This window comes from Streptopelia decaocto (assembly GCF_964273445.1).
Source record: "Streptopelia decaocto genome assembly, chromosome: 9".
NCBI lineage: Eukaryota > Metazoa > Chordata > Aves > Columbiformes > Columbidae > Streptopelia > Streptopelia decaocto.
This window is the reverse complement of record NC_138664.1, coordinates 19,658,263-19,728,288: the sequence shown is the minus strand read 5'-3', so window position 1 is coordinate 19,728,288 and position 70,026 is coordinate 19,658,263. Positions and strand designations below refer to the sequence as shown.

At 50.8% G+C, this 70,026-nt stretch overlaps 2 protein-coding genes across 2 annotated transcripts; one reads left to right on the top strand and one right to left on the bottom strand.

The window, feature by feature from the left end:
- Window positions 1–49,257: 49,257 nt before the first annotated feature.
- LOXL1 (lysyl oxidase like 1) lies at window positions 49,258–58,177 on the top strand. Its single transcript, XM_082061373.1, has 7 exons — window positions 49,258–50,438; window positions 55,374–55,482; window positions 56,072–56,209; window positions 56,496–56,652; window positions 56,739–56,834; window positions 57,009–57,124; window positions 57,458–58,177. Exons 1-7 carry the CDS (start codon window positions 49,394–49,396, stop codon window positions 57,462–57,464), a joined length of 1,668 nt encoding a protein of 555 aa, XP_081917499.1. The 5' UTR covers window positions 49,258–49,393; the 3' UTR covers window positions 57,465–58,177.
- A 1,588-nt stretch (window positions 58,178–59,765) lies between these two features.
- On the bottom strand, window positions 59,766–62,231 carry LOC309443831 (zona pellucida sperm-binding protein 3-like; the record flags this gene model as incomplete). The annotated part of the gene is made up of 8 exons (XM_082061104.1): window positions 59,766–59,890; window positions 59,965–60,260; window positions 60,417–60,508; window positions 60,595–60,715; window positions 60,793–60,970; window positions 61,155–61,258; window positions 61,347–61,465; window positions 61,881–62,231. 8 exons carry the CDS (start codon window positions 62,229–62,231, stop codon window positions 59,766–59,768), a joined length of 1,386 nt encoding a protein of 461 aa, XP_081917230.1.
- Window positions 62,232–70,026: the final 7,795 nt, after the last annotated feature.

Sequence of the window (70,026 nt, the reverse complement as noted above, 5' to 3'; positions counted from 1 at the left end):
AGACCTTTTTGGGTGCCACCCTGGGCTGTGTGCTGGCTTTAGGGGTTCCCCAGCTTTGTTTCCTCTCCAGGTGCTCCACAGGGCTGGTTCTGCTGGGGTGATGATGCTCTAGGTGAGGATGGATATGTAGAAGGGCCGTGGTGGGTTACATCTCTGTGGCTGATCAGCAGTGAGGCATCATGGCCGTGTATGATTCTTTTTTTAACAGCACAGGTTCCTCAGCCTTGGCTCCTTCTTGTCCAAGGAGTTTTGCATCTTCATGTCTCAGGATTTGCCGTGGGAAAGCCCCATGCTGGCCCGCAGGAGCATCACCTTGTACTCAGAGGAGAGGGATGCTGCGTAATCCCATCCCAAAGGGCTGACCTCTCGCAGCGAGAGCCCTGCTCGCTCCTGCCCTTCTCACCGCCTCTTGCATCTGGAGAGGATGGTTTTTTATTACAGCGATTTGCAGAGCCGGTGCTGGGGAGAAGTGCTTTTGAAATATAATTTGTGCATTAGCTCCCAAGCCCACTTACGGATTTGCTGGGAACTTGCGCTGAAGTGATGCTTTTGCTGGGGAAATGCAGGGGTTGAGGATGGGTGTAGAACCTGGAGCTACCTGCAAGTTCCTCTTCCAGCAGAGTTTAGCTTGTCCTGGTGCTTGAGTCTGGTCTCCATCAACTGCAACCTGTCCTTCATCCTAAGTCACCAACCCTTGGGAGGTTAGAGTAGAACATTCTTTGTTTGTAAAGGTCCTCGGCTGCAGCAAGAGAGAGTGGGGAGTGACAATGGGGACTGGCATGGGATGGAGCCACCTGGAATGGGACACCCTGGAGCAAGCGCTGCTGGTGATGAATGATGTTTTTTTGCTTTTGACTCGACCATCAGCCCATGTCTACCCTTGTCTACTGAACGACCGTTGCTTTCAAGCAGTTTTGAGAACATCTCAGTAGGTCTAGACCTTGCCATTGCCGGGGCTTTTCAACTTAAAGCCAGAGTGGTGGGGAAAAGGCCTGGATTTATGGAGCTGGCCTCACTAAACGACCCTCAAATTCTTAATTTACAAAATGCCTCTTTACACACAGCTCAGACCTTCACCAGGCTAAATCAAAGCTGTTTCTTCAGTGTTTATTGGCGTGATTTAGGGTGCTGCAGCTTGCTATCAAAACGGGTGGCTGTCAGCACAGTGAACTGGTTGGATCTTTCTCTGCTGGAGAGTGTTTTCTGCTGCCGTTGTCAATGCAAAGACTCAGGACATTGATCTGGAGATGAGACCCATTTTCCTGGAGACAGCACAAGGTCGGGGCAGATGCTCAGCACAGGGCAGGATGGGGAGCGGAGCTGCTGGGGACTTGGTGTCAGTCACCAGGGAATGATGCTACGGGTGGCATTGGGCCAGTTTTTACATAGGTGCCTGTTGGATCTACAAACACTTTGAGCTTGTCCAAAATTCACTGACTAAACAAAAGCTGCAGTCACAGAACCATGCTTTGCTGCCGGACACTTCGTTTACAGGAGCAAGCTGGGGCAAATGGCATTTTTCCCGTTTCCAATTGGTCCAAAATGCTCAGAGTTGAGAAAACTGTGCACAAAACAACTCCCCCGGAAATAAAAAACACAATTATTCTCCCCACCCGAAATACATATCTCTGGATAATGCTAATTGCATATCTCTGAATAATGCTAATTGCACACAACCTCTGTGAAGACATGTGTAGATAATAATACCTCGGTCCTCAAATATCCTCTTCAGAAACCTCATGAATATGACCAAAATGCCTCAATTTTGTCCCTTTAAACACTCCCTGCTTTATCACGAGGCTAATGAGCGTGGCGGGGGGCGGAGGAGCTGGTTTCCAGCAGGCGATGTAGGTCGTGCTCCAGTTTTTCTTCCTCCAACAAGCAGCTGTGGGACCTTCCTCCTCCCAAATATATTCATGCCCAGACCCAGGAACGCAGCATTGTGGATGATGGCACCGAGCAGCGGCTCTCACGAATGGAAGCAGCTCTGGAGCTCACTGTCAACCTTCTTTAGTCCATGGCTGTAGATATTTGTGCTGTCCTGATGTCAGGCTTGGAGGATTTGACCATTAGGGCTTGTTTTTGGACCATGAGCACTTGATTTTGGGCCACTTGCTTTTGGAGAGATCTGGGAAGATGGGTTGGAGGAGATAAGTCCCTCTTTTAGGACCAGGAGGGTGCTGGCCATCTGGATGGCCTCTGTGATGTTTGTCTTGTCTACATATCTTTAAATCAAGCTCTTTGCTTTTCTAGATGGTCTCAAGGACCTTCCAGAAATGAATTTTCCCCACTCCTGTGCTCCTCACCCCATTTATCTCCAAGGGATGCTCGGGGAGGTCCCTCGTCACCACTGTGGTCCCTTCCTGGCCACATGAACGCTCTGTTCCATCGCTGGGGGGTGATGCATCGTTCATATATGGGAATCTGGCTGTCTCCGAGCCTGGTAAATATAGCTTCAGCGAGAGCATGTCTGCATGCGTGTGACAGTCTGTGCAGCCAAGCTCTATTTTTAGGAGCGCTGGCAAAGGACGCACACACACGGATCTAATCACAGCTTCTCCCAGGCAAATGTTCCCTTTCTCTGTGTGTTTTTTTTTTCTTTCAAGCCGTGCTTATCAATTTCCTCCACATTGTTTCCTTCCCTTCTTCTGTGACATGACAACCCGCTGCGGGGAGGAGGGAGAAAATGAGCCGTGATGGGGGGGAAAATAGTTGGGAGAGGGAGATACCTGGGTGGGAGGAATTTCTGCACCTGAAATTGGGAGATACGCTCCTAGACAAGAGCCCCAGCCTCATGGGTGGCCTTGGGGGATGCTCCATGGGCTGGGTGTCCCCAGGGACAGCATTTCGGGGAGCTGGGATGTTCCCAAGATGCCCAGTTTTGTGTTGTGGGGTGATGAAGAGCACAGTGCAGGGAGGAAGGCTGGAGGATGAGTGATAAAAATGCCCATTCTCTGGGCTGTGATTTAGTGCCACTGGCAGGAAAAGGCTGTTAACTTATCGAGACTTGCAACATGTTCAGCTTTTTCTCAGTGTGTTTGCCTCTTGGTGTGGCTCTCCAGGGAGGAATGACATAGGTGGCAGGTCAATAGGGTGGTCATGGGAGGTCTCAGCACCTCCCTGGGCTCAGTTGTGCACCGTGCTAACAACCCCCAAATTTCCCAAGGCCTGTGAGAAACCCGCTTTCCCCAGCCATGCTGCTCACAGGTTCCCTTGCGACAAATATTCTTATTTATTTAATTCACCCCAAGGGCCGGTGAAACCACACGTGGTCAAATTTCACAGGGCAATGACCTCTGACAGCTCCGTGTCTCAAGGGTGATAACACCCATGCCAGCTCCAAGGCACAAATATTTCCATGAATGATGTACCTCGGCCAAGAAAAGCGTATAGATATCATATTTTCCCCTGGCTGATTTGCAGGCAGTGGTGAGACAAGCTTCCCAGGGTCTCTCCCTGCCTCATTAGGTGGTCAGAAGCAATTAATTTAACCCCTCGCTTTCTCCCTTTGGAAAGAAAAGGGATTATTAGTTGCTCTTGGAGGCAGCAAAGATGGATGAAGCCAGTTAATGCTCACCCTGAGCTTTCGGTGCAGTCTCAGTTTTCTTCAGATAACGAAACTAAAACAGGTTGATCCCCAAAATTCAACAGAAATCTTGTTCGTTTGTTGGTTTGCTTTGCTAAAATACTTCTTGTCTGGCATTAAGAGCAAGTAAAAATTCATCATGGTCTAAACAGGAGCCTTATTTTCTTATTTTGGCAAATACGGCTTTTCTCAGAGCTGGCTAAAAAAATAGACGTTTAGTATGCTGAGTGGCATAAAGATATAAAGAATACTTTGAAGCAGAATTACCAATTCTTCAAATTCTTGGTGAGCGAGACCATTGAAATTGTCCTAGCGGATGCATTGGCACCGATTGCTTTGACAGGACATCCACTTTGGATGCTCAAATTCAGTTTGAAGCTGTTTTGTCAAGTAGAGAGCCATCCTAATTAAATAAAGAAGCCTAAATGGGCCATTTTTTTTCTTGAAATATTGCAGGAAAAGGCAAATTGGGTGTTTGCCCAGGCAGTTGGGTCAATATATATATATATATATATATAAAAGATATATGTATATATATTTTCCAGGAAAAAGAATGGTGGGGGTGGCCAGCCTAGGAAAAAAGACATTTCTAATTCCAGGCTCAAACCTAAGAAGGCATCAAAGGAGAGATCGGAGATGAAAACGGTGGCACTGCCAGTCCTGCACTCATGTGCCAAAACGCCAAAGGAATCTATTTTCTAAATGGGCTGTTTGCTTTCTTTTACCATTTGCCATAAACGCGGCTTTTTGTCTCATAGCAAAGATGCGCTCTTGCTTTTATAAGCCTGTCTTAAGCACCACTTCTTACATCAATGGCTTTAAATGAAAAAAAAAAAAAAAGAAAGCTCTTTTGAATACAAATGTGGCATTTACTTCCTTAATGCCTCTCTTGCGCTAAGCTACCTTCAAACCCATCAGAGACACTTTAATATATTGAACAGAACTCCCCTCATTTTGATGCTAATGCAGCATTTCATGCAGATAATGTGCTTGAATCATGCGCTGAAATACATTAAAGGTGAAATCTAGAGCTTCAAGAACTGCTGGTGGCTCAGCTTTCTCCTCCTTCCCCACTTGCATCTGCAATCCGGGTCTTGCCAAGCTCCCTGGCAGGTCCAAAGCGAAGCTTGTCCCGTATAACTTGATTTATGTATTTAAATTTAATTAGAAAAACCATATCACCTGATTTATTTTTTCAATGCTATTTCATTGCGATGGGATGTTCACTCGTGGAACTCCTTGCTGCAAGATGCTGAAAGCCAGCGAGGAGTTCCGAAACCCAGGAAGAACATCTCTGTGCTCTCGTTTCGCTTCTTGCAATCTTCCACATCTCCTCATGGCCTCTTCTGGTGATGGGAATTGCTGATCTCACCTGGATGTTTTGTAATGTTCTTGTTCTACCAATGCTTGATTGGTAGAACCGGGTTTGGTGTCCCCTGGTGATGGGAGAGTGGCTGCATCTTCCATTCACTGTCTGGAGTCAAAACTAATAATACAAAGAGCTCTAAATTGGGTCAATGTGAACTGAATATTTTTTTTTTGAGGAGGGGCGGAGTTTCCATTTTGGGTCAGCAGGTGTAAGAGGACCTGACAAGCAACTCCTTATTAAAAAGAAATTAATTTATTTGTGGAAACCTCATTTTGTTTTGAAGAAATCAAAGGCAGGCACGTCAAGGTTGGGAAAGGCTTTCAACTGTGCTTTTCTGCGACTGTGTCATTAAAAAAGGGGTCTGATTTCTGCTGAAACTCCTGTGATCTGTAATAGTCTGGAAGGAACCTGGTTCTGGAGGAGACCCAGGTCTGGGTCCTGGTGATGGTGTGACTGCTGTGAATGTGTCTCCGGAGGGGATCTAAAGCAGCAGAGAGAGGAAATGAAACCTTTTTTTCATCACTGGTGTGCTCAATCCGCTTTGCTTCATGGAAATCTGCTTTCTGAAAGCAGCTCAGCCCTTTGCTGCAGCCCTGCCTTGGCCAGGTGCCTGTCCCTTGTCCTTCCTTGCTGGCAATCGGGGCAGGAGGATGCCACATCCCCGGGCAAGGCAGGAGGACATCGCAGAAACAACCCCCAGGGCTGAAAAGGGGACTTTTTGAAAGAAAACGATGGGAAAATATGGATGAAAGCAAAGGGGGCTGGTGTTTGGGCAGGCTCTGGAGTGATGCGCAGGTCAAGAGCTCATCCCCAGTCCATGCCGTGACTTTTTCTTACATCAATGTATCATTAAACAGTTCCAGACCTGGCAAAGGTCTCAGCCGGGGTGGGGATGACAGAGGCAGAGCTTGGCCAGCACATGGGACACCCCAAAGAGTTGGGGGTCACTGGGTCTGGCTGCCCCGCAACTTCAGCAGGCGGCCTAGGGAGATGATGGGCATATATTAAGGGAGCTGGTGTTTAATTTCCCCTCCAGGCTGGTGTGTCTCCTGTGTCCCTGTCCCTGCTCACATGTGTCTTCTCCTCACAGGTGGTACCTTGGCTTGTGACTGAGCATCTCTGGTCCATCCTGTGCTGCTGACGCAGATGGGCACAAGCCAAACGCACGGACAGACAGAGAGGTGCCACCTCCTTTCCCAGGCTAAAGCCCAGCTTTAGGAGAAGAGCCGCTCGGTCACCTCAGGAGGTGACAAATGGGAGCAAATCCTTTCTGACAGCTGGGAAATGCCGTGGCCTTTGCGATGGAGCTGAGCTGACGGCGGCCCCGCTCCCCGGGTGCTCTGAACCTCCTCTTCCAGCACTGCTCGGTGGGGAGTGTGATGCTTGGAGATGAAGGCAGCAAAATCAGGCTTGAACCCCTTGGAGAAGGGCTTGTGCACCTTGGAACCCCCTTGTACTTTTGTACACAGGGTGCAAGCTGCACCCCTTATCCTGGTTTGAAGCCTTGTTGCTGTTTTTATCCCCCTTTCCCCAGTTGCATGGTGCTGGATGTGGATCCTGAGCCAGCTCGGCTGGTGCTGGGTCCAGCCCCACGTCCTGGCGGACCTGTAGCAGAGCCTGCTGAGATGTACTTGCTTGTGCATCCAAACTGAGGAAATCTCAGGGCTTTTTGGAGCACCAGCAAGACTCTCGGTAGCTGGAGAGCATTGCTTGCCACCCGCAGCCCAAATACGGTGCAACCTTCAAGGGTTCTCCTCTCCATGAACCGTGGTGTTTGAGCGGGACGGTGTCAACTGGGCACTGCAACAGCCAATTTGAGGGTAAATTGTGGGGTTTTGGAGGTTCCCAGCCAAGCAACCCCCTTCCCTGGGGTGGGTTGAGCCTCTGTGCCCCATGCCCAGAGCCTGTGGTGGCTGCGCTTGCCAGGACTTGTCCTCGCCCCCACCGGCACCACCAGCCGAGCTCATTTCCCCAATTAAACATTATTAGTCCTGGAGCGAAAGGAGGAGGGAGGCGGTGAGGAGGGGTTTTTTTTATTTTATTGGGAAGTCGTTTGTTCCTTAATTGAATTGCTCCCGTTAAGAGCGGTGAGAAGAGGAACAAAAAGCCAAACCGGAGGTAAAGGCACTTAACTCGCTTCGGCTCGAGAGGAGCTAATATTAATAAATTTTTGGAAGAAAGGATTTGCAAGGGTTTGTTAGAGGGATTATATCCAAAATGGTGATTAGATTTCCCCGAGTAAACTCGCTGATAGATGAGGGAGGAGGTGAGATGCACATGTCACCCCTGCGAGGAGTGGGGTCCCTCCCAGCTGCCAGATGTCGCTCCCTGATCCAGGATTGAGCATTTCTTCCACATTTACCCCCAAACCAAGCAGAAATTATGTCCTGGGTCCTTCCTAAAGAGGCCTTGACATCAGTCAGCACAAGAACTCTGCAAACCTGAGCTGGGATGGAGGTGGCACCATTTAGAAGAACCGTACGGACCAAGGAGTTGGATCTGGGAGTCCTTTGGGGCGTCCATCCTGGCCGTGGTCCCACCAGCCAGATCTCGTCCCAGGGATGGGCGCTCAGAAAAGCCTGGATGTGGTTATTCATGCGGCTTTTTCCCTGAGTACAATAAGTGGACATGCGTGTTTCAGGGACCTGGGGAGCCTTGGGTCAACCTTTGCCCTTGGGGGAAGTGAAGGAGGAACTTCTGAGATCTTTCGTCTTGCTTTTTTGTTTTCTTTTTAATGCGATGTTTTGTTTCAGGCACCCTGGCACACTGCAAATTTCAAAAAAACCAACCCCAATTGGTTTGACTTTTGCCTTTTAAATGATTATTTTTTTTTAATTTAAAAATGGGTCTAAATAGAGGATATAAAAGCCTGAAATAGCACACGTTGTGTTGAAGCAAAGAAACACACATTATCCTGAGGCAAAGAAAAAATCTCTGCTTGTCCTCAACCCATTTTTTTTCTCTTCAGTTTTGCCGAAGCTTTCTGCTAAATTGTTGGGTTTGCATCCACCCAAATGCTTTTTTTTTTCTTTCCTGAGTTTTTAGTTTGTTCCCTGATCTAACTACCTGTGTTACCTTCTCCATGTAGAGGTAGATGCAGACATTCACTGCTACTTTCCTTGCCCAGTCGAAGAACATCAGTACCATAGGGCTGATTTGGATGAACATCTGCATCCCACCATGCTGCATGGAACCATAGAATCATTTTGGCTGGAAGAGACCCTTAAGATCACTGAGTCCAACCATAAATGTTCAAACCCTGCTCTTCAAGCTCCCACCATCTGCAGCAGAGCCACCACAAGCCATAGAAGCACTTTGGAGGCTTTTTGAAGCTCTATATGCTGAGGTAAAGCTGTGCGGAGTCCCAGACTGTGCTCTTGCAAGGACCAAGGAAGGAGCAATCAACCCCAGGGTTGAAGGAACCACCCGTTTGCTGCCAGCAGCTGCAATCAGGTTGCTCTGCTGATGCTGGACCAGCGTGAGACCTTCTCTGGTTCATGGTGGACTCTTGAGAATGGGCAAATCTGAGTAGTGAGGGTAAAAAAGAACCAAAAGCTGATTCAGAAGTCAATGTTGGCTCCGTGTTGATGGTCTTCAGAGCACTGCTTGAATGGCACAACAACTGAGCATCCTTTAGCATGTGGAGGCACCCAGCACTTTGGAAACAGCAGTGTGGCCATTTTTTTTCCCTATAACAGGGTGAAAAATTGATGCTGTCCCCATTTTTTTCAGATAGAAAAGGGGTCCCAGAGTAACTCAGACCATCCAATACGGAGATGCCCCAATCCGCTGCTGTGCTGCCCAGCCCTGGAAATGCCCACTGGAGGGAATCCTGCTGCGGTTGAACAGCCTCAATGGGCAAGCCAAGCTGTTTGGATTTCATTACACACATTTGTTTACTTAAAGTGGAATATTTAAGAATGTAGGGGGAGAAGAAAAATCATTTAGAGGGTTGCTGTCAGCCTCCAAGCGTCAGATTTTATCTGCTTCAAATTATTGTGATCTGATAGGGAATGCCATCCAGGGGAGTGCGGCTTTGGTGCTTTCCTCCCTAATTTCTGCCTCTACACGCTGCTCCTGACAGCCTGAGCTTAAACCCTGTGCTGAGTTTATGAAAAACCAAAGAAAAAAGTAAAAAACCAGCAAAAATAAGAGTCTTTGTGGAGAGCTGGGGGTGCTTGGTCAGGTTAGGGTGCAAAGAAAGGGTTTAGTGCTTGTTCTGCCCTGGGGATTTGGGGACACCAGGGACTCAGCGATGCTTTAGGGATGGCATGAAACTGGAGAGACGTGCTTGAGAGAGCTTGGGATTTACCGTTCCTCCTTCCCTGGTGCATCCTGATTTTATTCATCATTTTAATGCTTTCAGACCATCCAGAACAAAACTTTTCGGTGGCATTTTCTTAGGGCAGAGCAGAAACCTGCAGCAATGCTGGAGCCTGCGCTTGCCAAGCGACCTCAAGAATTTGTATGTTTTTATTAAATCGCAAGGTCGGCTGATAAAGATAACTTGACTTAATGCACTTGGACTTCTGTGAGGCATCTGACTTAATCATGCATCCCAGCCTGATACAAATCCAGCCCCGCACCAGCCCTGTGCAGCCCGTGTTAAATGGATTAAAAGGCGGTTAATGGAGAGATCGTCGGTGTCGCTCTTCTGCTCTTTGCTATATTTGTCACTGAGCTGCGAAATGATCTAAAATAAGCGCTGGACATATTTGCAGATGCTGAAATGTGGCGGAGCAGAAAGGAGAAGCAAACAACCCGTTAAATAGGGACGGCCCCGGCGGGACGGAGGGCTGGGGCTCTGCTGAAATCCAGCTGCTGCTGTAACACCGAGGCAGAGCTGGGGATGTGAGGGACAAACAGGAGGGGAGGTGACATCTGTGTGCACAAGGAAGGGGCATAAGCAAAGGCATCTGTGGCATCTGTGTGCCTCAGCAGGGGCATAAGCAAAGCTGGAGGGGCTCATGGGAAGAGGAGCGGGACATCTCGAAGCAGATGCTCCTCAGGTGGGAGCAGCACCAACAGCATCATCTCCCCAGCATCCTTAGTGCTGGTGGGGAAACTGAGGCACGGGGCAGCCCTGCAGCATCAGGACTCTGTGGGAGGTGGTTTTTCCAACCCAAAATCATGCAATACATCTGCTTCTTACTTCTTTTGGGCAGCTGCCCCTGGGGCTGAGCCTTTCCATGTCCCCACACAGTGGCGGAGGTGGGAGCCAAGCGCTCCCTCTGCTCTGCCGCTTTCTTGTTTCCTGACCCCGCCACCCCGAATTGTTGGAAAAAAGCCTCCTCTTTGCTAGACGCTAACTCCTCTGCTAATTAATCACCTTACAGGCATTTAGTAAATGATGTTCTTTGTTCATAATTACCAGGAAAAGGTGATTCCTACCTCCCAGAAGCAAACTCATTTTCACCTACCGGGAAACATATTTTCTTCTCTCTCTCTCTTCTTCTTTTTTCTCTTTTTTTGAAATATTTGGAGGGCTGAGAGAAGCTGTGTGTTTTATGGAGAGGCAAACCCAGCTCTGGAGCGTGGTTTGATCCTGCAAAGTGCTGTTTAGGGATTCAGGGGCTTCGTTTGCTTTTCTCTAGTCCCTTTATGCAGTCTCAGAGCCAACCCAAAGGCTAGGCTGGCTCTGGCTCTCAGACTGCTCATGGATGGACCCTTGCTGGGGCTTTCCCCTGTTTTAATCATGGGACATTGAAATTTAATTTAATTTAGGTCCTCCCTTGGGTTTGAGGGTTCATTTTTAGGTGTTGAGGGGGAAGCATCATTCCCCTGGTGTAGTCTTTGCTGAGCTGAGCTCCTCTATCAACAACTCCCTCCATGTAGCACAAGGGGAGACTAAGGCACAGGGAGGGAGGTGGGTGGATCTGGCCCTGGGGCTCTACTCCTGCACATGGGAATGAAACAGGTGTTTCCAGTGATCCAGGAGGAAAATTTCCCATTCCCTTGTGGGGTTTGCTTGAAATATTGAATTTTTAGAGTGCTGGACCCACTCCTCGCAGCAGCATCCTCCATGTGGAGCAGCATCCCTGATGCTAGAAAAGGTAAAATAGCTACGTTCAATTACACCCAGCCCCAAATCCCTTCCTTCAGATGAGGATTGAATTGTCTTGGGGGAACCCCTGGTGAAAATGTCCCCTCCCCATGCGAGATGTCCCACCACATGGGGACATGCCTGGCCAAGGACACCCAGCAAGGAAGTGGTGGTGTCTTTGCCAGCACTAGGAGATTGCAGAAAAACCCAGAAAATATTTTAAAACTATCTATTTCGTATTTACATTTCGATTTAGAAAGAGAAATGTTGCTCATCAGCCACTCTTAATGGTTACTTAGATATAACTCACGGCCTTTTCCCTGTGAAAGCACCCAAATATAGCCAAGGATCCATTTAAATTACACGTAGGACAAGACATAGGAGGCTGCTCCAATTTAATAATAACTGTAATATGGATATTACTGTCTGGGCTTTGTCACGCAACGGCTTGTATTATTAAATTCTTCACACCCTGGGCTGGTTTTATTCTGTAAATTCAGTGATGGGCATCTTGGAGATGAACATCTTCCATGGAGTCTGCCCAGGGCGAGGGCTCGGGGGGTCCTCTCGTGCTCAAACGATGCATTTTTGGCAGCCAGCACCCAAAAATGAGAATAATATTAATCCTGGAAGTATTTTCTGATGTATTTCCCTGGTGAGGTAGTGGGAGCAAGGGCTGCTCAATGGTTTTTGAGGGGAATTCTGGAGGAAGTGGGGTGCTCCGTGTATGTCTGTCTGTCCCGTCCTCTCCCCACGAGGTTATTCCACTGCCCAATTTTAATCAAATGTAGGAGAGAGGTTGGTGTCTTGGGGGTAAACGTGGCTCTGGTGCTGCTTATGTAGAGCAGGGTGGCTCCAAAGGAGGAAACCGGCTGTCGGGAGGTGCCCAAAATGATGCTCTGGAACCTTTTCCACCAGCCACATCGTTTCAGGGCTGAGAAACAGAGATTGCAGGCTCTTGCTGGTGTTTAAAGAAACTTGTGGTCACACATTTTTGGTTCATCAGAGCCAGAAAAAGTCACTTCAGGAGGGAAAAGATTTGCTGGTGCTTTTCCATCCTCTGGTTTGGTCTTCTGGGGATGCAGACCCAGGTTTGTCCTGCTGTTGCTGCATTCTTCTCAGTGCATTTAATGTCCCCAAATTGTGCTTCCTAACTGCGGTTTTCTAATTGCTGCTGCTGCTACGGCACCTGGGGTGGGTTTGGGGCAGGACCCCAATTTCTGGCAGCTGTGGGGTGCTGCTGTGGCTTTATTAAAGGGCTGGGGGAATTAGGGGCATTTTTTTAGGGGAGCTGTAGTGCTGTGGGGACACCCTCTGTGTTATTCCCTAATACTGGGGCATCGTACGGTGAGTGCTGGTACTGGATGCCATGGGGGACATGTGGAACTGGGGGTGCTGCAGGGTTCAGGCTGCTGGCACTTCTGGGAAAGAGCCCGTCAATTAAAAAGCTGATGGTCCAGCTTCCTAATGACTCTCTGCTAATATCAGAAACCATTTGCAACGCTGGGTAAATGGTTGTGAGAGCTCAGACAGGTGGACAGGCACCCCAGGCACTGTCCCCCTCTGATTTGTCACCTAGGAAAACTTGAAATTATTTTCCAGCACTGGATAATCACAACTTTAATTAGTCTTTATATTTTTTACTAGATTTTAATTTCCGCCTAGATTTGTGTGCATCTTTCTAAGTAAACGGCTTAAGGATGGGGAGGTGGGAAAAAACCACATTGGTGTGCTTCAAGAGGAGGAGTAGGAGCTCAAACTTCTGCACTGAGTTTGTCCTGGTCTTCGCTGAGCTATCTCTGGGATGCTTTTCACATTGGAAGGCCTTTAATTCACAGTTTCATTAAATATATTTCGTATCCCACCTGCGCAGGCTCTGTAGGAGCACCCTTAATGCATTTTCTGTCCTTGCCAGTCATGTACAAAGCCATCCCAGGACCTGGAGCAGAGCCTGTCCTGGAGGCTCTGGCCATGGAGATTTGGGTTAAAAACACGAGGGAGAAGGGATTATGAGTTTAGGGGGCTCAAAGGGGATCTTTTAGGGCATGGAGGGGGTGCTTGATGCTGTGAAATGTGGTGACCCCATGCCAGGACCTGCTGCAGCTCCTGCACGGGCTTGGAGGGGAAATTCAGGCAGCATGTACCCAAACTGGTGGTTTTTTGGCCAGGAAAAAAAAAAGAAATTAAACCCCTGAAGCTGAAGAGCTGAGGCAGGAGGAGAACAGAATTACCATGTGCCTTTGGGTGCTTTCTGAGTGAAAACAGCTTTTCAAGGTGTTTGGGAAACATCCAACTAGGAAGAGCATCCTTTTCAGGAGCGTGTCCCCGCGTCCTCCATCCCCTCCCGGAGCAGAACTGCTGTCTGCGGGGGGTGTGAGACAGAAATCTGCGTGCTCGCAAGCGGTTTTATTCATGGCCCAGCCAAAATCTTGCTGGCGGCTCCAGAACTGCAATATTTGCATCACCTTTTCTGCTCTCCTTCATGTCTCTGATTTGAGCATCATCCTGAAGCAAAGCCCTTGCTGTCGCCGTGCCTCAGTTTCCCTTTTAGTGCCAGGTCTGCTCCCTCACCCCTACCCATAAAGATACCCATGCCAGCTCAGTGGAATCCAGACACCCCATAAACAACCCAGATAAGCAATACAGAGAAAAACGATTAAATTTACCCAAACCATGATCAGATATGCCTGGAACATATTTCTCAGCCTTTTCTCTTTTCCCCTCTCCCTGTCTGCTCCAGCTGGGCTGGGAACAGGGCTCAGCCACGGCGATGCCCCACGCCGCTGATATTTAGGGTGACGTTTCCCACGGAGGGGAAGGATCCTGCACCGTGCCGTGTGTTTGCATGCAAAGGGAATACGACGCAGCAAATAAACACAGCGCTGGCATCCCCCTCCTCTTGCACAGGTAATTTATTCCGTGGATTTCACGCTGCACAAAGCACCTGGAAAATAGCTGTGTGGGCTTTCCATATGGGTTGCTATTATTTTCCAGGGTACAGAAAACAGATTGTTGGAAGAACTCCCTGTTCTGTGGCTTGTGCTATTTTATTTTTTAATTTTTTTTAGAAAGCAGAGCAGCAGTCAGTGCTGTTTCCTCCGCTGAATGTTGTTTAGAGATTGCTCCTAGTGCAACTGGAAGCAGGAAAAGGCTTCGAGTTTTTAATTAAAAGCTGCAATCTGCTCTGTCCTCTAAATGCAAAGTCTCACCTACAGGACGGGGAAAAAAAAAAAGGATGATAATTGAAAAAAAATCCAGTTTTACTCCATGAGGAGGGGCTGAGATTGAACTGTGGGGTTCGTCCTTGCAAACCGAGTCACGTCACTCCTTGGGGATCTCGGCAGCAGCTTGGGGTGGTTTTGGGAAACCCATGGCTGGGAAATAAATAGATTGTTGATATATTTATTCTGATATAGGCACTTTTCTTGAGTACGAGCCTGGGCCTGATCCTGCCGAGCCCCCCGGCCTCACCCTGAGGCTGTTTGCGTCTCCTCGGAGCGAGAAGCACAGATGTTTCCCCTCCTCACCGGTGGTTCGGCAGCATCCATGCGTGGCTAAAGAGGTCAGCTTGCTTTTAAGCACGTCGCCGAGCATCTCCGGCTCCCCCGAGATGAGCCGAGAGGAACCTGTGGGGATGGGACGGAGCTTCCACCGTGGGGGCTGAAGATGCTGGAGGACACGGGGGGTCTCCAGGGGGAAGCGGTGTTGGGAATATAGGGGCGAAGGGATGCTCCGGCTCCATAATTGGGGAGTTTCTCTTTGCGGTTTGCTGGCTCCCAGGCAGGGAGAAGGTGGGGCTCCTATATTTGGCGCTGGGGAGCGTGTCTGGCTCTGCCTGTCGTCCCTCCATCTGCGACGTCTGGCTCGTTGCGGTGGGGAGCGCCTGGCTCGGCACTTTCCTCGGGAAGCAAAAGCTTTGGGAAGTCATATGAGGATGTGTTTTGTTTTTCTTTCCCCCTTTGCTGATGCTGGGAAAATGCACCAACTCCTTCTTGGCCGCTGCAAACTGACCTCCTTGACGGGGGACTCATGTCCCCAGGATGGTCTTATGTTCCCTGGGGGATGCTGGGCCCATCTAGTCTCATAAATGTCACTGTTTGGTAGAATAAAAGAGGGAAGAGCAAGGCAATGAAGGGGAAAAAGAAAAATCTCTAGAACTGAAAATAAAAGGAAGATGCTAATAAGGGTATTTATAGCCCCTTATATCCCATTGAGCTCATTTTGCTGCGGTCAGAAATGTGTTTGGCTTCTGTTTTCATGGGCTTGTCCTGAGTGTTTAGGGTGACCTTCGGTCATGGCTTTGCGCTTTTTCTGGCAAACCAGAGCTGGGGATGTATGAAATAGGGTGAGACCATGGATGCGTTCATGAGAACAAGGTGAGAGGCAGCTTTCTGTATTAAATCTCCAGCCCTCTTCAGATTAATTTTCCCTTAAAACCCTCTGGAGGGATTGCAGGGGGAAGGATGGAGAGGTGTGGGGAAGGGGAGCCCTGGGCTGAGTCCTGCATCTTTCCCACCCCAAGCTGCATCCGTCCATCCATCCTTCCCACCCCAGCATGCACCCCTGGACACTGGACCCCAAAACATGCTTAGGACCTTTGGGTCAGGCTTCTTGGGGTCCAGCTGCTTATGGTTTGGGATTTTGAGCTTCCCCCAGCCCTTCTGCACATGATGTCTCACAGCAAAGCAGCTTTGCAGGGGAGTCGATCCCCTCCTTGCGTAGCGTCCCGTGCCAAAACCTGGCTGAGAGCTGAGCCTGGGGGGAAATTTGGGGTGAATTTTGTGAGCAGGGTGCTTACTGTGAGCTATATTTGGGTCTCTGAGTGTTGTGAGCTGGGCTGGAAAGGGGTGGCTGTGGGTTTTGCGGGGAGATTGGCAGCTCTCCTCCCCGAGCCTCAGCTCCCCATCCCTCCCATCGCACATTGAAATTCAAATCGCGCCTCTCCGACGCCGGCTCTCTTTGTTGCATCTTCAAATGACTAATTGTCACTTTTTTTTTAATAAGGCAGCATCATGGGGAGGTGCAGGAATCTTTTTCTTTTTTTCCCTTTTATGTTTATTATTACAAAAAGGAGGGGGTGGGGAAAGAGAAACATAAGCATCAGGGATAGTAAATCTCTTCCTCCTTTCCGCACAGCAGCTGCTGCGATGCTCTACCGCAGCGGCCAAGACGCTTCGTCCTCCTTCGAGGCTTCACTTGGAGCCGTGCGCTCGCTCGGGTAAACAGGGCGATTCTGCTACGTTGGCTTTTTAGTTGCTTTTTGTGTTTTTACCTTGAACTGGCTCTAAATAGTTAGGTGACTCTTCCAGGAGAAGGTGTCCTCCTCGAGGCTGGTGGGACAAGTGGGTTTGTAGAGTCACTTCTCGGCCGGTCCCCGTCTGTGTCTGGGATGTGCTGGGTGGGATGAGAATTAATCTGATATATTTGAAAGGGATTCTGGGCGCGGGAATCAGCTCTTGTTTCTGTCCTGGGGCAATGAGCAAAGTCAGGTCACTGGAGTTGAGCCCTGGGGGCTGTGGATCAGGCAATGGGGAACGGGAGATGCTAAAACAGCATCAGCTCTAGGCAGGATTGATCCTCTGGGCTCTATGGTGAAGTATTGACCTCAAAATGTTGCCTTTTGAGGCTGCTTGTTCTTGGGCTGGGTGGTACAAACGCTGGACCACTTTCCATCCCACCCGCTTCGATTTGGTGGATGAGATGCAAAGCCCCTCGTTAGGCAAATTATCTCATCCCTGTTCCCCTGCCCCAGCCGTGGGGATGCTGTGAGCTCCCTGCAGCCGCTAATGGGGGAGGTCAAACAGCAAATTTAGGGTGAGCAGCTTCTCCTGCGATGCTTTGGCTTCTCCCTTGGCCAGCCTTGGGATGGATTTCATGCACAGCATGGAAGAAAAAACCCCTTCTCCTCCCTTTATTTATCTCAGCGCATCTCTCGCTAGGAACTACTGCCAGCCTGATGCCAGCTGGACCGTTTACGATGGCAATAAAAGCCAAACGGCGATATAAAATTGCACCTGTCATAATTGGGCTTGATTTAACTGGGGATGGAGGCAGCCGATGGGGATGCTTGTGGGATGTGCTGGTCCGCGGTGCCTTGGCCAAAGGGTACCACGGCCTCCCGATGTGCCGCACCCCGAGCATCTGCTTTGCAGGAGAATGAAATCCTTTTGATTCTCCCTGAAAGCAGGATGCTGCATGAGCTCGTGTTTTATAGCGATGGGAGAAAACGACGGCTGCCGATTTAATTTGATGTTGTCAGGCTTTTTTTTTTTTTTTTTTTCCCTTTCTTTTTCTTTCTGAACTTCATAGGAAACTGGATGGTGCTGACAGATGAGGAGAACTTTTTAACTCCTGCTGCTCCAGAAACTCCTTTCCTGGAAGGGCAGCCATGCCAACAACCAAAAGGTGCTTTGCTTCTTGATTTTTTTACTGATTTTGGCACATCCTGCTGGAGACAGGACAGGAGCAGATGCCCACTGTACAGAAACAGTAGTATTTCTACCTGGAAAGCAATGGTCCCTTTACCACACTGGACCAAGGGTGGATGGATTTACCTCTGGTTTCCCCTGGTCACAAGAAGTGCAGGAATCTCTCTGTGCAGATATTTGGGGTGGTTTGGTGTGTTGCAAGAGGTCGGGGGTTGCAGATCCCTCAGCTTCTTGCTGCTTTTAATGTCTTGGGTATTTTCTGCTGCCTTCTTGTTGCTTTTCTCCCCACTAATTCTTCCGTTATACTTTCTTAATGAACGAATACAGCTTGAGCTTGCAGGGCACTCAAAGGATTCTCCAGCAGCTCCTGAGGTTTTGGGTTCTTCAGGATTTTGGGGCTCTTCAGGATTTTGATCCACATCATGAATGTAGCTAAGCAGGGTAAAGGAGCTGTCGGAGTTTCAGAGCATCGTGACCCCGCGCTCGGTACAGCCTCTCCATCCCCTTCGGAGACAGATTGTGGAATGATACATTTAATCAGGAGTAATGAAAGCAAACGGTGTAATGTCAGTGGTATCTCTTCCCTCGCCCCCTCCAGCAATTTCATATCCTGTTGTAATAATGCAAAGGATTAAAGGTGAGATGGGGAGCGGTGACACGAGGACGCGGCGCCGGGGCGGGTGGTTTTCTGCCTCCTCCCGCTGCTGGCAAATCTCATTTTTTCAGGCTGGCTCCACTCGCTACACCAGTTTGAATGAAAAAAATCCTTCTGCAGAACTAAAATAAAAGGGATTTTTTTTTTACAGCTTTGCCCCTACGTTGATGGTCTGCCCAACATTTTTAACATCAGTGCTGATGCCCGGCGCAGTCTGTCCAGGTGGGACTGTTAATCCCCATTTTAATTTGAGTTTTTGAGAACAGGTTGAACCCATGGAGTTGAGTTCATGCATCATTGATGGGAAGGTAATGGGAGAACAGATGTAAGCAGCTGCTTATCTCTGTAACCCATTAATATATGTGTCCTAGGGCAAAATAGCTCCAGGGCTGTGTGGGAAGTGCCTCCTCTCTCTTTTTCGAACTGGAGATGCGAAGTGGAAGGTAAAACCCTGTTTAAAAGAGGACTGGGAAAAAAACCTCAGGTCTTAATGCTGCCTAACACAGATGGGTTGGAAGAGAATATTTAAGACCTGATGTGCAACAACATTAATGATGCAGGGAAGGCGATGCTGCAAAAAACCCCATAAGGACTTGAAACCAGGCTAATGGGGCACGCAGGATCAAGCTTGTTAAAAAAAAATAATAATAATAATAAAAGAAAGGCTTGTCATCAAAAATGAGAGTCAGTGTCTTCTGGAAGGGAGAGGGAAAGGGGAGGTCTCTCATTCCAGGAGCAGCAGAGGCGGTGAGGGAAGATGAAAGCTCCATGTAATGTAACCAGGTGTTTTGATCTGCAGGCGAGGTACCACCGAGAAGATCCAGGAAGATCCCCCAAGTCGAATTAGCTTCTGGGGGTTTGTTTTAAAATAATCACCATGAAAAAGATCCCCTTTTTTGGTGTCTCAGAGACTAAAAGCTTTAAATGCAGGGGCTTGAGCCATCACCTGGCACAGAAGCATCCCTTGCTCTCCAGCAAGGCTCCGCTTGGAGCTTTGCTGGGTAATTTCCCCCTCTGAGCTCAGCCCCAACCCCAGATCCTCCAGCCCACTGGGTTTATGGGTTTTTCTCTCTATTGTGACCATTTATTTTGGATTTATGGGCTGCCTTGCCGGGTGATTATGGGGGGCAGCACATGGACTATGGGGGCCAGGGTAGGAGGACCTTCATAGGAAACATCCTAGGGAGGAATCAGCCTGTAGCCTCTTCTTGTATGAGTCTGACTTAGAAAAGCTTTGCTTTTCCTAGAGAAAATAAAAACAGAAATGATATTCGAAGAAGAAATAGCATCCTTAGGAACTAAGTGTGGATCCATCCCCACCTCCACTTTGAAGTGCAGACTGTCCCATAGGAATCACCCATCATCCTGAACCTCACCTTGCCCAACCCACGCTTAATTGCTAACGAGCATCTCAAACCAGAGGTGCCTCGTTAGGATGTTCCTGGCATTGGCAACTCTTAATTTACTGCCAGGATGGTTACCCCGCGGTCTGGCTTTGCCTCGGATAAATATATAACTGACAGGAGGTGAAAGCAGCGTTTTCAACCAGTGACGGGGTGAATCCAGCAAATAATTGTCCAAAGATTATCCCGGCGTAATGGTGCAACAACAGCAGGCGCCGCACATCATTAGAGCTTACCAGGGAGCACGAGAAGAGATTCAAGAGAACTAAAGCAAACAAACGCTGAGCAAAATACACAGCAGATGTAGCGTATTAGTTGTGCACGGATTGACTTAAAGAGCCACGTGTCAACAGCATTGGAGCAAGGCAGGGCTTGGCAAAGCCTGAGGCTGGTTCTATCTCCCCAGCATGGCTCCACCCTCGTGGGTTCTTGGGTTTGAAGGAGCTGATGTGTCTTTCTCTGGGACTTTGGAAAGAGCTTATCTGTGTTTTTTCCTCAACCCCCTGGTCCTGTTCCTCTCTTTTTTATTACGTTTTATACTGTATACGTGTGATGGGGGGGAGGCGGCATCCATCCAAACTTTCAATGAACATCTCCATAGCAGGGGAATCAATGCTAATGTGATTTTACTCCCTTTTTAGTATAAAAATAAGTATTAAGGCATCGATGGAGGATGGTTGGGTGGAAAAGCAGGTACCTTCAGGTCAGGCTACCCTAATCAGAGTTGCAAGTGGCCAGGTTGAAGGTTGTCAGGACTCTTAAATCTTGTCTAACTAGTAGGAACTGGCTTGAGTGGTGATTCTTGAGTGGTTTCTAGGAGAAATGGAGATCCCTGAAGTTTCTGGCTTTTTTTGGAACTAGCAGCAACTTTTTGTCCTAAAGCTCGATCCTTGGGGCGAATGATCCAGGGGAAAGCAAAGCAATTGGGGACATAATTTTGCAGTAAAAATGGCTTCGTACTTTATGCATTGACCATTGCCTCCTCGCTCTCTTCCTCTGCTTTTTTATATCCCTTTTCCCACTCCCCCACCCTCAGCACCCAAACCCCCTCTAATCCCGGATGAGGATCATGATGGTCCAACCCCAAGCTGCAATATTACCACTTAATTTTACAGGCAAAACAAACCCTCTACCTCCTTTATCCAGCCTGCGAAACAGCAATAATGGAGTTTTCTGTGCCTGAGACACACATAAATATCATTTAACATGCGGCAAAGCGTAAATACTCCCTGTGAGCCGAGCGTACGTCGCAGCAGCTGGGGGATGTTTGCAGACTGCACTTGAAGAAACATATATAGGACATCATCAACTTCTAGCGATTCCACCTATGCCTCTTTTAATTTGTCACTATGGTAACTACAAAGTAAAGATCAAAGCAGTGTGCCAACACCAGGAAAAGGTATTATTTTTTTCCCACCACCCTTTTGCAGAAATAACTTAGGCTTGTTGTTATTTCCTTCCCATTCAGAAAAATCCCTTTGCTGTTGGCTGGTGCTGCTACAAGGGCTTGTAGCTTGCTTCTTTTTTTTTGGCAGGGGATAAATCCCCATCTCCAGCCATTGAGAAATTGCACCTCAAGAGTTTGGGGCTGGAATAAACCCAATTTCCTTCAGTTTTGAGACAAAGTGCAGCTTGATGGATGGGTGATGTGGCAGAGGGCTGATGGAGAAGGTCTGGTGTTTCAATAGCGATTTGGAGGGCTGGAAGAGAGAAACTGGAGCTCCCGGAGCTTGAACTTGAACTCTGCTTGTTTTTTGCTCGCTTCTCCTTAGTCATCACTGAAACAGGGCGCAAGCACTGAGAATTTAGGGAATGTTCTACACGCGAAGCTGCAGCTCCAGGGTCTTCAACGAGGGTGCTCAGGATCCAGCAGTTACCCTCCTCTGATTACCCTCTTAATTATTTTAATGATTAATAATTGTGCTCTTCCCCAGTAGGTGTAGAAATAGAAAGGCAGGTGTGGAAAGGAAGAGGATGCTCATCGCCGCGCTGCCGTCAGCCATCCTTCCAGTCAGCCCTGCCACCTGAAGATGAATTTCTTGCCGGGCACGTGGCATTTCCAGCCCTTTTTTGTCAAGTGAAGCTACCACGGAAATCAGTACAATCCCAACCTCTGTATTTTTAATTATATCGATGTGTAGCCCATATGAGCAGGCGAACTTTAGCTTTGATTTGAAACAGAGGGAAAAAGGGGGTTTTAAAATATGTGAGCGCATTTGGAAGCACAAAAATTGGAGGCTTCTCTGTTGTGTTTGTGATGCAAGTAGTAATCTCTCCCTCTATGGGCTATAAAGCAGCTTTTAAGTTGGAGGGAATGGAAAACTGTGCCCGGTTGCTGTCGCTGCAGATGAAATGAGACGCACAGTCGCAGCAACGAGTAGTACAGCCAATTAGGATGCAGGCGCTTAAAAAATTAGCCTGAGGTTTTCAGCTGTCGGGAGAGTTTCTAGAGGGATTTTGAGGACAGCCAGGGACCATCAGGTTTTAAGAAGGAATTTAATCCATTTAAAAGTGGGATTATGCGATATATTTGCTCGCAGGTGCCGGGGCATGGTGGCCTCAGCCTTGCTTTGACTTCCTCCTTGTTCCTGCAAGCTTTGCATTGTACCAAAGATGGTTTCTGCTTTATTTCTTTCTTTTTTAAGCAGAATTATTTAGTGGGCAAGAGGGAAAATATATCTGGGGATATGATGCTGTGGCAAGACAACACTGCCAGACTCCCCCTGTGTGGGCATATGGGGTAGGACCTCGTCCCACCTACCCAAGCCTTAGTCTCCTGTATTTAGAGCTTATTTTGCCCAGGGAGGTTTGTTTGGGATCAGTCAGAGCGGCCGTTGGTTTGGAGGGATGTGCCGAAACCCACCGCGAGGATGTGGGATGGTTCAGCGCAGGTGAGCGGAGCTGGTTTTAAATAAGCAGGAGCAAGTTAAAATTAGACCTTTAAGAGCCTCCCACGCTGATGCCGCCACCTCACCGTGTTTCTCCCATACAGGGGGGTTCCATGGCGGTGTGGGGATGGCCTGAGCTGCCCAGGATGCTCAAGCCCCCTCCTCCCTCCCCACCTCCACCAGCATCCCGCCGTTTGTGTTAATGCACCGCTCCAAGTACAAGCTGTGATGGAGAAGATAAATTTAGACTAAATCCCTTGCAGGTGATTTTTTTGTTGGGGGGAGAAGCAGGGTTTAATTTTTCACTGTGATGGTTTAGCCCCGGGGACTCTTTCAGAAGTTGTGCTCCCGTCCTAGAAGCACCAGCAGAGTCCCCAAGGTAACTTTGGGGGACCATCTCTTAATGTGCAGACCAGAAACCCTGAACCCTCCCCAGACTGTCTGTCCGTCACTCCTGATCGATTTTGCTGCAGGACATCTCTCAATAACTCTTTCTTTGCAGACTCCTTGATCTCAGTGATGTCCCACATGAAGCCGCCTGTCTTCACTTTCTTTCCCTGAAGGCTTGTGCTAGCAAAAAAGGGATTTTTTTCCACTCAAGATACATGTGTGAGTTCCAACCCTCTAGTAAACGTGACATGACTCGAGGCGGTTTTGCTTGAGCTGATCCCAAAAGATGTTGCTGGTATGCTGCAAACCTGGCTTGCCATAGGGTGATGGCTCCCATGGGATGTGTGGTCCCCAACCCTGCTTTCCATCCATCCGTCCATCTCAGGGGGTTTATCTCTCTTCATCTATTTAAGCAAGAAGGTGTTTTCTCCTTTGTGGATGTATAACGTTGCTTCTTGAGGAGTTTCTGGGTCCCCAGTGAAACTTCCACCCTGGGCGAGCACAGAAATGGTGTCAGCAAAGTTAAGAAACAAGTTGAAAGCATTTCACAGATCTGCTGAGCCCCAATTCTTCTTCCTGGGAACTGTGGACATGACGGAGAGAACGCACAAGAAAACAAGGTAAATCATTACAGCAAACATGTTTTTCATCTTCACCTCGAGTTTGCATCTTTTACAAGGAATTTACTTGTTTTTTTTTTTCATTGTGGCCTGGAAATAAAGCAGCAGTAGATGGGAAGTGTTTGGGGTGTTCCACAGAGACGATGATGTTGTGTAAGCACCTAGAGTTAGGTTATGGTTGGACGTGATGATGATAAGGGTCTCTTCCAGCCAAAACGGTTCTATCTCACCCATGTGTCAAAGGAGGTGCGTTTTATGTCTGCAAACCAAAGACTGAAATGGGACATCAGGATTTATTTGGGAAATAAAGCTCTCTGTCTATATGAATTCATTTTCCCCCCTTTCTATTTATCTAATCCATTTATTCATCTTTCTCCTGTTTATCTGGAATATCTTTCAACATAAATCTATGCCTGCTCCTTTCTGCATTCTCTCTCTTGCCCTTATGGATGACCATCAGTCTAACTACAGAATCTCACCCTTTCTCTCCATCTTCTTTGAATAAACTTTGGCTTTTGGACTGTTTTTCTTTCTCACTCTACCTGTTGCATGCTGCAAGAGGCATTGATATATTCTCTTTAATGCACTAATGACTAGCTATTGTATTAAATTAGCAATAATTAGCTATGTTTTTCTACCGTTATCTCGTCTCTGTTCCATGGCCAAATGCAGAAGGAGCTTGGCTGGACCCTGCATGCTGGAAGTTCTCCCCAAAAGTGGCCACCAGCCGTGGAAAGCCTCAGGGATGGCAGTTTTTGGACAATGGCATTGAGTCCTTTGGGAAACATATTGGGCATGCACATCCCTTTCTTCTTCTTAGCAACAGCTTGTTTCTTCCTCATGGCCATTTCTTCCATTGCCGAGCTCCTGTGGGACAACTCTCAGGAAAACAAGGTAAACTCGCTGAAATTATTTCGCAAATGTAAGTTATTAGCATGAATTTCTCATAAAAAAAAAACAATAACAAGGGATTTTTCTTATTTTTTCGTTGTTGTTTTGTTTTGATGGAAGCCAGAATGTGTAAAAGAGCCGGCAACACATATCCACTAGATAATTAGATTGAAAGAAAATCACCCCTCTGAAGACAATGAGATGATAAAAGGGATCAAGGTCCCTGGGAAAACTTAATCCTTCCCTTTTTTCCATTACTTCTCAGGTTATTTCACTTTGCTATTAAGAAATTTGATTTGCTGATGAGCGGCAGAGGAAGCTTCCAGACTTGGGGAAAAAAAAGAAGTTGGGTTGCGTGAGGACAAGCTATTAAAGATTCAGCGATTGTACAAACCCCGAAGGTAGAGAGTCCCCTGGGAGTCAACACAGGACCTGAGCTTTTTGGTGGAACGAGGCTGATTAAACCCTTCTTCTGTCACTGGAGTTGTCCTGCAGCCACCCTCAGTAACAGCAGATAAAAATAGTCTGTACCCAAGTGCCTGTCCATCCAAACTCTTTGTCGATGGCCACCGGGAAGGTGGGAAAGGAAACTGAGGCAGCTTGCTTGCCTTTCCAACAGGAGGCTCTTAAGCTTCCTGGAGAGATGAGGTGTCCCCATCACAAAGCCGTGCTGGGGTGATGTCCCCCCTCCCACACAAAGCTGCTCTGGGATGAGCCTTGTCACCACTCACGCTTGGGGATGCAAGGCCAGGAGGCTTAATTCTTGTTCGCCCTCCTTGTCTGAGTGACTCTGGGAGGGGGACAAGACCACACTGCCTAACTGGCTTAAAAATGAGATTGTTTTCCAGTTTTTACAGGGGGGGGGTTTCTCTTTTCCCGGCCCTTCGAGGAGGAGGCGCAGCGGTCAGGGTGGCACTGGCTGGTGCGAGGAGGGCGACTGCAAACTTACATCAAGGAGTTCGGCGTAGATTTCTTTTTCATATGAATTATTAATTCGTAGCCAGCCCTTCTCAGAGCAGCTCTCTGCCTAATTCCAGAGCACCTGCTGCAGAGCAGATTTATTGCAGCCGGTGGGAGCTTGTGCTTATATTGTCACCTTCACCCACCGCAAAATTAATTTGCATGTGCCTGGGGGGGGTCATTTCACTCCTCATTCAAAATCATGTCCAGAGGTGAATCTCAGACCGACTCCTGGAGTTGATTTGGAATTTGGGACCCTTCCCAATGTCTTCCCTCTCCCTTTGCTTTCTCTCCCACCTGGAAACTTGCTCGTAGGCTGTTCCCTTGCAGGGAGGTTGATGGATGGAAAGCTCTCACATGAGTTTGATGCGATGGGAGGTGTTTGGAGACTGTTTTTGTCTCTAGCTGTATCAATAATTCATGTGTTGATCCAGAGCAATATTATAAACAGGGTAAATACTTTTTTTTTTTTGTAAGCAGCAAAAGAAAAACAGCAGCTGTTAGTGTCACCGCTCAGCGGGGACTTCTCATCCTTCCTGTGGGGCTTGTTCCCTCCTCCCTGCTGAGTTGCCCTCCCCATCCCTCTGGCAGGATGGGTTGGAGATGGCCATGGCTGTCTCCAGTCCTTGGGTAGGTGACACAGCTTGGTGCCTCCTTGGAGGGTAAATAGTTCTTTGCAATTTTAAAGTTTAGACTTTTTAAAGCTCTTATTTTAATGGGAAGCTCACATATAACGGCGTGGAGTCCTTTCAAAGCAGTTGAGAGCCCTCTGGTGACGTTCAGCTCATTTGTGTTTTGGAGGCTGCTAGAAGGCCACTCTGCGAGGACACACATCCCATTGCAAGTGGTTTCTCCAGCATCTTCCCATTGACCATTTTCACTTCTTGCTCATTTTGCAATCTTAATGTCTTTAAGATATGTTCAGAAATCACATCATGGCTCAAGGTGTCCATCAGGGTTGAGGAGATCTCCGAAAGAGGTTGAAGCATCCTTGGCAAACAGTTTCCAGCAGCTGAATCTCTAAACTCTCTGAACAACGGGCAGCTTTCCAGAAGCCTTCAGTGCCTGAATCCTGACTTAAAGCATCTTGGCCTTGGCATCGGGATAGTTTTGAAGGTCATTTCATCAGCCAGTTGGCGTTTATTCCGGAGAACATCACAACCAACGTGATTCACCTGAGGCCAATTATACCCGTGGCATTTGAACTTCTTAAATATGCAGATAGGCCTTTCTTTGTCTCGCTCGTGGCCTCTGACTTTCACGGTGTTCCTTGAGGTTCCACAGTCCAAATTAAAATATCATCTGCTATAACTTCAGCACCTCCTAATCCCTCAGATATCTGCTAAATTACTCTTTGAAATACCTTGGGAATTGAACTAATTCCAAACAGCATTAGCTTAAATTTGCAATGTCCAACCGGTGTATTTAAAATCCGTAGATTTGAGCCCCATTCATCTAATTTTACTGGCGTTAATAGATGTCCTGCCTTCACGCTGAGAATATTCCTGCTTCTGAGAACATTGCTAACTTTTCATTAAGAGTTTCCAGTGGGTAATGTCTCCATTTGAAAGGCTTTATTTAAACCATATAAATCAATCTGCATCTATGATTTATTTGGCTTTTTGATTGCTACTCTTTGCAGTTAATACACTAGGTTTAACCCCATCTGTTGGTTGACACAGTGCAGAAGGATGAAAGACAATGGTAGGACAAGTTATTCTTGCCTGATACAGAAGTTAATCCTGGTACAGGCTGGAGAACCAAGTTTATTCTGATCCCGCAGATTCTGGGTGGCTTCCTCCCCATCAACCTTCTCCAGTGTCGTGGGACATATTCCCTCCTGCCACCAGGAAAGGATTTAGTTTCTCTACAAGCTGATTAATAGCCCCATTGGTGCCGGAATGTGCTTTTTGTGCACTATTTCATCTCCTCCACCAGAAAACTGGGCCAGCAAGGAGGACACTCTGGTTGGTAAGCCATGGGCTGCCCATGCTGGGGTTGTTCGGGATGTTCTCCTCCTTCTCCCAACAGAACCAGGAGGAACAGTTTTGTCAGCTTGTTGGGTCATGTTTTTTCACTGTTTCCATCTGATTTGGATGCAAAAAGGACCACAGACATCCAGGTTTCATGATATATGGGTTCCGGGCCACGAAAGCCGTTTGGGAAGCAATCACTTGTCCTCAGCCCAATTTTTGGAGCATCTTGCTCCAAATTTCCTTCTGGGTTTGGGACATCCCAGTTAGAGTCTTTATTGGCTCCTCTCTGCAAGGTGGACCTGAACAGGTTCTCCTGTGAGGAGGCCTGTAGGAGAGGCCCTGGTGAGACCTTCTGCTTCATCTCCAGCTTCATTTTCTCTTCTTGGTGGGCATGCGCTGATCTTGGGGTTTATCCAGACCTTGGGGAATGGTCCATGGTCTCCTTGCACAAACAGGTGGAGACTGGAGCTTGAACCCACATGGTGTTATGAGAAATCATAAAGAATCCACAATTTCTGTGATATCAGACAGGGATTCGTCGTCTCCAAGCATTAGCCTGGCACGCATCCAGCACGTTGGAGCTGAAATGAGTTAACGGGAGGAAAAATTGGAGAAAAATGAAAGCAAAGTCCTTAAGGGTTGCTAACCTATGAAAGCCAAGCTGCCGTCTGTGCACAGCTCTTCCAGCTCCGTGGGCGAGAGGAGCTGGAAGCAGAGAGCTGCCAGACGAGGAGCCGCGCTGCAGGGGAAGGGAACCAGAGGGAGACGCTCTCGGATCACAAGCACCTTTGAAGTGCACAAAGGAGAAGAAATTACTCCTCGCCCCCCCTGCTTTGGGATAGCAGGCTGACACACCGTGACTTTTAAATCTGATTTTAGTGAGGTGGAGGTGAGGGAGGGAGGCGGGAGAGAGGCTGACGTGTCTCCTGCCGTGAAGGATCTCAAATTCTCCAGCGCAGACTCACTTTTCTTTTGAAAGTCATCCCTGGGAGTTGAGCTGATGGAAGATGAAGATCTCCCCACCAGGAGCTGCTCCACTGCCCATCTGTGTGAGACTTGGGGACTCCTGGACAGGAGCGGGATGCTGGAGCACAGGGTGGCTCTACCAGGTGTCCCATACTTGGCCAGCGGTGCTGAGGAGCAAAGCGGGGGTTTGGTGGCCGGGGGACAGGGGACACAGCTCCAGCTGGGTGGTGGCATTGTGTCACACTGTCACCAGGGCTGATGGCATTGATAGGTGCTGGGCATGGAGCAGGAGGGTGATGCTGTCCACACCGGTACTGAGCCATCTGCGAGGTGGTACCCGCTGCCCATAGGAAGCCATCATGTCACTGTGGAACCAGGGACTTGACCCAGGTTAAGCTCTGGCTTAACCGTTTGCACAGCATTTTTGCAGCTGCCCGGGACATTTGGGTTTGATGAGTATGATGCCTCAAAGCTTTGGGAAGCATTCAAGCATCACTGGCTGATGGTTTCTTCTCTGATGGGGTGCAGCAGGAGGCCAGGCTGACCAGATGGTGGGGATGGGAGAGACCATCCTCTCCCACCTTGGCTCTCGTTCCTGTGCTGGTTTGCAGGGACCTCACACCAGATGATGCTTCCTTCATGTTTCCAGGCTGATACAATTGCACTAAGCATCCTGATTTTTCTCACCCTTCCAGATGACCCTTATGCCTTTGGAGATGTGAAGAGACCTGAAAGGCTTTGCTCCCCACCTGGGACACCCTGTGTGCCTGGATTTCCCTGTGAAAAATCAGGCAGGATATTCACTGGGTTGGATTTCAAGGAATAAATCCCCTCCTGTCCCTCGGGTAGGACTCTGGTACTGGGGCCAGCACATTTCCAGGCTGGTTTCCAGCAGGGAAGGATTGGAGACCGCATGGCAGCTGCTCAGATGACGGAGCTGGAGCTGCCAGCAATTTTCTGCTGTGACCAAACAGATCTTTAATAAATGCATCAAGGATTTATCTTTCTTTTTTATTCCCCCCCACCTCTTTCCTCTATACCCTTGGAATCTGGGTAAATTGCGGCACATTTGAGTGATGGGGACCCCTTGCTGTGTGGAGGAGCATCATCAACTGGGGGACATCTCGGTGAGCTGGTGCCATAACCCCCTTGGCCTGATGCATCAGCATGGATATATTTGTTAGTATTTTCTCCCTGTTTGTCCCTGGGGAGGGTTTTCAACTGCCTGATGAGGCCGTGAAGACGGGCAGACGGACTAAAAAGAGCCGTGGGTATGGGCTCAGCACAAGAACCCTGAATCAGGAAAGAAAATAATCCCTAACCCTTCGGGGTATTCAGGGAATGTCCCCAAAGGGGACCTTTGTAATGTCACTACTGCTGTTTTCTTGCAGAACATGGAGTTTTATTGAACTGGAAAAATTCCTAGAAGCGTATAAATGAAAAAAAAATCCCTGTTATGGCAAAATTGTCATAATGGATCTTTTCAATCTCATTTCATTTTGATAGTCAAAATGTTTCATTGAGATGTTATCACTTTAATTTCATCTGGGCTTTTCTACTCTCACTCATGTCTAGGGTTCATATTATATTTCACATTACGCTATTCAAGTGTTATACAAGTGGAATGTTTTTACTTATAAAAATGCAATTCCCTTTTGAAATTTCCTACAGGACATATAATTCCTTCCAGTAATGATAAACTGAGATGTGCTTGATTTTGGGATACGTCACCCCTTTCCCAGAGATTCTTTTTAGTGACAGTGGCAAGTCGTTCACTCTGAACCCTACAGAAGGCAATTTAGCTCCAAGCATTGTATTTCATACACTTTTTGTCTCTGAGCCTGTTTTGTCACCCAGGGTCCCTCCCAGCACCAGAGAAGCAATTGCTTCAACCTGAGCTTAATTACTTTAATCAATTAGATAATAAGGGGTGGAGAGAGGGAGGTGCTTGGGCAACAGAGGGTGGTCCTAGAAAGCAGGAGGTGATAAGGTGGAGGGAGATGGTTACCCAGCAGGTTGCTGGGATGTTTCTTGGCCAATAGATGTTTTACTATGAGTTGCTGCTTCATCCTGGGGTGATGCTGTGAGTTATTCCTGAATAAACCACTGGGGCTGCCCTGGTTATTGGTCTTTAGGTACCCTTGTAACTGGCTGCTCAAAGTCCACTATTTCGGTGTTTCCATCACCCTGATTTGCATCCCTGGCTGAGAGTAAATCCTTCCTATAAAAAATGCTATGTATTTTTTTTCCAAGCATGCACACGAGACAGTTTTAGCCAGATATTAATTGGGCTTGAGACACTGTAGTCCATTAAAGTGGCCCGAAGATGGGTAGGTCAGCTTTCAGGGCCGCAGCAAAATTAATCCAGCTCCTCCCTTAGTCTCCTAAAGACCAGTTTATTTTAGAGTAGCGAAGGCATGGAGAAGGGGGAAAAAAAAAAAAAAAAAACCACCATAAAATAAAATAGAGACAAGAACAGGTCAGCAAGTAGAGGAGGGAAGATGCGCTGTGCACTGAAGAGACCAGATTGCCTGCCTGGAGGTTGGGTTGTGGGTGGGTTTTTTTAATTATTACTTTTTTCCCCTTTCCCTATCACGGGTGCAAGATAAACAGAGACAGACGGCTGGAAAGTGTCCCAGAAAGGTCTCTGCAGAAAGAGGCCAAACGTGCTTAATGTGGATAAACAGCAGGCGAAGCATCCCATCACAAAATTGCAGGCAAGGTGGTACAAAATTAAATTCTTCCAAGCTGCTGCGGATGCATCAGGTACACGATGTATTTATGGGCTTTGCTGGCGTGGAAGGAGAAGAACCATGGGAGAGCTGGTACACACCATCCCCACCTTGTTAAGGACTTAAATGACCTTAATTTTGCTTAAATAACCTTATTTTTGCTGTGCGAGTCGTTGCGCAGCAGCCGTGCCCAAGGCTCCTGTGCATCGATGGAGTGCAGAGCAGAGCGGACAGCCAGAAAACATGGGGTTTGGGGGTTATGTTTAATGTGGGTGACTTGCTGGTTGATGCAAACCTGCAGCAAATATATCTGCTTGTGACATGTGGTTTTACTCCACCAAAGGGAAAGCCCAAACCTGTGTGGGAAACCCGGGTGAACCAGGGAATTTGGGACAGCAGAACGCAGGGGATGAGGGAGGAAATAAGTACAAGGCCTTAAGTTGAACCATTCTGGATAATTTTTTCCTTGATGTCTTTTGTATTGTTGAAGTGTTTAGCTTACTGAGTACTTTATTTTTAATTATTCCCGTGAGATCCTTAGGAGAAAACACACTAAAATATAAATATGTATGTTATTTTTGTATATTTACATTATATGCATTTTTATTTATGTATCTTTTATATGCTTTTATTTATATAATTTATATATATGTCCATACTGGTTGCTTTTCTAATAGCCCCGGTGATGCCCCCTTTATCCCTGGCAGTCTTGTAGGGCTGGTGAAAGGGAGATCTCCTGGCACAGAAAGAAAGTCATCCTGAAAATACTAACCCCCAAAAGCACATTTTTCTTAGCATTTTGCACCTCGGCATCCCATACCCAGGTGCCGGTGCCTTTTTTTATCTTCCCGATGTCTCCCGCAGCAGATCCCGCTCCTTGGGACTGCGTGTGTGTTAAACCAGATCAGAGCCGGGCAGGGAGGAGGCAAAGGGTGGACATGAAAGTTTAATGGCTCTGTGTCTCTAAAGGCTGAAAATCAGGCTGCTCTGGGTGGTTTTTCTGTTTTTCTGTCTCGCTGCTGATTTTTAGCATGTTAAATGTTTAAAGAGCTGGTCCCCAGGCCAGGAGCCGCAGCAGGGACCCTTGATCCGATGCTTGGGGAGGATGGAGAGATCTAATACCTCTTTTATATATATATATTTCTTTCTTTTGGGGCTTGGCTATAAGGCAGGAGTCCGTATCCACTCAGCTTGGCAATAAACCTTCCTTTCGTCTTCCGAATGAGAGAATAGCGCTGGTCCAACGGTAAATAAAGGTTATAATACCCAATATAAACATTCCTCGGTGTCCTACACCCACATGTCTGCATGTTGCCTGGTTACAAGTCGAAAAGGCTAGTGGCTTATTTATCTAGGAAATATGTCCTGGATATAACCTCATGTCTGAATTTAAACCCGTGTAATTCACTCTGAGCAAACAACAGGGTAGGTGAGCTCTGTGTGATTTGTCTCCTTGCCCCCTGCAATTTTCCAGCTCGCCCTTGAACAAACCTGATTTCCAATGACTAAAACCTCCAAATGAGGAGCGAAGACCCTGCTGATGATTTAATTGCGGCGAGTGGTTATTTTTGAGCTAATAAGCCGAGGGCAATTGTTCTTGTCTATTCTCAGTCCCCAAATGGTTTTCTGGAGCAGAGCATCTTCTCCCAGCCCCAGACGGGCTGTCTGTCGGTGAGGCAATGAACTTGGCTGGCTGGCTGGCTCTCTGACTCCCCTTTTCCACTCTCTCCTGCTGCTTTTTGGATCTGTGCTTGCTGCATCTGACCCCATTTTGCATCTTTTCCTTCAATCCTCGTGAAATCTGGCCCTCCCGCTCCAGGTCTGCTGGCTTTGTCTGGTTAAATCAAAGTGAAGATCCACCACGGTGCCTGTTTCCCAGGCTGGGACACCCCAACACAACATCCAACATATAGATAATATATATACACACATATAGATAATAATAAATATAATAATAGAGCCTGAGCCGAGGAAAACCTTTCCCAAAAGACGGAAAAATTTCCTTGCAGGAAACATGGAGCTGAGCTTATATATTTCGAAGCCTGGGCTCTATACAAGGTGCTGACGGGCAGTGTTAGGTGATTCATGGAACCACTTTTACGGCGGATCTATTCTTTCCCTCCCAAGGTATTTCTATGCAGGCGAGGACCTGTGAACTTTGAGGAGTTAACAACATTATTTCGCTTTTTACTGCATCGACATAAGCTGTCAATATTCCCTTGACTTCTTGCAAGAATCCAGTTGGCGGGGTTGTTCATTAGGAAATGGCTCAATAAAAGTGCTTTTTTTAAAAAAAATATTGAACCTGTAAAAGGAAGTAATATAATGAACAAATGGAGTAATACTAAAAGTGACGTCCTTAGTGTCATCGCAAAACCCACGCGCTGCTAAGCGGTGTCCGTAAATCTTGCTGGGAATTCCCAGCAGCTGCTTAATTAGGCCACATCAGGTAATCAATAGGTGAGGCTGTGCCATTAGCCGGAGTTGTGGGTGGCTGGGGAATTCCTTTTTCTAGCTCTGACAGCCTTTCCCACCCGGCTGTGGGGAAAAAGGAGGTTTGGCGTTGCCATCCCAGGCTTCTCCACCCCTTATCCCAAAGAAAGGTCTTCTCATGCTTAATATCCTTTTTTTAATTCAGCTGCACATGTCAAGATTTTTATCAGTTTGTCCTCTTGCCAAACTAAACGCGAGCTGCGTGGCCAGAGGTGTTTATCAGAAGAGCAGGGCTTTTCTTCCGCGCGGAAAACCCCAAGGATGGGAATCTTAAGCCAGAAAAAGCACAAGCAATTACCTTGGACTGGCCACATTTGATATGTCATCGCCTGGCTGGAAAGGCTGCATTTATTTACACATGCGTTACGAAGAGGAAAAAGCGATGCCCTTATTGTTCATTCATCTCGGCTGCGCTCCCCGCCTGGTTTGATGAGCTTTGCAGGCGTTTGCTGATAAATCTTTGATTTCGAGGAGTTAAGGTCATGGTCTGCTTCTCAGTGTACTGGGAGCAAAACATCACCCGGGGCACACGTACGTGGGTGTAATCGCTTATATTTCTTAGCTGACCTGGGTTGGGAAGGACGCTTTCATTTCTGCAGCCATCTCCTAGATGATGCTCATTGTTGCAACCTCTTGGTGAGGTGGACCTACATATGCCATCTTGTCCATCTTCGCCAGACTCTTGGACGTACCTGGTGGTGAATAAGTGAGCCCTGAGCACCAAAACAGGGATAGGATGGGATGAGGAGCGAGAATGTTATTTCGCTGAGCTGGGGAGCATTAAATGGCAATGGAGTCATGTTTGTGTAGTAGCTGTATACGGGCTTGCTCCCTTCAGCAGTTTTCTTTCCATTAATAAGTCTTTGTAAATGTTCCCGGGCATGTAAACTTTAAATAGATAGCTTGTCAGCTGGGAGCCGAGCCTTTCATAGATCTCTTTGATGGAATGGTTTTTAAGAATGGAACTGGGGACAGGGAGGGAGAGTTTACAGCCCTCCATCCATAAAAGATGAATAGGTTGCTGGAAGATGCTGTTAGAGAAGCTAAACAGCTATTTGGATGATGGTGGGTCTGCTACTGAAAGCGACTTCTCCATCCCAATGCCCAAAATTGCACAATGATCACAGATACACCATTTTTAGGACATCAGGCTTCTAGGTCATGGGTCTGAATGCTGCCTGGAAGCAGCCCTGGGTGGACGTGAGTTGTTTAAAGCTGGAAATATTCACATTTTCCCTTTTAGAGGTTTCTGCCCACACCTTTCTCTCGTGTGTCTTGTGGCTTGTAGCTGCTGTGCCAACAGTCGGAGCTCCCTGGGTGACAATTTAGAGAGGTGTCAAGGGAGATCAGAGGGGTGGAACGGCTCATGTACGAGGAAAGCTTAAATAACCTGCTCTCATCAGCAGAGGGAAGGGATGACGGATGGGGTCGGCAACACAGGTCCATAAAAACCCGAGCGGCGTGGAAGGGCGAGCAGGGAGCGATTACTCTTCCTCGCAAGGCAACAACCAGGATGAAAGGAGGTTTAAAACAAAGACAGGACCAGTGGTGGTGAGTCTGACTGGTTTGGAATGGTGTGGATCGATTCCCCCTCATTTCGAAGCTGGAGCTCTAGCATTGGTCTCTGTTGGTGGCATCATCTGCCTTCCTCCAGTCCTGGCTCTGGTTTGCCTCTCCATGTAGTCTTGAGATGCCTGGACACAGTAAATATTGGGGGATGGTGCAGCAATCTCCAGAGCTTTTCCTTTTTATGGTTAAATAACTGGAAAAGAGCATTATTTTTTCCATTAAAAATTCATCTGGAAGCGGTGAGGTTTCTGAGGATGTAATTAGCTGAGTTCTCCTCCTCCATCAGCTCTCTCCGAAGCTTCTTGGGATCACGGTTTTCTCTTTTCTTCCTCATTTCACTCTTTCTTAGCCTTTTTGCAACTTGTTCAGGTTTCTCCAGACACTGGGTGGGACAGATCCTTGCATGAAGAAAACAGAGTAGTTAATACAGGAGATGAGATCTGGCTCTGAAAGAGCTTTTATTTGTATCCAGACCTCTTCCCCCCACCCCTCCCACCCCCATATGCCGCATCATCTAACCCCATTTCAGCCTTTTTGGTTGTGTTTATTTTCTTCTTTTTTTTGCCCCACTTTCCCTCCTGACTTTCCCTTCAGCAGTTCTTTCCAGATCCCCATTTTTCCTTCCACATAAAATGTAATGAGGATGATGCCTGAATGTCTGGAAATGCTCTGTAGCTGGCAGGTGGGCGGCCTTGCTCTTCCTCTCCCCTCTGGCAAATGATCAGCTGCTGAGGGGTTAAATTACTGTTTAAAGGAGTTCTCAACTAGAGCCCTGATGATGGGGCACGTCCTCTCTGAGACTCTTTGTCAGGCTAATTTCCCCACAGGGGTTCATGTTTCCCTTCCACCCCAAAGGTTGGTTGTGTGCTGAGGGACCCTCTCCCTGCTTCCCTCTTAGCTCTGAAATTACAATTGAGATTGATTAAGATTTATTCTTTTTAATTAAGATTGAGAAGCTGGAACCCCAGGGTGCCCCAGCCTGGGGAAGAAGGACAATTACGCAGCAATTACACAGCTTTATAATCACATTATCCGTGGGCTGGAGACCGAGATCTACCCAAACCATTGTAAATAGGTCAGCAGCAAACCCAAGAGATGCCAAACGACTTGGGCAGCTTGCTGAGGGGCTCTGATTCGGGTTGGAGGGGAGATGCTGGCTCAGAATGTAGTTTGGAGACAGGATCTGAAAGCTCGGGGGTCTCTGACTTGTCCCTCGATACGCACCGGCTGAGCTGGCACTGCTCAGGACCTCGGGCATGTTCCAGTTTGAGTGTCCTGGTTTGGGGATACGGCTTGAACTGGCTCACCCAGAGCCAACCTGAATTTTCTGCACTGTGTTTCTCCAGCTCTTCCTTCAGGATCAGCTTTTGGATGCCAGGAGTTGCGTTATTAAGTGTTTCTTCTGCTGGATGCAGAAATTTCAGATTCCGCTACTGTCTCCTCTCCTGGTTTTCATCCCTTTAATCTCTGGTTGTTTCTAATTAGCAATGCTAACCCGTGCTGCACTCGCCTTTTATCCTCCGCTAAAAACAGGCTTGGATTGGAATTAAACAGCAAGATACAGGCTCCAGGCTGCGTTTTCCCAATGAGGGAAGCAGGGGATGGGGTCAACAGGAGCCAAGCAGGTCGCTGCTGTGGTTTATGAGCCTTGGAATGGTGGTTTGGTTGGAACTCTTGCTGCCCTTGCCTGGCTGATCCCTCTCTCCTCTTGCTTATAGAAGATGCCCATCAACAGGACGAGCAGGCTCAGAGAAGGTGGCTCCAGAGGGTCCCCTGCCAGCTGAAAGGGAAACCACCCCCAGAAAGTGTCGTTTTCCCTCCCCATTTTTCTAGAAAAACAGAGAAGTCCTTGGGGCACCAGAATGCCTCTGCCTAGCGATGCTCTGAGCTTATCCTCATCTGGCATTTCTTGCTCACCGGCTTCTTCTTTTCTCACAGTTTACAAATCAGTCGGCTTTGCCCAGTGAGGGAGAATTGATTCAGATGGCGAAACACCTTTTTTTTTTTTTTTAATTCCCTCTTTTTTTTTAAGCCTCTAAACCCAGCTTTTCATTCCCCTGAAAGCTCTGAGCTGAACCCAGACACCTTGTCACACTCGCAGAGAGCTGTGAAAACAGTCTGTGCTCCCCCCTTGCCGGGCTGGTGCTGAGAAATTTTCCTGTCTGGGCTTAAAGGCTGGAGAGTATCTGGAGAGCATCCTCCATGTCCATGTCCCTGCAGTGTCCCCTGAGCTCCCTCCTTTCTCCTGGCGCTGGGGAGGCCCAGCACAACTCGGAGGGAAGGGGCAAATCTGGGCTGAAAACTCTTCTACTTGGCTTTTTAAAAATGAAATTGCAAACTTGGAAACTGCTTGTCCGAGTAGCCTGGTTTGGACCACACCACCTCCCCGCCTTCACGAGGGTCTGGTGGGTCACAAGAGCAGATGACGGCCCCAAAGCCACCCCGAGGGGCCACGTTGTCATCTCCAGGGCCTGGCAGCCTCTGTGTGCCCTTTGCAGGATTAATTAACTGAGATGATGTGCAGGGAGGTTGCTGTGAGCCGGGTCAGCATCCCTCGCAGGGGGGGTGAGGTCAGTGCCACCAAAGCCCAGGTGAAGGTTCTGCAGCACCTTAAGCCACTTTAGAAATTGTGTGCTGGGACTGGGGAATCACAGAATCCCAGAATGTGAGGGGTTGGAAGGGCCCTGGAAAGCTCATCCAGTGCAATCCCCCCATGGAGCAGGAACACCCAGATGAGGTTACACAGGAAGGTGTCCAGGTGGGTTGGAATGTCTGCACAGAAGGAGACTCCACAACCCCCCTGGGCAGCCTGGGCCAGGCTCTGACACCCTCACCGGGAACAAGTTTCTTCTCAAGTTTAAGTGGAACCTCCTGTGTTCCAGTTTGTACCCATTACCCCTTGTCCTATCACTGGTTGTCACTGAGAAGAGCCTGGCTCCATCCTCCTGACACTCTCCCTTTATATATCTGTAAACATTAATGAGTCCCCCCTCAGTGTCCTCTTGTCCAGCTCCAGAGCCCCAGCTCCCTCAGCCTTTCCTCATAAGGTTGCAATTAAATCCTCCTCATCTCCATCAGCTGAAGCAGAACCAGGGCTACGGATGCTGGATTTTTTGCTGTGTTGGGATACAGGGATGGGTGGTTTTGCCCCACAGCGGTGGCAGAGTGATGGTGGGAACCCACCAGCAGCCACCCAGCGCATGTCATTATATTTCTGAAAGCCTTAAAATCCCCACAGTCACTCCAATTTATGGCATTTTTTTACCTCTTTTCTCACCGGGAGCTGCAGCATTTGACCGCAAGATGTGGCACCTGCTACAGCATAGCCTGGAGCCATCGGCTTTGCAGTGATGGGTCAAGTGACCCAGAGAAAGGGAATTATATATAGAAAGACGGGAGATAGAGATGTCATTAGAGAGAAGCCGGGAGCCAGGAGAGAACCTCTGGGCCTGCTTTTTTTTTTGGTGGATGAAAGGAGCTTTACTTCAGTGAAGAGTGTTATTATATTCAGATTCCCATTTAGGCTTCTCCAAGTTGTACAACAAAAGGAATTTTAAATGATCTTGCAAAATTCATGTTACAAATCAATGTAACCTGCATAAATCAACCCAGACGGAACAAGAAGGAAAGGTTGATGTGTGGGTTGTTGTTTTTTTTCCAAGTGCTTTGCTGCTGTGTTCCTGAACTATAATGTACTTTTTTATTTATTTATATATATATATATTTTTTTAAGGAAACATCAAAATCAAAACATGGGGTCCCCAAACCTACTCATGCGCATTGACAGTGTCTGTATTTCTGACCATTACGGTCTGTAGGATGCTTATCGATCACCCAGGGGTTGGATTTGGGGTCTTCCAAGGAGGAACAGCAAGGAGCTTTGGTTGCTGCTTTATTTATTCTTCTTCTTAACTCCTTCTCTACTTGAGGATCTGGTTATCCGGGTTTGAAGATTCTGCATTTAGGTTATGGTTGGACTTGATGATCTTAAGTGTCTTTTCCAACTATATTGACTCTGAGATCCTATGAAGTTAACTTACTCCATTGTGAGTGAGGAGTGGGGAAAGGGAACAAAAAGAGAGGAAAAGAGGGGTCATGCTACCACCAGTGATGTAGGGAATGGATGAATAGATCCTAAACTGCTAAGAATTATCACCTTTTCTCTTTTACAGCTGGGGAAACTGAGGCAAGTGGCCACTGTGCACCTTGGCTTGGACTTTGTCATTTCCCCAGAAAGGTAAAAGCCACCAAAGGGCCATAAATCCCCATGAGGTTTAAAGGAGATGCGAAAAACTCCAGCAAGCCTGAGGATTCGTTTCTCTTCAGCTGGGCTGGCAGGTGGAGCAGAAAATCTGCCGATATATTCAAGGTCTTAATACGTTTGGGAGCGTCCAGGGGATGTTGGTACGGAGCCGCCGAACGGCTTTTATCACTCCAGACACTTCTGCTGACACGGAGCGATTTGTTTTGCAAGGGATGCTCCCTGGGCAGGGATCAGGGGAAGGATGAGCTAATGCTGCTTGACGTACTTCGCTTAGGAGATAAGATGAGGTGAGGAGGAGGAGAAGAATGTTGGGAAAACCTCTGGGGAGGAAAATTGGGAAGGGGGTGGGATGTTAGTGGTACCCAAAGCCCAGCATCCCGGTCCAGGGCTGACTGGGATGCTAAAAATAATGATTCCCAGGCTCTGGCAAGGAAGAACTGGCACAGTTGAGGGTGTTTCGTAATTATTTTATTGGCCTGGGATGTCTTACAAGGCAGAGAGTGGTGACGAGGCATAGATGTCCATGAGACACTGAGGCAGATTTATCCCTCTACATTTTAAGCCAAACATTGTTCTCCAGCTGAAACAGGAAAGATTTTTAATGTTTCCTATTTTAGATGGGCGAAAATTGTCTCACAGAGGGAATTCTTTGCTTGTGCTGAGGGTGGGAGGAGATGGGGAAGGCTGAGCAATGCGGTCACACTGGCCCTGGCTTAGCTCGCAATGGCACTTCTGTAAAATGAGGGACAGAAGGCGATCCCTGCAAAAAAATACAGAGCAAGTTGGTGTGCATTTATTTGCTCAATTTATTTCGCCCAGCAGCTAAAATCTGGGAAGATCTCAACCCTGTTTTCCTAATTGCAGAGGAGGGCTGGCTGTGCCTGCTTGGAGCATCCCCATCCCGTTCCCTGTCTCAGCTTGGTTGGGTACCAGGAGCCCGCAGGGGTCTCTGTCCCCTTCTTGTCACCTGATAACCTGGGAAAGCCCCTTTTTGGGTGGTGATGGCAGCCCCAGCAGCAACAGAAAGGGGAGGATTCATCCTGCTTCACGTGCCGTAAGGTACATGGAGGTAGCTACTCCCTCCTCATGATGCTGCTGTAGGCGCCAGCTCCTGATTTATCCCAAAAATGAGGGATTGTTCCACCATAAATTTGTTGAGGATTAATCACACCATGTCCCTGCTGAGATTTCTAACAAGATTATGCTTCCCAAGTCTTGCTGCTTCGCTTTCTCCTCCTCCTCTTGCCTTTCCATTTCAAAGCACGTTGCACCCAGCAGGGTTTGGGTTTGGGGTTGTTTTGTTCTCACCCCCTGGGGATGTTGGTGAGGAGGAGCAAGAAGGGGCAGACAGATCACTCCGGGAAAGCCCCAAGACCTGCAGCATGGGGTGCTGGCCACATTTTGGGGCGGTTTGCCACTGTCACGGGCAGTTCAGCATCCAAACACAGCACCAAAGCTGGAGCTCTCAGCTGATAGAAGCGTTATCCCAGCTCTGGGATGCTCAGGACCTGAAATTTGATGCTGAAACACACGTTTCATAGCTGAAACTTCATTTTCTTGCTCTCAGTTATAATCTTCCCCCCGCTGCATCACTTAGCCACCTATTCCGACCCCTCCCCCTGCAAAATTAGCCTTTACATAGAACTTAACCACCTTTCCCTTTTCCAAGTTCAGAGTCCGTGCCTCATTTGGTTATACCTGTAAACATTAAACATCTTAGCACGAATCACAACTGCATTTTTCACACTTCTTTAGCCTGAATAAAGTGATTTTTGCCGCTGTCTGGTCCACCCACACCAACCTGCCCGTGCCCATCGCATCCTACCCAGCAAAGCCCAGCTTGTCCTCTGGCTGCATCAAACCTCTTTCTGCTGCTTCTGGGTATTTTGCAGAGTATAAATCGCTTTTATCGAAAGGAAGCCGGCTTTGGGCTTGCAGCAGAAATTCCCTGACCTCCTAGGTTGTATTTTTTTTCTCTCTGTAGGATTAACAAGGTTAGTCAATGAGCGTGAGCCGATTTGGGGTCGCTGCTATTCCGGGCTGGGTTTAGATGCCGCGGCACGGGCGGCCGTGTGGCTTCGCGGCGTGATGCAGCTTTTGCAGGATAAATGAGAGCATCTTCATAATCAGCCTTGGACCAGCTGGGAGCTAAATGGTTTAAAGGGGACGAGTGTTTTGCTTGCGAAAGGCCTTTTCACGGGGTGCTGTTGGTTTTTGGTGGGGCTAATGGCTTTCATTGGGTCCCCAGCCTGGTCCTGGTGCAGGTGACAGGAGCCACAGCTGTATCCTCCTCCCTCTGGGTCGTGTGTCCCCTTTTCTTTTCCACAGGGGGGGAAACTGAGGCATGGCTGGGGCAAGCACCCTCCAGCTTTCTAGCTCCTTCCTCCAACACCAGTAAGGCCAGCTGGAAAGACTGGGAGCTGCTGGGACTGTTTCAAAGGGGAAGAGGGGGCACCTGGTAGAATTGGGCTTTACTTCTGCTTCCCAGGGCTGAATGGCTGGAGGAAAAACCTCCATGGGGCAAAGATACATCAGCTTCCAAGAGGATAAAGTTTTGGTGTTGCTGGAGAAAAAAGGGTGCTTGTTACACCCCAGCAAAACCCCAAAGCTCTTGTGGTTTGGGTTTTTCAGCTCCCATTTCCCAATTCAGTCTCCACATGCATCCGGATCTGGAGCAGCTGCTTCCATTTCCTCGTCAGCAACAAGGCAAATAAGCAGATTTATATGAAATAGCCACCTCTCCCCAACCCAAAAGCCAATTTATCTTTCTTTTTTTCCCCCAGACAGTTCATGTCACTGTTTCAATTGCTCCTAATGGAGATGTCCATCATGGGTGCGTGGGCGAGGACATTAACCCAGATATGATTCCAAGCAGGGAGGGACACATTAATGACCATTTAAACCTGTGTACATAGCTGGGCTGGCTGAAGATGATGGGCTGATTTCTCTTGCTTTCTTGACAGGTTAATTTTTTTTTTCCTTCTCTTTTAGACCCAGCCTTAGGTTTTCAGGCTGGCCAGGCCAATTCAGCCTTGTTTTGCTGGGGAGGAGGATGAGCATCCAGAGATGCATCCAGACCCAGAGCGAGACCTCTCACCCTTCCTCCAGGAGACATTTCATCTCAAGTATCTTCTGCAGCACATATTAAGATAAAAGAACCCCCCAAACTCAGTTCTTCCTAGCTGGTGACGGCATAAAGGAGCTGGGTTTAAGGACTAACCCACACTAAGCATCCATCCAGCCTTGACTGGAACAGAAAACCTTCTTTTAAGAGTAAGTGCTGAGGTCCTAATGTTGCATTATATAGTATAAAGCAGAGTAATACTCAACCAATTACACTAATGCTGCTTATTTGCTCTGGTTACAGCGAGTAATTGCTCACCCAGAAGCTATTAAATTAGATAAGAGCAGAACAAACAAAACTATTCATTTTATTCACTATATATTTATACACCTACCACTCCAGAGTGGAGGCAGCCACCGCTCTCTGGGTGTTTGCTGTTCCTCTTGTGAGCCAGACAAAGCCATTTGTCATGGCTGTGGGTGGTATTTCTCCTTTTAAAGTGGTTGGAGGAACATGTTGGGGGTTATTTATCTGCTCGGCTTCCTGCTGGTCAATTCGGGGCCTCTCCCAGGCAATGGGGAAACTGAGGCACGGGAGGGGAGCATGGCCACGACCTCACTGTTGACTGTGGCGAAATAAATGAGGGGTTTGGGGACCCTGTTGCAAACACACTTTGTCCTGGCAAAGGTTTGGGGACAATCCTCTGCTGGTGGCAAGTGCCACCGCTGTGCCAGCCCACCCAGGAGAGCGTGGGCAGGAGGGCAGTGATGGGTTAAACCTGGGCAAGTGTCAAACACCTGAGAGGAGCCTGGGGGAATAAAGGGGGAGGAGGAAGATGAAGACGAGGAGGAAGAAGAGGAACAAGATGAAGAAGAGGTGGGAGAAGAGAAACAAGATGAAGAGGAGGGAGGAGAAGATGAAGAAGAGGAAGAAAGAAGAAGAATATGATGATGATTCATTTCTTGTGTGGGTGGCTGGAGCATCCCTGCCCACTGCTTTGTGGCTCCCTTGGGGTGAGCAGGAGTTGGGGGCTCTGAGGACCCCCCCAGTTCCTAACTGGGCTGGGACTGCTGGGGCTCAGGGTATGGCCCCGGCTCCTGTCCCTGTTTGCAGCAGCCCAGGGCTGGGATGAAGCTGTGGTGAAGCAGCAGGTCCAGGTCACAGTGACTGTCACCTCCTCTTTGGGGTCCCACAGTGGGGATCACACATCCCCCAAAGAGGGTCTGCTCGTTAAACCACTTCATTTAACCCACGTTACTGCCAAAAGGGAAATGTTCAGGGTCCACAAGCTGGTGATTTGCTTCTAAATGTGCTGCTGCACCCACAGAGGGGCTGGGGGCACCTGGGGAGCATCAGTGGGGGGATCTGCACCCCCTCAGGACCTGACCAGCATCACTACCCCAGAGCAACACAGCAAAATTTCACTGTATTATTTAGGTTATAGAATCATCCTATAAATAACCCACTCCAGAGAAGTCTGCTGCAAACACCACGCTTTAAAAAACATGTTATTATCCACTCTGCCTCCCTAATTAATTCCATTTTTGCCATCGCTGAGCGAAGCCCTTGGGCTGCCTGGCACATGTGCTGGGGTGGAACCCTGGGGGGGTGCTGGGACCCCCAGGGGTGTGCTGATCCCCCCAGTCGATGCTGTGGGATGGGTGGGAGAGCTGTTTTTTAGGCTGCTGAGGCTGCCATCTGCTGATATTGGGACAGCTGAGCCACCTCAGGTCACCTCTTCTGGGCAGAGGAATCCTCAATACTTGCATTAAAATTGAATAAGAAAAATGAATTTACTCATGGGTTTGTGTTATTTTAGGGTGTTATTTGGCTGTTGGGGGTAGCGGGCAAGGCCAGGGAGGTATAAAACCTCCCTGAGGACTCTGCTGGCTGGTTGAAATTGGAGTGCTTGTCCTGCATGGATCGGTGCAGGCAGCCCTGCTAAATCCAACAGTGCACCCATGGGTGCTCTGATGCCTCCAGATGGGAAGATGCTGGAGAAAACCTCTCCCCTGGCTGCCCAAAGGAAGCTTTAGTGCCTTTTTTTGGTTTTTTTGTAGCCTTTGAGCCTCTGCCCATGTTGCGCAGGGATGGATGAAGATGTCCCCCACCCCAAAATCTGGCCCTGGACTCAGACACCCGGCCCGAACGTGGGAGCACGGGAAGAACCTCAAAGCTGCTGAGGGGGATGTTCCTGGTAATGTCCGTGCAAGGAAACTTCTTTTCCCTGGATTTCCTGGTACAGCGACTCAGGTATGGATTCCAGAAATTCTCTATTCCCTAATGCCACCGTCCCCATCTGGGGCAAGTGGTGTCCCCCGGCAAGGACTGGCTTGTGCTGGGGACCATGAAGGAGACCAGGCTCAGGAGATCAGAGGATGATGCCCTTTGGGTAGGTACGCGTGGGTGGAAATCTTCATGGATTTTCCTCTCACCTCGAGGAACATGATGGATTTTCCCAGCTTATGCTAAGAGCCAGGTTGGGTTGCAAAGCATCAAAGTGATCCAAACGAGCTGGAAACCCGAGGCAGGAGTTTTGGAGAGATAAGGGAGGCGAACATTCCTCATGCAGAACCACTGAGATTAGGGCGATGACAACTCTATTCCATTTACAAGCGCTAAGAGAAACCTCTGGCGAAACGCAGGCCTGTGTGCTGGGAGCAGGCACCACGCACGTTAAAAGGATTGTCACTTTTAATGTCCCCAACGGCTGCTCCAACACTGAGAGCTCATTTGAAATCCCAAGACAGGTCTCAGAAGCTGTATTGCTTCTCCACACCCTGCCACCTTGCATGGGATGCTTGGCAGTGGCTTGGGCTGGCACCCAGAGCTGGGAGTTTGGGTGAAGCCATGGGTGCTGTCAGCTTCATCTGCCTGGGGATGTCCCCGCGGGCTGGATGCAGAGGGACAGCATCTCCCGGGGACACTGGGTTTCGCATCCTTTGGGAAAAGAAGCTTCCAAAGCTATAAAAAACCCGGAGGCGATGTTATCAAAGCACTTTGCTGACATCTCTGATGAGGCCAGTGTGCAAGCAGGGATGAGAATCAGAAGAGAGTTAATTATAAGCTCCGTTAAGAACACGGGGGGGGGGGGGAAAGAAAATCACCTATAATTGCTAAATGTGATAGAGGAATGTTGGTGTAGAAAGCCAAGAGTGCTGTGAGGTTGCAAAAATACAGGAAACCATAAAGCAAGTGAGGGGAGCAGGGGTTTGGGGAGGAACCCCTGTCCCTTGCAGAGCCGCCAAGTAATCTCTGGGACCTTCCTGCCCCATCCTGTAGCTTCCTCCTTGTAATTGCTCTGGACTTTTGCTTGATTTGTGATGTTGCCCAGGTTGGGAAGGAAGGAGAAGAGGAGCCACCTCACTCTAAGCTTGATTTTTAGCTTTATTATCCCAGGTCATGTCTTCTTCCCCCGCCTTCTTGCTTTTCTCCCTCAATATTGGCTGTAGGAAGGAAAGGGCTTGTACAACCCTGGCTTTGGAGCTTCTGCCTGCAGGATCCCATCACTGGGTAAATTAATGGAGGAAATAAGATGCTCCCCAGGTTTCCTTGACTGCCAGCTCCTCCATCTGCTGACGGATGCCAAAATACCAGGTGGGATTTGCTCAGGTCCCAGCATACCCTGTGCCAGCCAGGGGAAAGTCCCCGTGCCTCAGTTTCCCTGAAGCTTGCGGAGGCATCAGCAGGTTTCCTTGAGCTCTCTAAATCTGTAAATTTGGCTGATTTTTGGGGAAAATGAATAGCAAGGGAGGGAGACGAAGCTGTCGTTTTCCTCTGCCACTGACTTAGCCGAGAGGCCTTGGTTCCATCCACTCGTCCCCATAGCACATGGGTTGATGAGGTGGGAGACGCTGACCTTGATCTTGGGGCTTGGTGGGCCTTGGTGTGGTGGGAACTGGAGAAAAGAAGGGCATTTCTGCCATAAATATAAGTCTCCTGTGGGAAAAGGCTGCCGTTCCCCAAAACAACCTGCTTTGGGGCAATAAAACAGAGATTCAGGTGAAGCTAAATCCCTCTTTTTCTCTCCCCAGCTTTCCCTCACGTGGTTGTCTGGAGTAATCAAGTCAGTGCCAGTAAATCCATGTTGGAAAGGATTTAAAAGGAGACAGTAAAATCCTGGGAATGAGCTTTTGGGTGAGTTTGACATGGATGGAGCCAGAGGCGCCTTCGTGCCACCGTGCCGCATGGTGACCACGCGGTCCCCTTTAATTCAATAAGATGACACCCAATTACTCACACGACTAGTTAACCCAAATTGTCTAAAAATAATAGTAACAGAAAACCACTCTTTAGGTAATTAAGTTGCTAAGTAATTTAATCACTTGGGGATGAAATGAATTCACTGTATTGGTAATTATGTCTGCAAAAGGAAAGTAGAATGGACAGGTTGAGGGGTTAACTTGAAATTTGGGGATTGAGCCCAGCAAGGAGGGATGGAGGCACTGGAGTTGTGCCCGGGACTTGGCCCAAGCCAGCGCTGCCTCAGTTTCCCCAGCACCATGGCTTCAACTCATCTTTTTGGGAGCCACCCCACAAATCCCCTATGGGCACCCACACCCACCCCTTTTGGAGTCCTTTTAAAAAGAAAGGGGGACAAAATGGTTCATGGGGCCCAGCCCCTGGGTCCCCTTCTCCCACTCCACCTCGGGATGGGTTTCCGTGGGGCTGGGTGGCAGAAGCCACTGCAAGGGTGGCTGTCCCCACTGCTGTCACCCCAGGTGCAGTGACACCACAAGCGTGGGCTGCTGGCACCATCTAGTGGGGGTAGGACCCCCCAATACATGGGGAAACGGCTCCTCGTGTCACTTCTTGGTGGCCCAGGGTGCTGCTTTAGGACAGATGGCCTCTGGCCACCCGCTTCCTGCATCCTCTCTGAGGATGCTGAACCCCTGTGGGGACGCGGTGTGGGACCCTATGTGTCCTTAATCCCCCCCATTAAGGGTTATGGGGGTGACACCCCCTGCCTGTCCCCTCTGCCATCATGTCCTGGTGTCATCTCACAGTCTGGTGAGTTGGAGGGGGTACAGGACCCCCATCGTTGAACCAAACCTATTGCCCCTCCCCCCACCCCGCATCATCCCTCCATCCCCACTGGGGTGGGAGTAACCATGTCCCTGCCGCATGTGTCCCCCCTATATCGCACCAAGTCCTCCCTCTAAAATCCTGGCTGTGCTCAGGGCTGGGGGGATGCGGAGGGGAGTGACCCCTGGCCAGCCCCCCGTGTGCCCATCCCCACTCAGGACAGGCAGCCGTGGGGGTGTGGGAGGAGGAGGTTAGGCCAGGCTTTCCTTCCTGGCCAGCGCCACACTGCCTATTACATCAACTCTGGTATTTCCAGTCCCTGCGGGGAGAAGGGAGGAGCGCGGGCAGGAGCAAGGGAAAGCGAAGAAATATTGGGGGATGCAAGGAACTGGGGGATCCCACGGGGGAAATTTAGCCCCTCCGAGAAGGCTCGGTGCTGGGATGCCCTGTGGTCAGGCTGGTTTTGGCCCCTGGCCTCATCCTGGCTCTGTCCCCGTTTTTTTGGGCTGGGAATGAAAGCGGCAGGAGGGGGGTTGAAAAAGGGGAAAAGGAAAAATCTACACGTGGAAAGCACACGTCCCTACGGCCGCGACTTAAAGCAACAGGAAAGTGCCGGGTGGCACAAGGACAGCTCCAGGGACGAGGAGGGGGGCAGAGGGTGGGGTGCCCGCTCCTGCTTTTGGGGTGTGCCTCGGTTTCCCCAGTGTGGAAAATGAAAGGAAGGATGCCGAGATGTTTTTCCCAGCCTCATTTCTGCCCTGAAATATGTCCCTGTGGATGCCAGATTGGGGTTGGGGGACTGTTAAAATGTGTGTGGAGGAGGGTGCTCAGGGGGTCCCCGGGAAGGAGGAGGTGGTGAGGCCCTGGTGCTCTGTTTGCACAGACCCTTCATTCAGTGATGTGGAGGAGGAATCCAGAGCGCTGGCCTCTGTGTGATGGTGGATTTGGGGTCTGCAGGGGCTGGATCCAGCTGGCAGCAGGGTTGGGGACCCCCTGGATTCACTCCTCAGGTCCCCCCTTTTAGTTTAATATTTCCAGCCCCGGCTTACCCACCATTCTCTGTTTTTATTCCTCACTGGGGCTTGTTAAGATTTTGTGCAGGATCTGGCCACATTTGGCCTATAATATCAAGGGGGAAAAAAACCAAATCATCACAAAGAGGTAAATTTGGGGGAAAGCTTCAATTTATTTTTGGCAGCTTCCCCTCTGAGACCTACCGAAAGCTTTTGTGAGGGAGTCAAGGTGCTTGTCCAGGCCCTCACCCTGGGACAGTCACTATTGGGAATTGGGTTCCTTTTTGGGGGAAAACAGGGTCCTTCCTTCCCAGCAGTGGCACAGGATCGCATCGTGTTGCCCCATCAAATGCTTTCTGCAAGCCCAACCCCTATTTCGAGGCCATTGTATAACACTGAAACACGCGGAATTCAACCCGAGTATTGAAGCTGTGTGTACACCGGGCTAAGGAAAAAAATAGTGTAAAAAGCAGAAGTTTGGGGTTTTTTTTAATCTGTTTGGTTTTGGTTTGGGGGATTTTTTGTTTGTTTTGTTTTTTTTGTGTTTTTTGTTTGTTTCTTTTTTTGTTTGGTTTGTTTGTTGTTGTTTGTTTTTGTTGGGTTTTTTTTGTGTGTTTGGGTTTGGTTTGGGGTTTTTTTGTTGTTTTGTTTTGGGGTTTTGTTTCTTTCTTTGTTTTTTGTCGTTTGGTTTTGTTTGGTTTGGATTTTTTGTTTTGTTTTGTTTGGGGCTTTTTTGTTGTTTTGCTTTGGGGGTTTTTTGTTTGTTTGCTTGTTATTTTGTCGGTTTTTGTTTGTTTTTCTTTCTTTTTTAATCCAGAGCGGATGGATTTTGCAGCACCCTCAGCCCCTCCTCCGGGCTGCCGGGGGGCAGGATCGGTGGTGGAGGCGGTTCTTAGGACCCGGCGCCGCCGCCGCTGCTGCTGCTCCCCCCGCGCTTGGCTCCCCCGCCAGGCCCCGCTTCCCTCCCGCCGCCGCCGCCGGGGAGCGCGGCCGCTCCGCCCGCCCCGGGAGCCTCTGCACCGGGGCTGGGGGGACCCGGCGGGCAGCGGGGAGACGGGATGGCCCGGCGGGGAGCGTGGAGGCTGTGGGCAGCGCTGGGCTACGGGCTGTGCCTGCTGGCGGGCGGGCAGGAGCCGGCGGGCGGCGGGCAGCCCTGGAGGCAGCTGATCCAGTGGGAGAACAACGGCCGCGTTTATAGTTTGCTCAACACCGGCGCTGAGTACGTCCCGGCGGGGCAGGAGAGACCCGGAGGGAACCGGTTGATGTTGGCGGGAGCGGTGACCGGAGGAACGGGGAACGTCCGGCGACAGGCACCGGCGGTACCGCCGCGCCCGGGTTCCGAAACGGTGCGGGGACAAACGCGACATCCCTTCGGCTTCGGGCAGGTGCCCGAAAACTGGCGGGAGGGACCGGTGGGCGACAGCACCGCTTCGCAACGGGTACGGCCCGCCGGCCGCTCCCGCCAACCTTCCTCCTCGTCCTCAGCCTCATCCTTCGCCTACGCCGCCGTCGGGCAGCCCGCGTACCCCCAGTTCCCCTTCGCCCCCCAGTATGAGCCTTACGAGGCGCCCCGGGCGTACGATGAGACGTACGCCTATTACCGCAGCACCGGCCCCGGCGGGGCGGCCGTGGCGTCGGCGGCGGCGGGTGCCAGCGTGGTGTACCCCTTCCAACCCCGCGCTCGCTACGAGGACTACGGGGAGGAGCAGAGCCCCTATAGAGCCCAGGGTTACTACCCGGTGGCCGAACGCCCCTACGTGCCTGCCGCCCCCCAGCCGGTTGATGGGCTGGACCGTCGCTACTCCCATAGTTTGTATCACGACACGGGGGCTTCACCGGAGCAGAATGGCCCGGACTCATACACCAACCAGCAACCCAGCATCGCATCGACCGATAACCTGCAAGCTCCCGCCGGGACGGGGTACAGGGGCCAGTACCCCCCCTATGAGCCACAACCGCCTTTTCGGGCACTGGAGCCTTACGCGGTTCCTCGCCCCGAGCCCTACCTGCCTGCCAGGAGCCCCGAAATGCCACAAGCCGTCCCTGATAACCAAGCCCGGGTCAGTGTGGGCAGTGTCTACAGGCCCAACCACGGTGGACGGGGTGAGTCTGAGGGGGATGCTGGGGTGGGTGGCAGCTCCCGTGGGGTGGGACAGTGCCCTAAGTGCTTTGTTACCCAGGGGGAAGGGCATCCCTGAGAGCAGAGCCCTCTGCACTAGTGTCTGGAGCCAAGGATGCTGCTCTGGAACTACGGGGACAAATGTGGCCAAGGGGCCACCAAGGGATTGTTGGAGACACTGTATTTTGGGAATGATGGTGGTGAAATAAAGCAGAGAGGAAAGGGAAGGGGTGCAAAGGAGCAAGTCCCGGTGGAGTCTGGTCTCAGGATGGGTCTGTGCTGTGGACTGAGGGGCCGCTGTGCTCATGGGGTGGGTCTGTGCCATGTCTTGGGGCATCCTGGCCCTGTGCCCTGGGCTGGGACACGCTCGGTTCACGGGTGGATCTGATTGCCCCCCTGTGCCAGCCGCATCGGGGCCACAGCAGGGGACCAAGGTCACAGCAGGGCCACCGTCATTTCATGTCCTACTGACCCCGATCCTGATGAAATCCTGTGGCTTTTGGCTGAGGCTTGCCAAAAGTGGTTTTTTTCTTTTGCTCCATGGTGAAATTGGAAGCAAGGCCGGAGGATGTGAGGAGCAGCAGCCTGGGGGATCTGTTCCCTGCCTGTCCCTTGGGAAACCCATCTCAGCTGGAGCCTGTGACCCATCTGACCCCAGAACCCATCCAGCCCCATCCCTAGTTTCTGAGAAAATCCCATCCCAGAGGGTTCGTACTGGGGGAAGCATTTGTCCCACCCCTGCCCCGTTGCGTGCGAGCGAGTAAACACAGCGAGAGCAGCCGGGCTGGGTCAGCCCGAGGTCTGGCCGGCCTTGCTGATGTGTGGGAAAGAGCTTGGGGACAGGAGCTGGATGGAGAGGATCTTCATCCAGATCTCTGCCCGCCTTGCCAGGAGCAACCGCTCCTGCTGGACGAGGGATGCAGGGGTGAGGGATGCAGGGGTGAGGGATGAAAGGATGAGGGATGCAGGGGTTGGTATCCAGGGTTAAGGGATGAGGGATGCTGGCAGTCCCATGTTTCTGGGGACCGCTGCCCTGCAGATGACCCAAGGTGACAAAGGGAAATGGGAAGATGCCTGCCAAGCTTATCTCATCCCTTTGGCAAAGGCTGTGTCCTTCAAGGATCCCTGGAAGCTGGGCCAGGAGGTGATGCTGCCCATGGCTCTGCCAGGGGAATCAGGGTGCCCGCGGGTGGGTGGACAACCTTTGTTGGCCAATGAGCCCATCAGCAGGACATCCACCCCTTGGTACAGGAGGCCTCAGCCTCCTTCTTCACATTTTTCCTTAATAAATCTAAAGAAGGGAATAAAGTTCATCCGAGCCCAGGGAGGTGGCTCTCTGGGGCCTCTGTCACCTCCCTGGGGGTCACAACCTCCTTCCCCCCAAGCTTGTCACCTGCAGGGCCACTCTTCAGGCAGGTTTCTTAATTGAGCAAAACACTTTATAAAGCCGAATCAGATGTTAATTATGCATCTAAGCTCTTTAAGAGCCTCCTAATCCCGCCCGGCTCCGCCAGGAATGTGTGGCATTCCCGGCCCCTCGCTGGGGCATCTGGGGGGTTAATTAAGCAATTAGATCCCCACTGGCTTTTACAGGAGCTTTACTGGGGCTTGCATGAGCATCGTGAGTCGTCCACCTCCCTCCATCCAAAGCAGATGATGGAAATATCTCAGAAGATGAGAGCTGAAATGTTTTTTAGCCCTAAATCTGTAGGTGGCCAGGCCGTGGTGGAGGTTTTGGAAATCTCATGGGTGGTGGGGAATTTGATACCGACTTGAGTCATGGTGGCTGTGGTGGCACCTGGGGATGCTGTCACCCATGGATGGGGCCAGGAGATGACAATCTTGCTGGGAAAGTCTCTCTTTTGTGGTTTTGGGTTGAGTTTTGTTGCTCTCTTCAGGCATTTAACAAGCAGCCGGGGCTCCCAAGCAGATCCAGCGGGGCTGGGATGGGATGGAGGGGTGCGTGAGGAGGGATGCTGCGGGATGGCGGGGTGAAGGGCTGAATCTCAGTCACTTAGCGCTGTCCCCAGTGTCCCCACTGCTCACAGCCACCCACTTGGCTTGTCCCTAAGCATCCGCCTCCTGGGAAAACAGTCAGAGCCGCTGTTTTTTCGGCTAAGTCCCGCACACCTGCACAAACAGCGCGGCGGGGAGCGGGCCTGCCTCTTTTTTATTATTCGAATTTTCACGGTGCAGAAGGAGGAAATCGTCTCTGGCAGCTCCCCGGGGCAGGCTGAGGGGCGGCGGAGGAAAAGCAAACACGTTCTTGCTGTGGTTGTCCCTTTTCGGAGGCGATACCGGGGTGGAGGGGGCTGCCAGCCCCCTGGCTTGAAGGAGGTGGGAAAGTGCTGGCTCAGCAAAAAGGAGCAGGATTTGGCCAGCCCCGCATGGGGACAGTTTGGTGTCCTGCTGGGACAAGGGGACATTTGGAGGGTGGTGAGACTGGATCCTGCCATCCTATTAACCCCAATGGTGCCGGCGCTTGCGATTTGACCCTTCGCTGCCGGGTTCTGAGCTGAAAATCAGGCGTAAGACCCTACAATAACAACAGGGCCGTGCAGGGCAAGCTCCGTCATAGGGGGAAAAATAAACCTCCCCGTTGGTAAAGGGGTCAGGTTTCTCTCTGGAACGTCCAAGAATTTATTATAAACAACAGTGGGGAGGAAAAGCTGTTTTATAAATGATGACAAATGTTCCTCTCGCAACAGGCCAGGGCCCAGGGGCTTTTCTCTGTTGCTTTTTTAATTATTAATTTTTTTAAGGATCGGGGGAAAGTCTTTCCAAGCTTTTCCCCCCTGGTGTGCACGGCCCCCCCTGGGTATTACATCAGCAGCGATGACCAAGCGAGCCGGGCAGGAAACGAGCTCCAACGGAGTGACGTGATCCCTCGAGGGAAGGCAGGCCCAGAAACAAGAAGGCATTGTTCTTTTTGCCCACGGAAAAAAAACATAAAAAGGGAAAATAAGGCTAAAAAACTAGGAGGGGAAAAAGGAAATGTGCTGGGAACTGTCTGGGTGTAAAGGGAGGAGGTGGTGTGGCTGGAGCCCCCTGGTCCCTTGAAAGAAGGTGAGGGATGGGGATGAAGATGAGGATAGGGATGGGAATGAGGACGAGGATGGGGATGAAAAGGAAAATGAAGATGGGGATGAAGGATGGAGATGAGAACTGGGATGGGAACAAAGGTGAGAGTGGGGATGAAGGATGGAGATGAGAACTGGGATGGGAACAAGGGTGAGAATGGGGATGGGGATGAAGACAGGGTTGTAGACGAGGATGAGGATGGGGATGATGGATACAGATGGGGATGAGGATGAGCAGTGAGGATAGGGACGAGGATGAGGAAGGTTATAAAAATGACGATGGCGATAAGGATGGGAATGAGGGTGAGAATAGGCATGGGGATGCATCCTGGGGTGTATTAGAAGGGGGGTGGTTAGTAGATCGAGAGAGGTCCTCCTTCCCCTCTACTCCACCCTGGTGAGACCACATCTGGAATATTGTGTCCAGTTCTGGGCCCCTCAGTTCCAGCAGGACAGGGAACTGCTGGAGAGGGTCCAGCGTAGGGCAACGAAGATTATTAAGGGAGTGGAGCACCTCCCTTACGAAGAAAGGCTGAGGGAGCTGGGGCTCTTTAGTTTGGAGAAGAGGAGACTAAGGGGGAACTTATTAATGTTTATAAATATATAAAGGGTGAGTGCCATGGGGATGGAGCCAGGCTCTTCTCGGTGGCAAACAATGATAGGACAAGGGGTAATGGGATCAAGCTGGAATACAAGAGGTTCCACTTAAATTTGAGAAGAAACTTCTTCTCAGTAAGGGTGACAGACACTGGAACAGGCTGCCCAGGGAAGTTGTGGAGTCTCCTTCTCTGCAGACATTCAAAACCCGCCTGGACATGTTCCTGTGCGACCTCACCTGGGCGTTCCTGCTCCAGCAGGGGGATTGGACTAGATGATCTTCCGAGGTCCCTTCCAATCCCAAACACACTGTGATACTGTGATACTGTGATGAGAATGAAGATGAGGATAAGGATGGGAATGAGGGTGAGGATAGGGATGGAGATGGGAATTAAGATGGCGATAAGGATGGGAATGAGGGTGAGGATAGGGATGGAGATGGGAATGAAGTTAAGGATAAGGATGAAGATGGGGATAAGGTTGAAGATGACGATGGAGATGGGGATGTAGACGAGGATAAGGCTGGGGCTGGGAGCGAAGGTGAGGATGAGGACAGGCTGGAGAGCCTGCAGGAACGAAAGCTCCCAAGCAGAGGTTGTTGCAGAGCAAGGCTTGACTTTGCAGAGGGAAACTGAGGCACAGAGTGCCGGTGAGCATCCCCCCACCCTGGGGCAGATGTGAGGATGCTCTCCAGCTCGGAGGAGCCTTTGGGAAGGGGAGGTGTGTGAGGGCGTTGCTGGGGTGGGAGCTCGGGCTCCAGCTGGGCTCTGTAATGCTTTTGGAAGCGAGGCAGCCCCCGCCCGGCCCTGCAGCTGGCTGGGTTGGGGGTGAAAACCAGGAAACGGGGCAGGAAGTAGGGACCCCTGTTTTCGGGGGGTTGTGTCACCCCCTGGTCGCTGGCTGCCGGAGGGGCGGAAGCTGGGGGGGCTCAGGGGGATCCCAGTAACCCCTGGCAGGGCGGGTGGGCACGGCCGGGTGGAATCGCTTCTCGGAGGGTTGAGCAATCGGGCTGGAGGAAAACGGGAGGCTGGGGTTTGCCAGCGGGAGCTGGGGGGGAAGGGGAGGGGAAAGGAGGATTTTCCATCTGCAGCAGAAAATTAAAACAACGTGGCGGTGACCAAAGCAAACCTTCCCACGAGGTCAGGGCTGGCTGCCTCGAGCCTGCGACCGGTGTCCCCAAGCCAAACGCTGTCCGCAGGTCCTGTCCCCAAGCCCTCAGGGCTGTCCCCATCCTCCCGGCAGGTCTCCCTGACTTGGTGCCGGACCCCAACTATGTGCAAGCGTCCACCTACGTGCAGCGAGCTCACCTGTACTCGCTGCGCTGTGCCGCCGAGGAGAAGTGCCTGGCCAGGTAGGGACATGGGGACACAGGGGGACAGGAGGGGGCCCTGGGGAGATGGGGACATTGTGGGAGAAAGGAGGGTCCTGAGTCAAGGGAGTTTGTTGGAGGGGAACAGAGGAGGTACTGGTGGGAGGAGAATGGAGGAGAGGGGAAGGGAAGAGGAAAGGGAAGAGAGATGGGGAAGGAGGAGAAGGATGGAGGAGAAAAGGGAAGAAGAGGGAAGGGGAAAGAGAAGGAGGAGAAGGAAAGGGAAAAGGGGAGAAGGAAGGGGAAGAAGGATGAAGGAGGGGAGGGGGAAAGGAGAGGAGAAGGGAAGAGGAAAAGAAAGGGAAAATGAAAAGGAAAGGGAGAAGGGAAAAGGAAAATGAAAAGGAAAAAGAAAAGGATAAAAAGGGAAGGTGTCTGTCAGGTGCTGCAAGGGGGGGCCTTTCATCCTCTCCTTTCCCCCCGGAGGAACCTCTCCCTGCAGACACTCGCTGGGGATTTTCCTCCCGGGGGTGCCAGAGCTGACCCCCTGTGCCTGGGGGGCTCCTGTCCCTTGGGGCTGGGTCTGAAGGCGGGGGGGGGACATTGTCCTTGACCATCCTGATGTCCCCAGCACGGCCTACACCCCTGAAACCACCGACTATGATGTGCGGGTGCTGTTGCGGTTCCCGCAGCGGGTGAAGAACCAGGGCACAGCCGACTTTCTGCCCAGCCGGCCCCGGCACAGCTGGGAGTGGCACAGCTGTCACCAGTGAGTGTCCCCATGTCATCCCCCACCAGCCCTCCCTTTCGCGACAATTGTAAGGCTTTTTTAATGGCATTTCCCCCCTTTTTTGTGGCTTTGCTTTGAGATCTTTGGGGAGGGCATCACCTCATTTCACATCTATGTCCCTAAAACCACCAAGCTCCTGCAATTAATGTCCCCCAAGGACAGAGATTGCAAGCTGGGATAGACCCAGGATTGATGGGGAGCCCCCAGAATCACACCTGGGAAGGGAACGGTGCCATTTGGGGGGGTCACCCTGTGTCCCCCCCAGGCACTATCACAGCATGGATGAGTTCAGCCACTACGACCTGCTGGATGCCAGCACGGGGAGGAAGGTGGCCGAGGGACACAAAGCCAGCTTCTGCCTGGAGGACACCACCTGTGACTTCGGCAACCTGAAGCGTTACGCCTGCACGGCCCACACCCAGGTGGCTTTTTGGGGGATGCTCCAAGGGCTCCGTGGGGTTCACCCCCCCTCAAACACACCCTGAACCCCCCTTTTCTTCCCCCACAGGGCTTGAGCCCGGGCTGCTACGACACCTACAACGCCGACATCGACTGCCAGTGGATCGATATCACGGATGTGCAGCCGGGAAATTACGTCTTAAAGGTGGCGGGGGAGTTTTTTAGGGGCAAAGTGACCAATTTGGGGTCGGTTTGGGATCTCAACCATCAGTTTTGGGCCCACGCACCTTTTTTGGTGCCATCCCTTTGACTTAGGCACTGCTTGTCCCCCCTCTTACTAATTTTTGGGGGTGCTTTTTTCCCTTTCCCTCGTTTTTAGGTTCAAGTGAACCCCAAATACATCGTCCTGGAGTCGGACTTCACCAACAACGTGGTGAGGTGCAACATCCACTACACTGGGCGCTACGTCTCCACGACAAACTGCAAGATTTCCCAGTAAGGAGATGTCCATCTGTCCTTCCAACAACCAACCAAAAGAAAACAGAGATGGGGGTTGGACCCGAGCTGTTTAGTTCCTTTTTTCCTCCCTTTCATCTGGGTTTTCTCTGCAAGCATCCAAACTAAAGCTGGATTTGGCCAGTGGTGGAGCTGGGGGTTGGTGTCTGGCTCCCTTTGGGGTGTTTATACTGAATTCCCTTGTTATTCCAGGGAGAACGAAGCTGAGTTTCAAAAGAAACTCCCCCCCCATCCCCCCTTTGAGTTAATGGTTTGAAATGTCTTCCTAAGAGCATTCCCCAAATCCTCGGATTTATTTTTGCCTTCTTTCAGATCTTGATGGGAGCAGCGCCAGCGGGACGTCACCTGCCCCAGCCTCTGTCCCCCTCTCCAGAAAGTGCCTGAGCTGGTTCCTCTGTCCCACCGGAGACCCCATCAGCAGCTCCTCAAGAGCCCCCCACAAAAAAAACCCCAAACATTTCTTCACGTTAAAAGGCGGGGAAGCGAGAATGACTCTTTGAAATATTTTTTTATACTTAACTTTTCTTTAACCTTTGTTTTTTGTGGCTTGTTTTTTTTTTTTTTTTTTCTTTCCCAATTTCCTGAGGGAAACTGATGCTGAGTTTTAGCTGGAATAAAGGCAGGGGGGCGTAAATACTGTATAAATGATGTAAATCGCATATTAGCAATAGAGAGCTCTGTATTAACCCCTTCTGCATTTTTTGGGGGGGTGAGGTGTCTCCGGTGCTGCCACCCCCCCTGGGGGGAAGAAGACAGCCCAAATTTGGAGGTGCTGCCCTGGCAGGGATGCTCGACCCCTCTTCTCAAGGAGGCTGCTATGCCGGGATGCTCCGGTTATTTTGGGGACCAAAGGTGCTGGAAATCCTGTTGCCTTAATGGGGGGCTCGCTCCGTCCGTGCAGCTTTTGAAAACGGGGAGGAGGTCCGGGAGCCCTTTGAGATGACTGGAAGTCTTGTTTTATTGTTGTTATTAATATTATTATTATTTTCACGAGCTTTACAACCAGAAATCATTAAAACACTTTGCTTTGGAGGGGTTCAGCGTTTCACTGAGGCCACGCTGCCACTGCGCCAGCCCACCGAGGGATGTCCCGGGGCCACCAAGGGGTTGGGGAACCCTCCCGGGAGGGGACCTGAGGGAAACCCGGTGTTTTTGTCACGTTGTCTTTCAATTCGAGGTGCTGGGGAGCAAAGGGCACAGCGCAGAAGGGCCGCCCGGGCCCTGGGGCGGGGGGTTCTGGGGACAGGTGGGGTGGGGATCGGGTCCCTGGTGCCGCCGTCGCGCCTGGAGAAGCCGGGGGATCCGGAGCCCGGCCTGGGGGCTGTTCACAGGGTCACATTGGGGCTGGAAACCCCCCCGGTGTGATGGGGGAACGGCGAGCGCACCCACCCGCAGTCCCGGGCCCGGGTGGGGGGAAGTGCTTGTGAACTGGGGGCACCTCCCACAGGGAGGAACCAGCCTCGGGCTTTGTTACGCAGAATTTATTATTATATATAATGTTTAGGATAATATAATGAAAATATAATTACATAACTAAATATAATAATAAAACTGTTCCTATTTAAGCTGCAACCCACCCGCCCCTCACCGCCCCCGAAGGCCCCCGGACCCGCTCGGCCGCCGCTGCCCGGCCCAAGCGGGGAGCAGCCGGCGGGATGGGGCCCCGCTTCCCCGGACCGGCTCCACCGCCCGCCAATCCCGGCCCGCTGCTGCCCCCGCCCAATCCCTGCTCTCTCGGCCCCGCCCATCTCTGCTAGGCCCAATCCGATCACCGGTCCTCACCATCCCGTCTCTAATCCACCCAATCCCGACCCGCCCTTTCAATCCGGTCCCGCCCCCCTCTCCGCTCCCCCGCCCCGCTCTCCCCGGCAGCCCCTATCCCGCCGCCGCTCCGCTCACGGGGAGCCCCATCTGGCCCTTTTTCCCGCGGTCTCGGCGGCGCGGAGTCGCTGGGACCTCCGGTGCTTCCCCGGCTCTGGGGGCTTGAACGGGAAACCGGGAGCGGCCTCGCTGCGGAACTCCACCCACCCGCCCTCCCCGGGCTGCGACAGCGGGACCGCGACCCCTGCTGCTCTGCAGAGCGGCGGGGTCGGGGCCGCCGGGGAACGAGAGTGGCGGCAGCGGAGAGCCGGGCGGCAGTCGGGCCGGATTGAAAGAGCAGGCCGAGATTGGTCGGATCGGAGACGGATGGGCGGGGCCGGATTGAAAGAGCGGGTCGGGATTGGGCCGAGAGAAGGTGGGCGGGGCGCGCCTGAGCGGGCCGGGATTGGCGGGGCCGGCCGCAATCGCGGGTGCGGATTGGCGGGCCGCGGAGCGCGGGTGATCCGGGTCGAGAGCGCGGGAGCGGTTCCTTTAGGGCCAGGGGACTGTCCCCGCTGTCACCCACGCAAAGTCAGCGGGACAACCCTGGAACTGAGCCCCAGGGAGGGCTGAATCCCGGATGAGAATGTGGGGGACCTCCCGGGAGCCGTGGGGCTCCAGCACCCCCATGGCCACATGGATGGGTGGTCCCTCCCTGGCAGGACACCCAGCCCAGGCGTGTCCCCGAGGTGCCATCACGGAGGCAGCAGTGCAGACACAGTTTATCGTTCCCAGGCTTTATTCAGCTCCCACCCCACACTCATGCCGACGCACGGGCGCACCTCCTGCGCCCCACACCAACAGCCAGCACCGCCCCGGCCAGCCCCACACCGGCCACCACGCAGATCAGCGCTGTCCCCACGCTGGGCACTGCCGTCACCCTGCCTGCAAAACCAAGGGGGGATGTTAGCACTCGTCACTGGAGCCGTGTCGTGGGGCCACAGTCAGCGGGGACTCACCCTGACCTCCCTCCTGCCGCTCTCCCACGGTGCCCAGGTCCCTCGAGAGGAGCACAGGGCCAATGACCACGTCAGCTTCAGCCTCTTTCCCTGTGGAGAAAGGAGCAGTGAGGCTCCTGCAACTCCGAGGTGTCCCCTCCGTCCCCGCAAGGACCTCACCGTTGGCATCATGGCGGCGGAAGCGGCGGCTGGGCCATTGCTCCATGGGGTTGAGCCTCCGGGAAAGAGCGGGGGACTCGCAGTTGCCTGTCTCGCAGCAGCTGCAGATGTCCCGGGTGCCTTCCACGGGTGCCCATCTAGAGCAGGGTGGGAGCATTGTCACCAGAGTCCCCCACCGGCACCCACGGAGCAGTCGTGACCCCCAAGTCTGGGTGTGTGACGCACCCCTTGCCACGCTGGGGCTGCAGGATGCTGCTGAGGACCTGCCCCACCCCGATACAGCGGTTACTCACGTGTTTCTGGCTTTGTTGAAGGAGCAAGCCTTGTTCAGGGGATCTGGGGCTTGGTCTGCTGGGGTCACCTTCAGGTGGCAGGTGATGTAGATCTGTGAGGAGGGCAGGAGAGATAGGGACACACTTGTAGGGGCCACTGGCTTGGTTTGGTGCTGGCACAGGGGGCACACAGCCTTACCAGGTTCCTGGCGTCCCCTGTGAACCTGAACACATCGATCTTGAAGCGCAGCACGTCCTCCCGGGGCCGGGGGGTGACGAAAGCAGAGCTGGTGTCATCTGACCTCCCGTCAACCAGGCACCTGGGGTGGGACGGGGCGGAGGATCAGCATCCCAGTTGGTCCCCAAGTGCCACCACCAGTGGGTCCCTGGGGCTCACCCGTTGAAGTCAATGATGGCGTAGTGGGGCGAGGAATCGGTGCCGGGGCTCAGGGCGGCCACACAGCTGTCCACGAACAACCGCAGCGGCACGTGGCTCTCGGTGCCCACCTCCGCTTGGATGTTGAGGACGTCACCCAGCTGGAAACCGGTGAAGGGTCTCTCGGCGCTCCAGTCCTCTGCAAGGCAGCAGCGGGGTGATGCTCCAGCCATCCCCGAGCACCCGTGGGACCAGAGCCCAAAGCAGGAGTTTGCCATGGGGTAAGTTGGCTTTCCTAGTGGGTTGCTGGGTCCCTGAGCTCCTCCACATTGGGAAAAAGGTGGAAAAACCCCCATCGGTGGGTCAGGATGGTTCCCACCTACCGTTCATGAGGCGCAGGGAGAACATCAGCCTCTCCTCGGCCGACAGCGTGGAGCTGAAGGGAGCCCAGGTGGGGCGGATGGCGTTGCTGCTCACGTTCTCCCTCCTGGGCAAGGATCACCGGGCGTCAGCACCCGGCCCCATGCTGGTCCCTGAGGACTGGGCCAGGGGTACTGAGGCCAGGGAGCCCTTACCGGGGGTAGTGGCACTCGATGGGGATGACGGCGGGGTTGCTGCGGATGATGACGGGGTTGCTGGCGGGGCTGGGGTCGTAGTTGAGGAGTGTGCGGTAGATGAGGGAATTGGGTGTGATCTGGGCAGAAAAGAGTTGAGAAGCCAGCGGCAAGGCCACCCCCACCTCCCACCCCCACTGAGCCATGTAGCTGTCCTATCCCAACTGCGTAATGCTGGGGAAACCCAAAGAAAGGGGGAAAAGCCAGGGAAATGGGGATGGAGAAGGAGCCTGCTCCATTCTCAGCATGTTACACTTCTTAATGGGCCAAAACATGAGCAAAATGGGGCTGATGTGGGGGCTTTGCACCATCGGTGTGCCTCCAGCTGAAAGGGCAAAGCATTTTTTGGGAAAAACCCTCTGGTTTGGGGGAAATACCCACTTGTCCTTTCCCTAGGGTTTTCCTCGATGGTGCTGTGTGTCCGGCACAGGAGCCTGAAGCTGCTCTGGGTGGGATCCGGGGGCTGAGGGAGCACCGAGGGGGAGAAGCTCTTACCTGCACAATGCTGCCGCACTCGTGGAGGCCAGCGGTGAAGGTGACGGTGTTTTGGGCAGGGTTGAGCGAGGAATGCTTGCACGCCGCAGGCCCCAGCGTCAGGTCGGCCGGGTTGACCAGGCGGCCGGTGCTGAAGAGGTCCCTGTGCACCGTCACCACCAGCTGAGCCTCCTGGCACTGCACCCACACCGGGTGATGCGCCGAGACAGCGCGAGATTGAGGATCTTCCATCCAAGACCAGGCGTGGGGGTCTGCCTGTGCCCCCCAGGGGAAATCCCAAGGCGGGTAAGCAGCCACCTCGCCCGCCACCCAGCAGAGGAGAGCGAGGATCAAGCCGCTTTCGGGTCCCATCTCTCTGTCTTCCAGCAAACCCCGGCACAGAGAGCCGGGGCTGCTCCTCCAGCCTTTATATCCTTTATGTCCGCCCCTGGGCGCCCGTTTGGGGACCAATGGCACCCAAAGGCCAGCCCTCGGGGTGCGGGAGAGGGGAGGCACGACCCAGGCATTTCCGGGGTGCCGGGACCCCCCGTTCCCGGGCGAGGGAAAAAACATCCTTGTCAGCCTCTTTGGGGAAGTTGTTTAGAAAACTCGGCAGAAGCCGGAGCCGAGGAGACGGGTACAAAGTGGCTTGTTTAGGTTCTAAGGTGATAAGGGGCTTTTCAAGGCTGCCGGGGAGGTGACAGGAGTGGGGAGAGTGGGTGGGTGACCCCAGGCCCGGCTCTTCCTGTCCCCTCCATGGGGACCAGCCCTCCCTGGTGCCACCACCCCCCTGGGACTTTGGTTTTCCATTCAGATGCTGGTGTGCTGGGGGGGCTGGGAGCCCCTGTGCTCCCAAATCCAGCCCAGACTGGGGCTCTCAGCATCCCCCAGCTCCTCTGCGGGGATGTTCGGTCACCGCTGAGCTGCTGATGGGCCTCGTCACCACTGACACGAGCGCGGCCGTTCTCAGCCAGGGCCCAACAGCCCCTGCGTCATCCTTGGCACTGAGGTCGCTACCTGCAGAGCCGCAACTTTGCTTTTTTAATCTCTGCTTTCCCCCACGTCTTTGGCTTGTGTTTGTTTTGTTGCCTTCGAGGAACCGGTCTTGGGGATCCCAGTTTGGATCCCACCCCCCATGAGAGGGGCTGGGCATCGTCCGGCTCCTCACAGCTGGAGAACAGGGAAAACTGCTTAAAAATGAACCCTCTGTGTTTTCTAGCCTCATTATTAGGGTTTCTGTCCCTTCTTTTGAGTGTCTTCACCTCTTTTTCCCTGCCAGGGCTCTGCCAGCATCCCCTTGGCTCCATCCGAGGGATGCACTGTTTCATAGCCCAAATCCCTCTCTGTCTTTCGGGATGTCCCTGGCAAGCCTTAGGGACAGTAGAAATCCTCTGTTTTGGATATTTGAGCCAGATCTGCTAAGCCGTCTCTGGGAAAATGCAAAGAAACTGAAAGTTTTGAGGGCAGATGTCGGCCAGCCCACTCCTAGCAGAAATCCCACTGGGTTTGGAGCTGGGACTGGACTTGTGCCTGACTTGACATCCCCTAAACCCATCCCGTGTGAAGTTTGCCCTTCCCCTGGGAGCTGACGCCCCATCTCTGCTGCTGTCAGCGGGCCCAGGACTTCTCCTTCATGTTTCAAATACCTTGAGGTTGGCGCTTGCGTAGAAATGCCAGGGATTCCAGCGCGCTGAGCCCCGTGCGTCAGGGAGATAAGGGCAGTGGGTGATGCTGAATCAGTAAATAAGCGGTTGCGAGAGCATCACGACTCAGCCACGTCCTTGGCTCCAAGGACCATGGGAGATGCCCCATCTCACCCCATCACATCCTGGAGAGCGGCAGATCGGGGCCCAGCTCCGGGGTCAGGTCCTGGGTCTCTTGATACCACAACTTGATCCAGCAGGACAATAAATCCCTCGGACGGGTCACCTTGTTTTACGCAGCTTAAATTAGAAGAGGTGAATGCCGGATGGAGAAACATGCCTGGGGTCAGAGGAAAGGAGGTGTTTTTCTATGAAAAAGGGGATTTCTGCTCCCAGGTTAGCCCTTGTGAGGACCAACCGTCCTGTTTTTATTCCAAGCACAATATTGGCAATGGACCAGCACAACTGGGAAAGAGCAGGAGCTCATTTTTTTGGAGGAGGCAGAGAGCAGAAAGTCCCAGACAACGAAAAAACCCAGTGGTTTTCCCCCATCGTGTAAAGGAGACTGTAAAGCGTATCTCATTTTTCCTTATAACATCAAGTTTTAAATCAAAAAATCTCTCATTGGACAGCAAAACCCATCTCAGCAAACCAGAGAGAAAGTCCCTGCTCAGAGCACACGTGCCAAGGGATGGTCAGGCCGCCGAACGTCTAGAGAAGATGCTGATCGAGAAGGAATCAGTTCTGTGAAGGTTTAACACGTGTCAGCAGCCATGACTTGTGCTCTGGGAGGTTCAGGTTGGGTGAAGAAATGTTTCTTCTCCACCAGCAGCCAAACCGATAGCAAGGGAAGGGATGCAACAGTGTTTTAGGTGACCCAAAGTCCCAAGTCCAGCTTGAGACATCTGGCTGAGGGTGTCCAGGGTGCCAGATGCACATACAAATACACACCAGCTCGTGCAAGATGCTACTTTCCTCTGTCCTCCATGGCCAGGAGAGCTGCCCCAGCTCCCCTGGAGCAGGAGAAGGGATTGCAGAAATCCTCCTGCCCCTGCAGAACCAGCCCCGGCTCCTCACAGGCCTGTTTTCCCCCAGCCCAGCATCCCAAAATGCCCGGTTCCCACCGTTGCCCGAAGCGAGAGCCTCTCCCAGCTCGTGGAGAGGTCTTGGGTTTGGGGCAGGAACATCTTGCCATTACAGAAAAGCCCAAATTTCACAGCAATGGTAGGGAAAAAAGAATATATTTGTTAAAAAAAAAAAGCAAATGTGACTCAGGCCCCTTTCAGGATGGGGGGAGTGGGGGCAGAAATTCCAACCCCTGCCCCAAGGACTGTTTATCCACTTCAGCCAAGGCTCGTTCCATCCAACTACGTGTAAACAGTCCTTGGGGCAGGGACGGGAATTCCTGCCTGCTTGTGCTCCTTTCCTCGGCCAGAAAAGCTGGATTTCTCCTTTCCTCAGCCAGCAAAGCTGGATTTCTCTCCCAGAAGCAGCTTTGGGCTGGAGGAGCGTGCTCCAAGTTCCATTAAACCCTTGGCTGGCTCAGTAAAGAGTTCCCAGCATGGAGCTTGACCCAAGGAGCTCCACCAGAAGGTAAAAATGTTTTGAGGCTAAAACACAACTTCTAGAGACAAGAAAACCAAGGGAGATTTCTCCACTCCCCTCACCAAGCCTTGCACAGTCCTTCCAATTTTTAAAAAAATGTTATTTATTTTTCTTTTAATTGGATAGAGAGTAAAAGTTGAAAGCAGCGGCGTAGAGAGGGTTGCTGGGGTTCTGGCAGGCAGAGCTCCTCCAAACAGCAAGGATCACCACGACCAAACCAGCGGCAAATGTGGTCACCTCCAGCATTGTCCACAAGCGACCTGCCCCGAGGATGGAGAAGTGAGGTGGTCGTGGGCCTTGAATGGGGCCATCTGTCCGCATCATGGTAAAATTTGAACACGGTTGTGTTGGTACATCATTTCAGCATTGATAATAACTTCTTACTTACCAATCCAGTTTGAAAATTGAGTATATAATGGTTACATTTTACTTTGGGTATTATGCAGGGATGGAAGCACTGTAACCAATTAGTTGCAAGCCATTCAAGTTCCAATAAAAGTTCTTTTATCCTTACTGAAACACTTTTTCTTCTTCGCGGCTCCGTAATCTAACTTACCACGTACAGAGGTGAAGAAGGCTCATTATCTATTGTTTTTTGAAAGTATAAAAAGAAAAGTGACAGAAGCCAAGATGCCAACTTGGAAGCCACATCAGGTTATCAGATGCAAGCGGTAAATAAGACTCTGTTATCAAAAAATTCTGCCTTTTCCTACAAGATAATAAAATAACTGCACATATGATGTACTTCTTATACTACAGAAAGCAGACATACACTGGGAATAGTTATTGCCCTTCCTACATAGGAGAGCTTCACGTACATATCATCCCCTTATTCTGCCACAGAGTCAGAACTTTCTCAGCTGGTCTCCAACAGCAGGACACGATCAGTGCTGGACGTTCTTTACTTCTGTGTGTGATGATGCACGAGAAGCATCACGCCAGAAATTCAAACGAGATTCCAGTCTTGCCCAAGTGCCCGAGCGACAGGAAAGTGTCAAGTTAAAAGGAACATCTGCACAATATAATGATGGTGAAAATAAACAGGAGGGCAAAATAAAAACAATTAAGCACTTGATGCTTAGAATATTCAAAGGACGAGCACACTCGGTTAAGAAAGTCTCAATTAAAGCAAACAAGCGCAATCCTTTAATCGACGTCAGTATTTCCCAAGATCAACATCTTCTATCACTTTACTACAAACTGCCCCGAAAACCCCTCGGTTATCCCAGCAGCCAACGGCACCGTCCCTCCAAAACTGGCATTTTTCGGGACGGTTCCATGATTTTCGGGATTTGCTGGAGTTGGGGGGAAGGCGACCCAGAGCAACCCCCCCGGGGGCGGTACCAGCTGCGCTGATGGAGCAATGAGCCACAGCTGGGGGGCCGGGTCCCAGCACAGCTGAGCCCCATCGCGGGTGGGCAGGGACGCCCGGGGGGGCGGTTCCTAAACACCTCTGGGGGCTGCTGGGAGCTCATGGTGCCCCTTGGGGGTAACTGGGAGCTCGTTTGCAGCTCGCTGCTGCTCGGGGGGAGGGACTGGGCGCCTATTGGGAGTCACTGGGAGCGGGGGTTCCCCCCGGGGGGTGGTGGATGAAGCCCCCCCTGTTTTGGGGATATCCCTGGGGGGGGTGCGCGGGTTTAGCGCCACCCCGTGCTGGGTCTTGGAAGTTCAGCGCACCCCGCGGCTTGGAGGTGAAATGTATTTTGCTTTACTTGCAGGTATTTGGGGTTCGCTCGGGCTGCGGGGAGCTCAGGGGAAGGTGATGTTGCGGGGCGGGGGCAGAGATGCTGAGCTGGAGTTGGATTTATTTCTGTTTCTGTTTTATCCGCAGTTTCAGGTGGAGCGGTTCCTGCTTCCCCCTCCGTGTGGTTGTGTCCCCCCCATGAGCAGTAGTGGGGGGTCTGGGGTGCCATTTGGGTGGGGGCTGAGGTCCCCTGGGCTTTAGGGGCGGCTGCAGTCCATCCCCTCACCCCATTGAGGGGTGGGCTTTGGTCTGGGGGCTGTTGCCTGCCCCTTTTTGGGGGTGCCGCCCCGCTGCAGTGAAAAGAAACATATGCACGATGTAATTAATGATGCTGGTAACAAACAGGAGGGCAAAATGAAAATAACTAAGGGCTGGGCTTTGGTCTTGGGGGGGGTTATTTCTTTTGCAAACCACTTAAGCGTTTGCCCCCTTGTTTTGGGGATTTGCCCCCTTGTTTTGGGGGTTTGCCTCCCTTTTTGGGGTTTACCGCTGCTTTGGTGCTTGCTGTTTTTTTGGGGGTGGTTTGCCTCTCTTTTTTTGGCGTTTTCTGCCCCCCCTTTTTTTTTTTTTGGTGGTGGGGGGTGCCGCCCTTGGCTTTAGGGTGTTGCTGCACTTAAAAGGAACATATGCACAACATAATGATTTTGATGACAAACAGAAGGGCAAAATGAAAGTAACTAAAGGCTGGGCATTGTTCTCGGGGGTGTTTGGCCACCCCAGTGAGGGTGTGGGGGGTTTTGGGGTCTGATTTTATTCTGGTGCAGGTGGCTGGAGGCAGCAGTTGAAGGGGCAGGAGCACTGGGGAGAGTGTTGGGTGTTTCTTCCCCGCTTTTTTGCAGGATTGGTGCCTGTTGAGGGTTTCCCTGGTTGTCCCGCAAGGGGAGAGGTGGGTTGCAGTCTAGAGCCCCCCGAGGGCTGGAATCTTCTTTGTAGTGTCGGTTTATTTTTTGGGGTTTGCCAGCCCGTTTTTGGGGTTTGCTGCCACTTTGGTGTTTGCTGCTTTTTGGAGGCTTTTCAGCCTCTTTTTGGGGGTGCTGCCCTTGGCTTTGGGGGGGTTACTGCAGTCAAAATGAATGTATGCAGAATGTAATGATGGTGAAAACAAACAGGCAGGCAAAATGAAAATAACTAAGGGCTGGGCTTTGGGCTTTTTTTCAGATGTTCGGTGTTTTTGGAGGTTGTTGCCTGTTTCGGAGTCCCCTGGTTGTCTTCCTTGGGGGGGCTGGAGTGCAGACCCCCCCCTAGTTGAGGGCTGGGCTGTGTTTGGTGTTTAACTTTGGGTTTATTTGCAGGTGGCAGGACCTGCTGATGCTGGAGCCCCTGGGAAGAGTGTGATTGGGTTTGGCTGTTTGGAATGGTTCTGGATGCAGGAGCTGAAGAGGCTGGTGCTCTTGGTGACTGTTTTATCTCTTTATTTTTTGTTGTTTTTAACTTTCTTATTTTAATTGATTTTTTTTTAAACTATTTTTTCCCCCATTCTTGCAGGTGTCTGGAGGAAGAAGAGGAAAAACACCAAGAACAAGGAGGTGTGTGCTGAGTGACTGTTGTTCTCAGGTTCGTGGAGGTCGGTGCCCTTGGTGAGCGTTTTGGTCTTCGTATTTGTGGTGGTGGTTTTGTTTTGTTCTATTGTCAAGGTGCATATTGTTTGTTTTATTAAGGTGTGTATTGTTTGTTTAATTTTTAAGGTGTGCGTTGGGTATTTTTTTTGTTTAAGATGGTTTTTCTTTTTCAGGTGCCTGGATGAAGACAAGGACCAACAACAGCAGGAAGCAGCAGCCCTGGCATATGAGGGGTTTTGTTTGTTTAGGGTGCTAGAAGACTGGCCAAAACATGTCTCGAAGAGATGATTATTCTTTTAGGTGGGGGGGTTTCATGCTGTGAGTGGTGGCCGACTGGGACCCCTTTATGACTGGGACCCCTTTATGACTGGGACCCCTTTATGACTGGGACCCCTTTATGACTGGGACCCCTTTATGACTGGGACCCCTTTATGACTGGGACCCCTGGGTGTGGGTAAGAACAAGGTGGGGCCTTGGCACTGGGGGGCTCTTGCTGGGTCCCCAGCACCAGGCAGGGGGAATGAGGCAGCATGGAGAAGATCTGCTGCTCCCCCTCACTTTGGGGGTGTCGAAGAACCAACGTCCCGCGGGTCCAGCAGATCTATGAGAAGATGCCGGGGGAAGCGCATCCTTGGGGACAAAAGGTGTGGGGAGAGAAAGGGGTGCTGGGGGTGTGCGCACAGACACAATGAGCCTGAATTTAATTCATACTCCATCACATCTAAAAAGAACTTGTTTCCAAGCGGGGTGAATCCATCTTTATGCTTCCCTACACTTTTAACACTCACACTCCTTAAATAAAAGGGATAACTTGTCCCATTCAACTAAACAGACATGTTGAGTCTGAATTTAGTTCATCATCTATTACATCTAGAAAAGCTAAAAGGAACTTTTTCCAAGTTTACACTTCCCTACACCTTGCATTTTCACACTCACTTGTTGAATAGGACAAGTTATCTGTTTACTTAAATAAAAAGGATATGTTGAGCCAGAATTTAGTTAATGCTCAATTACATCTAAAATAAAGGAACGCTTCCCAACTTGGGTAAGAACATCTTTATGCTTCCTATACCATGTGCGTTTACACTCAACATTTGTTACATAAAAAGGATAACTTGTCCCATTCAAGTAAACAGAAGGCAAAGAATATTTTCAGCCTAACTAATTACCTCAAAAAAGTAACTAAGTCTTTGTATTATCTCTGGGCTGCCTTGATTTTTTGCAGCACCATTTGGAACAGGAAAGCTGCTTGTTCAGGAGAATAAAACATACAAAAGCTAAGTGACAACTAAAAGCTGTTTTCTCTCAGAAAAGCAAGTTTCTGCTAATTGGAGCCTGGTTTGGGCAATTCCTGCAACCTGGACTTGTGTTGCTCTCCTGCTCTGCCCAGTGCTGAGAGCTGGTGGGCCTAGTCAGGCTATGCTTAAGCTGGAGCTGAGACCAAACCCCTGTGTCATGGACTTAATGTCACAAACACTTTACACTGTGTATTTTCACCCTGTATTTGGGGAACATAGGGAAGCTGAGGATGCCTGATCACTCCATGGGAGGAAAAGTGAATTATTATCAGCAGTTCTGAGACTTAACACCATGTGAGGTGTCTCCTGACTTCACCT

Excerpts from the sequence above, each read along its gene's own strand:
- LOXL1 (XM_082061373.1), top strand. The coding sequence starts at position 49,394 with ATGGCCCGGCGGGGAGCGTGGAGGCTGTGGGCAGCGCTGGGCTACGGG. Across the intron at positions 55,483-56,071 it reads GAGGAGAAGTGCCTGGCCAG|CACGGCCTACACCCCTGAAA; the intron begins GTAGGGACATGG and ends TGATGTCCCCAG. Across the intron at positions 56,835-57,008 it reads CGGGAAATTACGTCTTAAAG|GTTCAAGTGAACCCCAAATA; the intron begins GTGGCGGGGGAG and ends CCTCGTTTTTAG.